General features: G+C 40.4%; 1 protein-coding gene and 1 pseudogene across 1 annotated transcript; one reads left to right on the forward strand and one right to left on the reverse strand.

The window, feature by feature from the left end:
* Nucleotides 1–488: 488 nt before the first annotated feature.
* LOC135470224 (WD repeat-containing protein 11-like) lies at nt 489–44,881 on the reverse strand. The gene is made up of 30 exons (XM_064749039.1): nt 44,715–44,881; nt 43,868–43,937; nt 42,554–42,595; nt 42,042–42,195; nt 41,414–41,587; nt 40,459–40,560; nt 37,565–37,652; nt 36,339–36,519; nt 32,954–33,077; nt 27,960–28,147; nt 27,240–27,582; nt 26,506–26,590; nt 23,656–23,762; nt 21,968–22,040; nt 20,898–21,006; nt 18,206–18,333; nt 16,303–16,429; nt 15,620–15,726; nt 13,453–13,567; nt 12,875–13,043; nt 10,895–11,063; nt 9,989–10,054; nt 8,493–8,577; nt 7,753–7,941; nt 6,422–6,588; nt 4,472–4,566; nt 4,076–4,173; nt 3,125–3,205; nt 1,790–1,934; nt 489–831 (listed from the first exon to the last, which is right to left on the reverse strand). The coding sequence occupies exons 1-30, from the start codon at nt 44,780–44,782 to the stop codon at nt 689–691; spliced, it is 3,792 nt and encodes a 1,263-aa protein (XP_064605109.1). The 5' UTR covers nt 44,783–44,881; the 3' UTR covers nt 489–688.
* An 814-nt stretch (nt 44,882–45,695) lies between these two features.
* LOC135470792 (pancreatic lipase-related protein 2-like) lies at nt 45,696–58,450 on the forward strand (annotated as a pseudogene).
* Nucleotides 58,451–72,089: the final 13,639 nt, after the last annotated feature.

A 72,089-nucleotide genomic window follows, 5' to 3' on the forward strand; every position in this document is an offset into this window, starting at 1 on the left:
GGACTGACATGCACATTTTCATAAGTATTCAATATTGTGATAAAGCAACACAATATGAAACAGAGTTTAATGGGTTGTGTCAAAGTGGAGTTGAACTGAACTGGTCAAGTTTTGTGTGAAAAAATTAAACCTGCAAAGGGCAGACAGGCAGTCTTGCCCAGGTGTGCTGTTCGTGAAGTCAATAGATTATTATTAATACATTTGACAGATGAATTCTCCAAGCAGACTGGCAGCCATCACAGACATGAGAAGGAGGAGAAAATTATACTTGTATGGAAATGTACCCAAACCCTACGGATGTTATCTGATAAATGGGGACACATTAAAATACATACTAGGTAATTACATTTAACCAGAGTAACACAGAGTATTAATAGGTGCGTAGTTGGTGCACAACTCACCAGCTAGGTCTAACCAAGCACAAAACAGCAGCTTGCTTCATAGATATATAATAATAATAATAATAATAACTATAAAAGTATCTCCCAACCAACACTTTTAACTTTTCTTATATCATAACCATAAAACTCTGTATAAATTCCCCCCCACGGTTGTCCATGACTAGTCACACTTGAAAATGCTCAGCGTTACAACTACACGAAACTGTGTTGAAAAACTGTCCAAATACTCAACTCAGCATGTGTCCAGACACTGTCCAAATATACATCATGTACACATGTAGCAGATATTATCCAAAGAGAATTTCCACTTCCTTCAGAAACTGAGCGCCTTTGTCTCCAGCCAGCTCACAGTAGTATTCAGCTGCTTTCCTGTGTCGCAGATTAGTGAGGTAGCGGGCGTACTCCAGGTAAACTGCTTCAAACAGTGGTGCTAAAAAAGTGACGTAAAGATGTGCTGACAAGTCGAAAACATTGTTTCAGAGACACAGGAAAAACACTTGTGCTGACAGGTTGAAAACAGTGTTGTAGAGACATGGGGAAGAGAGTAGTGCGGATGGGTTGAAAACAGTGTTGTAGAGACACGGGGAAGAGAGTAGTGCTGACGGGCTGAAAACAGTGTTGTTGAGACATGGGGAAGAGAGTAGTGCTGACAGGTTGAAAACAGAGTTATAGAAACAGGGGGAAGAGAGTAGTACTGACAGATTGAAAACAGTGTTGTAGAGACATGGGAAAAGAGTAGTGCTGACAGATGGAAAACAGTGTTGTAGTGACATGGGAAAGAGAATAGTGCTGACAGGTTGAAAACAGTGTTTTAGAGATATGGAGAAGGGAGTAGTGCTGACGGGTTGAAAACAGTGTTGTACAGACATTAGGAAGAGAGTATTGCTGACGAGTTGAAAACAGTGTTGTTGAGACATGGGAAGAGAGTAGTGCTGACAGATGGAAAACAGTGTTGTAGAGACATGGGGAAGAGAATAGTGCTGACGGTTGAAAACTGTTTTATAGACATGGAGAAGAGAATAGTGCTGACGGGTTGAAAACAGTGTTGTACAGACATTAGGAAGAGAGTATTGCTGACGAGATGAAAACAGTGTTGTACAGATGGTTAATACTAATTTGAAGAATTGCAACAATAGCAGCACTGTAGCAGGGAAAATACAGTAGTTGGGGAAATAAAACAAAAAAATCCAAGAAAATAAATATCCAATTACATAAGCTAAATACGTACATGTATGGGGGTAGATGGCAAAGACAAAAGAGTGCAAATGTACCCATTTACTAGTCATTACTACCTGGTTATTTAACCACATAATTTGTCAATTAAACAGAACTGCAATGCACTGAATACTCAGTGCCAATACATCTTATTACTCCCAAACTACACTTACAAGTTTCCTCAGTCTTCTCTAACAGTCCAAACTCCATGCAGGCTTCCAGAAAGCAGACGGCTCTGTCAAAATGTCTCATCCCGTACAACATCTCCACAACCTTGAGGAACTGACCCAAGGACAACATGACCAACACAGCCTTACTCTGTGAATGTAGAATGCGGAGATCAACGATGGACTGGATGGTAAAGGCATCGATATATGCAACAAGAATCAGAGGTGTAGCAAGGCTACAAGTGGCGTAGCCCTGCGATATATGCATGTAGAGATGTAGCAGAACTACATATAGTGTAGCAGAACTACATGTAGTGTAGCATCCCAAAAACAAAAGTTTCAGAACCTCAAGACAATCTCGTCGGTTAACACGCTAGCGCAGCGTAATGACCCAGAAGCCTCTCACCAATGCAGTCGCTGTGAGTTCAAGACCAGCTCATGCTGGCTTCCTCTCCGGCCATATGTGGGAAGGTCTGCCAGCAGCCTGCGGATGGTCGTGGGTTTCCTCCTGGCTCTGCTCGGTTTCCACCCACCATAATGCTGGCCGCCGTCGTATAAGTGAAATATTCTTGAGTACAACGTAAAACAGCAATCATGAAGATCTGTTGAAAACTGATAACAATTGACCCAAACATAAAGCCTTACTCTGAGGCTACATATACATTTGTGAAGTGAACGTGAGCACGCCAAGTCCAGAACATGGTAGTTTTTACCAAAACAGAAAAATCAAGTACCGTTTCAAGTTTCATGAACGTATCATGAAAACCTGGACAACAGCTGACCCAAACAAAAAAGCTTACTTCGTACCGGTGAACTAAAAATGCAAATATCCCTATTTAGTCATAATGCTTAAATCCACAAATTTTGTTCACCATTTCCACCAATTTTCATATAGACAATGTGAAAACTGTTGAAATATTTGACCCAAACATAAAACATTACACTGGCCTACAAAACTGAACAGTCTAAAAAACCTAACAATTTGAATACAAATGCAAACATCCCAAATTTATAATCAAAATCAGCAAATGTTCAAATTATGTTCATCATTCCAACCAAGTTTCATAAAGGTGATGTGAAAACTGAAACTAGCAGACCCAAACAAAAGCTGTTACTCAACTGACCCAATCAAAAAAGCTGACTCTGACTCTGACACCGACGGACCTTTTCTCCCACACTCAAAATACCTTGCCTTACTTCGTCACAGTGAGCTAAAAACTGGCTTCTTGTAAATAAAATGACTTCTGAAGTTAGGACAATGAACTTATAAACTTAATGCAGTGAAAAGAAACACAAACTATGTTCTAAAGCTATCAGAATTCCGCTGGTGCTCAGACTGACCTTTTGGTTGGCATGAGGCCCACACAGATGATCTGCCCACCTCTTCATCACCTCACTATATTCTGAGAACTGCAAGCTGGCCTGAGAAGACAAAATGAGCACATGAAAATTGTTATTCTGTAGTCTAACAATGCATAATGAGCTCTTGAGAACTTTTTATGTGATCTGACCACAAAACTATCTGCACAAGAGAACTGTTATTCTTTGTCTTAACAGCACAAAGTCTGTACCATTACATGAGAACTATTATTCTGTGTCAAAAACAGCACAAAGTCTGTACTGCTACATGAGAACAGTTATTCTGTGTCAAAAACAGCACAAAGTCTTTACTGCTACATGAGAACAGTTATTCTGTGTCAAAAACAGCAGAAAGTCTTTACTGCTACATGAGAACAGTTATTTTGTGTAAAAAAAAACAGGACAAAGTCTGTACAGCTACATGAGAACAGTTATTCTGTGTGAAGAACAGCACCAAATCTCTACTGCTACAGGAGAATAGTTAATGTGTGCATTAACAGCACAAAGTCTATATCGTTACATGAGAATAGTTATTCTGTGTCAAAAACAGCACAAAATCTGTACTGCTACATGAGAACAGTTATTCTGTGTCAAAAACAGCAGAAAGTCTTTACTGCTACATGAGAACTATTATTCTGTGTCAAAAACAGCACAAAGTCTGTACTGCTACATGAGAACAGTTATTCTGTGTGAAGAACAGCACCAAATCTGTACTGCTACAGGAGAACCGTTAATGTGTGCATTAACAGCACAAAGTCTGTACCGTTACATGAGAACAGTTATTTTGTGTCTTAACAGCACAAAATTTGTACCGCTACATGAGAACTTTTATTCTGTGGCCTGACAACACAACTGTCAATAAAGAAGAGCTGCTATTCTGTGATCTGACAATACAAAACCCTCTAGCCTAGTCGGCATTGTAAACTACATTACCTTAGCGAGCCAGGCTGCCTGATGCCAGACCCCATAAGTCTGGAGATAGCGACAGGCATCTAGTCCCTTGTCTATCAGACACAGCAACTGGACGCCCTCTGCAACAGGAATAGGCCATGTTTACGTTTTACAATAAAGAACACTTAAATGTTAGATAGAGACTGACTAGTGCAGAAGGATATTTCACATGTAAAGTGACAATAAGTTAAATGAGTGGAGGAAAGCAGGGTGCCTGGAGCAAACCATGGACCTTTGGCAAGTAACTGAAACACTTTTGTAAGAACGTACAGATTTTCACTGGAAGAATAAACTCAATGTGTATGCCACTACCTTGGTTATGGCCTAATGATTTGAACTGAACTGGAAATGGGACAGTGTTTATTAGTAGAAATTTACCAGAGAGGCGACCATTAGCGATGAGGTTGGTGGCGACCAGTTTGATAGTGCTCTGCGAGGCTCCTGATGAACGAATACTGGCGACCAGGCAGGCTCTGTAAACAGAAAAGTCCACAAAGCATAAGAGAGTATTTCAAAAGCAGGATCATACCATACAACATAGGGAGTTCTCTTGAACTGTCTTACTCAGAATCTAGAGTAGCTATATTCGAAATAAAATTTCATCTGTCATGAAATTATTCATTTTGCCTTTAGAGAGTTCTGTGGATCATACAAAAGTTCTTTCAGTTTTTTTCGTTCAACCGCAGGATAATATTCTACAGGTTTAATGTAAGTTTCAGCAGAAAACATAATGTTTTTTACCCTTTTTTTGTCTCTATTTGATTTTCTCAGGCTGATACCAGACCCGTCTGCTATGCCTCTTCAAGACATATCAAACATTTGAAAACAGTAAGCCATTAACATTGCTTGGAAAAACTGTGCAGTTTCACTTCGGCGTTACAATAAAAAACGTTATCCTCAAAAGATGACATTAATATAACCTGAGCTGCACATCAGTGAGTTCAGGCATTAAGGAGTGCCATACAAAATTCAGTCAACTGCCTTAGACTAGGCATATGCATGGTAGTGACACTATGATGTAGCGCAGCATCTTTATGGCAGAAAGGATATGATTTGGTTATATTTATAAAGGATATACGACGAGTGACCCATTATATCAGTTTCATTATTAAACGGTGGCGAGGAACACAGGAAAATTACATCACGAGTTTAAATAAATTTGATATAATGGGTCATGAATTGATGTAATTTGTTGCTCGCCAAAGGCTCAGAACAAATGAAAATTAGATCACGAGTTTAATAAATCTGATATAATGGATCAAGAATTGCATATCCTATTTATCCCATAAACTATTCTGAATGGATTTAGGTGGTTAATAGAGAAGATAACGTTTGTTTGTTTTGACAAGTATGTAAATGAGATGCGTATTGATATTGATATATGTGAAACGGTTGGAGCCGAACCACACATTTAACTACACAGCAGTTTTTGAAAACATTGAAGAAGTCCATGATTTCTGGGAACAGAAAACATACCACAGTCCTTTAGTGTGCTATAAAATGACGTGCTTTGATTTTTTTTTCTCAAAAATGTCGGCATTCATAACTGTTCATTTATGGAAACATTTGGCTCCAAAATTGTAACCTAAATATAGGTCGTATCTCAATGACGTCACGTGATGACATTTAGGGTGCGCGAAGTGGTGATGTTGAAATCATACTAAACAGAATATTTAAATTTACGCTTTTAATGTGAATAATTCACTCAAAACTTATTTGCTGATCTTACTAACCACCACGGAGCTTGGAGAATGCATCAAAACAGTGCCAAACAATCAAGAATATTTTACTCATATGACAGGGGTTAGTTTTATGGCTAGAGAATCTCACCAATGCGGTCGCTGTGAGTTCAAGTCTAGCTTCCTCTCCAGCTGTATGTGGGAAGGTCTGACAGCAACCTGTGGATGGTCCTGGGTTGCCTCCCACCACAACGCTGGCCATCATGGTATAAATGAAATATTCTTGAGTATGGTGTGAAACATCAATCAAACAAATAAATATGGATGCAGAAAACCACTGACCTTTGGCAAGTCTCTGACAAAACTTTGCCCTGTGTGACGTACAGAGGTGCACAATATATTGGTGGAAGATAGCTGGGCTTCAACAAACGGAAGACTAGCAAAGGCTGGGTCACACGAGTGTCGTCAACTGATTGTTTTCACTGCGCCTCTACTGATTCATTGAGAATCTACAAATTCCCCGTTCAAGGTTAGGATTGAACTCACACTTCACTAATCATACATCAATACACATTTGGTTCAGGACAACCTAGTTACACACAGACATGGTTTCCCAATCATATCAAGGCGTATTCCTATGCACACTTACAAAAGCGAGTCGACATAGTAGCTGTCATTCTCAGACTCCGTCTCTAACAGCAGCTGTACAGCACGGTCGGTCTGACCCAGAAGAATGTAGTTCTCTGCGCACTTCTTGGTGTGTTCATACGTCGCTCGTTTACTGTCGTGTAGGGCCACGCGATCCAACTGATACTTCTGATAATGACAGCAATATACATCCTGATGAAATCTTCAAATACAACATAACAGCTAAACACACTTTACAAAGTACAAGTCATGACAAAACTAACCAGTAACTTGCCTGTGGTATATGTTTAACAATTTTACGCACTCGGAGGATAAGTCCCCTAATTCTTCTAATTTTTGGGATACCTGGTCTGCTCTTTTCAGCCAATATACATGTAACTGCAACAGGGATATTTACTTTCCTTTCTCTAATGAACAACTTTTTCATATCTTCACTTTTCCATACAGCTGGAAAAAAAAATGTAATATTCCGGTTTCAACATTCCTAATATTTGTCCCAAAAATAAAAAGAATTAGTTGTAAAAAGCCTGCAACCTACAGGTGCCATTGATAATCTGGTTCATACTGTACACAGAATTAAAACTTCATTAAGTTTTAGTCTATGACTGCTATTTTTTTCTTTTTGTCTCTGTAGCAAAACTGACAAATGACTACTGTAATTCTTGAACCTTTTTGCAGGTTAGCAAGGTGTTTAATCAAGCATATTCTGGGGGCATTATTATGTGTGAACTGATAAAACTAGACTTTCTCTGAAGCCCTGAAATTGGCCAACACAACGAATGCCGATTTGCCTCAAAAATTGAAGTGCAACGGTGCATAAATCACATTAATAGTTGCTCTTTAATATGTGAAAAGGTTGAGGAATTAGGGTATGGGCATTTTTTTTATTATTAAAAAGATGGACAGTCCAAAATTATCTGTGAAATTCACTGCCATACATTTACAAGACTCAAGCCAAGTACCTAACTAACATACACATACAAGGTGTCATGACTTCCTCTGACGTAAAGCATATCTCTACAATATGAGATCTTTATTGATACTCAGTGAATTTACCTAGTTATGAAGTGGTATATTATAAAGGATATCAATCAACGAGACTACCAGCTGTTCTTTTCAAATACAGTTGCACAACAAGCATCGTCTTCTATTTACAAACTTTACAAAAAGTCTGATTTCAAAGTATGTGTTGGATAGGATAAACCGATTATTTTTTTTCTTCTTAGCTTTACAAAAAAGTACTTATAAATTACTTTCTATTACACTTATGTCAGTTCCTTACCGCTTTGCTCTGGCTAATTCATATGTGTGAGACTTTGTACAAGAACAAACCTGGAATGATTCTTTATCACAAAGCACATCGTAACATCTCTCTAACGGTTGGTCCCTGAACTCTTCACTGATGGAGGAAGACTGTGGAGTATCTTTCTCCAAATCAAGCTCAGATGTCTCCTTTCCGGGTGTGCCAGGTACGAACACATCCGAACTGGACTCCGTTTGAGAGGAGACTCGACTTGGAGGCTGTAAAGATCAAAGAGAAAAAGATAAATAACTTTATAAAGTTATATATAGTAAAAATAAATTTTGACAACAGCTACAGCACTGGCAACACTTTTACTGCACGTTAATCTAAATGACCTAAAATCTTCGTTCACGCATAACTTTCTCATTTTCCCTGATGCGGAGAGTCTTCCTGACTTCAGAAAGGTCCTTTAAAATTTGCTTCTCCTACCGGAACAATGTGACGATATTTTATGACACTTTATATATAATAAATGCATTTTTGGGGTGTAATATTCAGTCATTTTAATTGGGTACATTTACATTTTGTCTGAACATTTACACAAAAGTACACACTCGATACAATCACTGAGATGTGCGTCAACAGTAACCAGCACTGTCAACATAACAGTCGTTTACTTGAAGTTAAAATGCTGTAATCAAGAACTGTTTACTTAGATGATGGTGGTCATCCTTATGGATGGAGGGAGCTATCAGAGATCACAAATGAACACAAATTTTGATCATTAGCTTGTATTGTGGTATGTTTGTCAGTGCCTGCGTAAACTGACCTTACTGATTGGAGAAATCTTATTGGTCCTCAGGTAATGGAGGGCAACGGTCCAAAAATGTGTCTCAGACTCATCCCCAAACAACCTTAAACAACAGAGTACATACTGATTAATAGTCCTATAACACTAGACCAAATGTACACATCCATCGATACAGTGTGATACAGCTCTAAGTTGTTGCACACCTGAGATATCACTGTTCAATGTACACAAAATCGCCTACACTGAGACAACCAAAAGCACTGCTCATGTTATCAGTTTTATCCAATCAGGTTCCAAAAGCACTGCTCATGTTATCAGTTTTATCCAACCAGGTGCCAAAAGCACTGCTCATGTTATCAGTTTTATCCAACCAGGTTCCAAAAGCACTGCTCATGTTATCAGTTTTATCCAATCAGGTTCCAAAAGCACTGCTCATGTTATCAGTTTTATCCAATCAGGTTCCAAAAGCACTGCTCATGTTATCAGTTTTATCCAACCAGGTGCCAAAAGCACTGCTCATGTTATCAGTTTTATCCAACCAGGTGCCAAAAGCACTGCTCATGTTATCAGTTTTATCCAATCAGGTGCCAAAAGCACCATTCATGTTATCGGTTTTATCCAATCAGGTGCCAAAAACACTGTTCATGTTATCAGTTTTATCCAATCAGATGCCAAAAGCACTGCTCATGTTATCAGTTTTATCCAATCAGGTTCCAAAAGCACTGCTCATGTTATCAGTTTTATCCAATCAGGTTCCAAAAGCACTGCTCATGTTATCAGTTTTATCCAATCAGGTTCCAAAAGCACTGCTCATGTTATCAGTTTTATCCAACCAGGTGCCAAAAGCACTGCTCATGTTATCAGTTTTATCCAACCAGGTGCCAAAAGCACTGCTCATGTTATCAGTTTTATCCAATCAGGTGCCAAAAGCACCATTCATGTTATCAGTTTTATCCAATCAGATGCCAAAAGCACTGCCTGTGTTATTAGTTTTATCCAATCAGATGCCAAAAGCACTGCTTGTGTTATCAGTTTTATCCAATCAAGTGGGAGCTATTTCTATGACCTGAGGACACAGCAGTTTCTGCTTACCTGAACCCTGTTCTGCCTTTCTTATGTAAACCATATGTAAGTCGGGTAAGAGTGACATGACATCGTATTTCTGAATGCTCTCTAAACATGGCACATACGATGGCCTCGTAAGAATGTCTGTGAAAATTCAGGTCTGTTTTCCCCTCTTTCTAAATAACTTCAGCCTCAGGAGCACAAAGCCATTTTAAACTTAAGTCAGATGGAGGACTTAGCCAGAATTCTAAGTGTTTAAGTAGTATTAAAGTAAAAATTCTTTGGGTAAGTTACAATTTTAGCGCAGTAAAAGTAAGTGCAAATTACTACAACAATATCCCTTGACTGACTATGGGTTAGAGGTGAAATAAAGATATATAAGACGGCTTGTGCAAAATCAGTATGCAGACAGAAACGCGAGCAAATAGCAGAAGAAGCTGAGTACCTACCTGGCTACTAACAGACATCTGTGAGCTGTGCCAAACTTACAGACAGGAAGGTAATCCGACAACTCACTGAAACATGGCAGACAGGTGGGAAATTAATGAACGCAAAAAGTGATCAAATTAACCACAGTAATTATATACACGTGGCTTGCTTTTCTTATTTATAAAGCCAAACCGCTTTCCACCAAAACCATATCCCATTAACATTATTCCTTTTATTCCAAGCTTCTACTGGAGATTAGGTAAACAAATCCAGATTTAAATCAAATTTTTTTCAAGAATTGCTCAAAATAATGTCTGTCAGTAAATATCAGATATACTTCGGAGGTTTGAAAAAGTTATAATGTGACCCGCTACATAAATGTCACAAACTGTCTCACCTATATGTATACTTAATGGTAACATGTGCACGGATGAGGCTGACATTTTGTGAAAGGTAATTATTTGGGCTATTCCAAAACAGCAAAAATTTGATTCACTTTGATTTAATTTTTATTTTTGTTTTAATGAAATTCTATCTTTTTCTTTAAACATCTCCATTTTCCTTTCGCATATACAACAAACACTGTTATGTAAAGCTTTCTCCTAAGAAAATGTTATTTTCTTTCTTTAAGAGTTATTAATTTGATTGTTGATCATGTCAATAGAACTCTGGGATATTTCTCTCACATGAGGAGAAAGTTAGTCTTATGGGTGGAGTAAAACAAAACAGGCCTTGAAGGAAACCACTGCACCCTGACAGGCACTTAACAAATATCCCGACACAAAGCTGCAGCCAAGTATGTGAGATTTTTCTTATTGGCTAGAAAGACGTAATTGATCTCTTCAGGTTTTGTTTTAGTTTATATCTGTCCACAAGCTACATGTAAAAAGCTGAAAACCACAGTGTATATGTGTATGCGAACTCACTGATCCAGCACTTCCAGCTGTTGGTTAATGCTTTTCTCCAGCTCTGCATCACTCTCTTCCATTCCCTCCAGCTTCAGGGAAAACTCTGTTTTCCAAGGTTGGTGCTGCAGGAGACATTTCAACAACAACGCTGCCTTGGATGAGAGCAGGTGTGGGCAAAATACCGGTTCTGGTAAAAGGAAGAAATATATATATATAAATAATACACTGAATTATGGCATATTTGTATGACATAGTTAATGTACAAATGGCATAGTTAATGTACAAATGACATAGTTAATGTACAAAATGTACGTACAGACTTTCATCATGTTTTTCTAATACGAAAAAGCAAAATGGCAGTGTGAGGCTGAACTATAAATGAAAACTCTTTTCTAAATATGTAACGATTATTAGAAATTTATTAATTTCACGAGTTTTGAGATAGGATGTTACTACACCAGAGTGATGCCCTTTGTGATGTGACTTTGTTTCTTTACAAGACGGTGAGGTCAATCTGACACTCCTTGGCTGAGGTGGTATACAGCACATGCATACACACAACTAATTTTATTTATTTGATTGGTGTTTTACGCCGTACTCAAGAATATTTCACTTATACGACGACGGCCAGCATTATGGTGGGTGGAAACCGGGCACAGCCTGAGGGAAACCCACGACCATCCGCAGGTTGCTGGCAGACCTTCCCACTTACGACAACTAATTAAAGTTAGATCAATCATTTGAATTATATTCTTGCATGAGTTTGGGTGTCAAATATTGCAAAAATATTATCTTGAAAGTTTCAAACACTGTGTACTCTACATTTATTTGTTCTTTCTATAATATGCCCTTCTCTAAATTTACATGTACGTGTACTTTTGTCTGTAGTGAAATTCAATACACCTGGCAGTTCCCTCTCCTCCACAGCTGCTGAGACACTGATCAGCCTGACACACCTGTAATCAGCATAACTCACCTGGCAGGTCCCTCTCCTCCACAGCTGCTGAGACAGTCATCAGTCTGACATACCTGTAATCAGCATAACTCACCTGGCAGGTCTCTCTCCTCCACAGCTGATGAGACAGTCATCAGCCTGACACACCTGTAATCAGCATAACTCACCTGGCAGGTCTCTCTCCTCCACAGCTGCTGAGACAGTCATCAGCCTGACACACCTGTAATCAGCATAACTCACCTGGCAGGTCTCTCTCCTCCACAGCTGCTGAGACAGTCATCAGCCTGACACATCTGTAATCAGCATAACTCACCTGGCAGGTCCCTCTCCTCCACAGCTGATGAGACAGTCATCAGCCTGACACACCTGTAATCAGCATAACTCACCTGGCAGGTCCCTCTCCTCCACAGCTGCTGAGACAGTCATCAGTCTGACACACCTGTAATCAGCATAACTCACCTGGCAGGTCTCTCTCCTCCACAGCTGCTGAGACAGTCATCAGCCTGACACACCTGTAATCAGCATAACTCACCTGGCAGGTCTCTCTCCTCCACAGCTGCTGAGGCAGTCATCAGCCTGACACACCTGTAATCAGCATAACTCACCTGGCAGGTCTCTCTCCTCCACAGCTGCTGGGACAGTCATCAGCCTGACACACCTGTAATCAGCATAACTCACCTGGCAGGTCTCTCTCCTCCACAGCTGCTGAGACAGTCATCAGCCTGACACACCTGTAATCAGCATAACTCACCTGGCAGGTCCCTCTCCTCCACAGCTGATGAGACAGTGATCAGCCTGACATACCTGTAATCAGCATAACTCACCTGGCAGGTCCCTCTTCTCTACAGCTGCTGAAACAGTGATCAGCTTGACACACCTGTAATCAGCATAACTCACCTGGCAGGTCCCTCTTCTCTACAGCTGCTGAAACAGTGATCAGCCTTACACACCTGTAATCAGCATAACTCACCTGGCAGGTCCCTCTCCTCTACAGCTGCTGAAACAGTGATCAGCTTGACACACCTGTAATCAGCATAACTCACCTGGCAGGTCTCTCTCCTCTACAGCTGCTGAGGCAGTGGTCAGTTTAAGATCCATCACACGAACACACCCATCCTCTGTGGTTATGACTGGTTTGTCAGAGCATGACCACTCAGCATCAATAATACGAGACATCTCCTTTGGAGTCTTAATGCTATACAGACTTTTACCCTATAAGACAAAACACATGCTAGTATTTCAATAAAAATTCACTTTGTCATACAATAGCATATTGCATTATAACCTTAACATAGCAAAAACCATGTTACACTTTTACTATGTTTACCCAAAAACCCTTTTACCCTAACACAGAGAAAACAAATTTTCCCTTGTTCAGGCAAAAACCCTTTTACCCTAACACAGAGAAAACAAAACATATTACAAACTCAGCCAAGGGGGCCAAACATCCTATTGTTATATAACTATAAAAGCAGATTCCCCTAGTTTTGATTCACATGTCAGGACAAAAATATGAGTCCTGTTTGGAGCACAGTCCTGCTAGTTTTGAACCCGATTCTCCAATCAATAGCGACTGATGGTCGAGTAGATTAACTACACCGAGCATGATAACTTTGCCCACCTCTACAGCATCCCAGATCTCCAGCCCACTACTGAACATGGCCAGGAATCTCATGTTACCCCGACCTGGGGCAAACCGGATCTTCTTCACCCAGCCACGGTTTGTTGGGAAATATCTAGGTGATGAAACGAAGAGATATTTGACATATAATATAATTAACAATTAATTTCATATCCCAAAACTGAAAGTAATGATGTTCATTACAGGACATAAAGTCAGTACACAAACCTTGAACAAAATATGAGCATACCATTAGTGACTCATGGAAAGTCCAATTAGTCACATGGCTACTCAGTGACTCAAGGAAAGTCCAATTAGTCACATGGCTACTCAGTGACTCAAGGAAAGTCCAATTAGTCACAAGGCTACTCAGTGACTCAAGGAAAGTCCAATTAGTCACATGGCTACTCAGTGACTCAAGGAAAGTCCAATTAGTCACATGGCTACTCAGTGACTCAAGGAAAGTCCAATTAGTCACATGGCTACTCAGTGACTCAAGGAAAGTCCAATTAGTCACATGGCTACTCAGTGACCCAAGGAAAGTCCAATTAGTCACATGGCTACTCAGTGACTCAAGGAAAGTCCAATTAGTCACATGGCTACTCAGTGACTCAAGGAAAGTCCAATTAGTCACATGGCCACTCAGTGACTCAAGGAAAGTCCAATTAGTCACATGGCTACTCAGTGACTCAAGGAAAGTCCAATTAGTCACATGGCTACTCAGTGACCCAAGGAAAGTCCAATTAGTCACATGGCCACTCAGTGACTCAAGGAAAGTCCAATTAGTCACATGGCTACTCAGTGACTCAAGGAAAGTCCAATTAGTCACATGGCCACTCAGTGACTCAAGGAAAGTCCAATTAGTCACATGGCTACTCAGTGACTCAAGGAAAGTCCAATTAGTCACATGGCTACTCAGTGACCCAAGGAAAGTCCAATTAGTCACATGGCCACTCAGTGACTCAAGGAAAGTCCAATTAGTCACATGGCTACTCAGTGACTCAAGGAAAGTCCAATTAGTCACATGGCCACTCAGTGACTCAAGGAAAGTCCAATTAGTCACATGGCTACTCAGTGACTCAAGGAAAGTCCAATTAGTCACATGGCTACTCAGTGACCCAAGGAAAGTCCAATTAGTCACATGGCCACTCAGTGACTCAAGGAAAGTCCAATTAGTCACATGGCTACTCAGTGACTCAAGGAAAGTCCAATTAGTCACATGGCCACTCAGTGACTCAAGGAAAGTCCAATTAGTCACATGGCTACTCAGTGACTCAAGGAAAGTCCAATTAGTCACATGGCTACTCAGTGACCCAAGGAAAGTCCAATTAGTCACATGGCTACTCAGTGACTCAAGGAAAGTCCAATTAGTCACATGGCTACTCAGTGACTCAAGGAAAGTCCAATTAGTCACATGGCTACTCAGTGACTCAAGAAAAGTCTAAAGAAGTTACAGGGCCACTCAGTGACTCCTGAGTAAAATTAGTTACACAGTGACTCAAGAAAAGTCAAAATAGTTACACAATTACTCAGTGACTCTTGCAAAGTCAAATTAGTTACTTAATTACTAAGTGACTCATGGAAAGCCAAACAAGATACATGGCTTCTCAGTGACTCAAGAAAAGTCAAATTAGTTACACATTCACTCGGTAACTCATGGAAAGCCAAATTAGTTTCACAGCTACTCACTGACAAGATATGTGGTTAGTATCCCTCATACTGGGCTTGACCCTATCACCCTATATAAAGGTTAATGACCCCATAAATTTCCATATCCTGTCACTGAGTAACTGTGTAACTAATCTATCTCACAGAAGATCCATCAATACGGAGCGGAAGACAAATTTTATCAGTTTTGACAGCCACACAAAGGGAGGTAACTTTCTCTGCATTCGCCAATGACACAGGCTGCAAGATTCAGAAATATACAAGGTGAAGCTGCACTAAAACGGTCACTGGTTTTACTATTTATTTACATTTATTTATTTGATTGAGGTTTTACGCTGTACTTAATGATATTTGACTGATACGACAGCGGCCAGAATCACGGTAGGAGGAAAGCAGGCAGAGCCCGGGAGGACACCCACGATCATCCGCAGGTTGCTCACTACTTATTTACATATTGGTCACTGTAATACTTTTGATTTTGTTTATTCAGGCTACTTACTTTGACTTTTTATTTTTCAGGTCCCAAATATTAATGTGTCCTTCAACATCTCCAAAGATGATCTGGTCACCTTTCCAGGCTATACTGTTCACCACAGCCATTCCAGGCTACAACAACAACAACAACACACAGCGATATACCCCTCGTACAAAACAATACCAAATGAGCCAATGAGCACTGTAGGAAATCCTACTCCACTACACTTGAAGTATCTTAGTACATCTGTGTATTAAGGAATTTAGCTTTGAAGAAATAACCGATTTCTAATTTTTTTTTCAGCTGTATAATGGCTATATACGTGTTTAAAACTGCAATGTGTAAATTCACTCATGCATTCTTGTCTTTGTGGATGGTCCAATGAAATTCCAAATGTTTAAATACAAATGTTATGAAAAAAAACAAGAAATAAACCACTATTATGTCACCTTTGGCTAAAGTGTCATTCCTTAATTTGGAATCCCATTCAATTGCTTTTTCAAAAAACTTTTCACAATATCCTAGATACAATGTACATGTCATGTAGCACAGGTGTACCTTGAAAAGAGGTATAAATACAGGATGGAATCTGAAAAAAATGTTTTTGTGTTTCATTTAAGATGAGTTTGTGGTAGTTTGACGTACATGTCGCAAACTACACAAAGGTACAATGAAAGAGAAACCGCCTGATAAATCGCTGGGCTCACCTCTGCCGGTATTTTGCTGCTGTCCGTGATGGTGCTGCCCTCTACAATGAAGTGGTACACCACGGATTCAGAATCTGTGATGATGACATGTTCCTTCGCTGGAGATCTTAGAGCGTTCTTGGAGTCGCTGAAACGGTAGAAAAACTTTTTCATGCAGATACAACTAGTGCACACTGTGAACACATGTTCTGGACTTTAAGGATAACTATAAAAACTGCAAACACCTTTTTGCCCTCTTTTTTATACTAGAAATCAAATATCCTTTAAATTCTAAGATGCAGGTGGGGGGGGCGGGGGGGGGGGGGAAACAGACTGAGCCATGATCTGTCACTCAACACTGGCTTTGTATGGACAACTGTGGTAATTTTCGGCTTTTTATTATCTTAATCTGAATTATTTTCCAATACTTGCTCAAAACTACATATTAATAAATTCATATAAAAGTTTCTCACAACCTGTTATTCCTACTTGCAAAAACCTGGGGCTCTCAATATTTTGGCAAACTGACATCGAACACTGCTTATTTAGAATCAGTTATAGATCTTTTCTAATTATTAAATCTGCAAACTGTACTATGTTAAAAAAAAAAATTATTAAAAAGCAAGCCATGTTCAGTGGTTAAAAAACTTACCTGTTTGACATCTCACTATACAGCAGCATGATTGGATGGAAAAGCGACAGGTGTGAGTAATGATAAAGGGGTTTATGATATATCGGAGCCCTGGATCTACTGTACATGTCTGATAAGAATGGGCTGACAATGTAACAATGTCATGAGCTGCGTTTTAGGGGGTTTAGTTTGTTTGATTGGTGTTTTACGCTGTACTCAAGAATATTTCTCTCATACAATGGTGGCCAGCATTACAGTGGGAGGAAACCGGGCCAAGCCAGGGGGAACCCCAAGATCATCCGCAGGTTGCAGGTGGAACTTTCTATGTAAGACCAAAGAGGAGGCCAGCAGGAGCTGGACTTGAACTCACAGCGATCGCATTAGTGAGAGGGTCGTGGGTCATTATGCTGTGCTAGCATGCTAGCCAGCAGGCCATTGAAGTCCCTTAGAGCCTTTAGTGGAAATGTTAAACTACAACAATATGGTAGAAGTTTCCAAGAATGTTGTCAAACTCTTGCACATCTTCAAACTGAACTCTTCAAACGAGAGCACACAAGTACATGTATACAAAAATGACAATGGCAAAATAAAGGATTCTTTCTCGGTTTCATCACACCATAATGTTTGCTGACATGAGAGTGAAATATTGAGTGCAGTGTAAAACACCAATCAAATACATAATTAATAATAATCAAGCATTCCCTTTCTAAATATGCAAAACTTATTCATGAAGCAAGCTGTGATCAAACTTGATTGAAGTGGCCACAAAATGTACTTTCACACAAAATCAAATTTTATCAAACTTTTAAATTTAAAAAAAAAATTTAATTTTTATCGATTTTATCAAAATAAAAGTAGTTACCGCAAAAAAAATCAACAGCCAATCAGAATCAAGAGTATATATTTACAAACCTTATGGGCTGATCCATAACTTAATATACTTGGGATGGGTGAGTTTTGAATATTTGATGCCAGGCTCCACATAGTGAACCTGCACACAACATTTTATGTAATTCCGAGAGGCAGACAGACAGACAGACAGACAGACAGACAGAAGTAGTATCCCTTGCTTTTGTCGAAGGTTGCGATTAAAATATCACCAAAGACAGTGTCAGAAGCCTGCTCTCTGCCATGCACTGCCCAGACAGACAGATTTTCTGGAAAATCTTCTGCTTTTTACAGCCTGGTTTCAGAAGGCTTGTTAGGGCTTTTGGAAGTGGTAGAGTTCAAATCCAGTGGACAGAAATAATGTTCTAGAAGAAGAGGTTAAATTGAGTTGACCTCGGATTTTACCTCCCAGAGGGGTCAGTGATGGCTGTAATGGCAGGTCCCGGGGGTGCCTCCTGGTTGGTGGGGGGACTCTCGTGTCTCTGTAACAGACGTCTCTTCAGGGTCTTGATGGCATGTGAAGGGGACCACTCCTGTGACAACAATCAGGGTGAATTGAAATGAAACTTTTATTTACAGAGGGTATAAAACTGTCAAATTTGCTTGTCACAGAAGCCCCTCTACAACAACATATGGATAAGCATGGACAGTTTATGCCAAATTTGGATTATTCCATTTGTGAAATTTGAAGAAATTCATTAACACAATAATGACAATGATGTTATAATATCACAATGTGAATTCAAAACATGGCAAGACCTGTGCACTCGGATTGTGGTCAAAATGTGTAAATCGCACAGGTTGCTTTGTTGAGTAGCTCTGTATGGAACAGCCCTGGCATTTCAGGGTGAGGCGTTACTGAAGACTGTGACAACGCAATGTGATATTTTTACAGCTGTTGCAGAGTGTTTGTGAGAAATTTACTGCATCACTGTTGTTGTGGCCTTCAGAATGATGACATGTCGTCCTCATGCTGTTATTCACAGCCTGCACTCAAGTGAAATGGGCTGAATTCTATGTGAAATTCTATGCCATAGACTGCACTCAAGTGAAATGGGCTGAATTCTATGTGAAATTCTATGTCACAGCCTGCACTCAAGTGAAATGGACTGAATTCTATGTGAAATTCTAAGCCACGGACTGCACTCAAGTGAAATGGGCTGAATTCTATGTGAAATTCTGTCATAGACTGCACTCAAGTGAAATGGACTGAATTCTATGTGAAATTCTATGTCGTAGACTGCACTCAAGTGAAATGGGCTGAATTCTATGTGAAATTCTATGTCGTAGACTGCACTCAAGTGAAATGGGCTGAATTCTATGTGAAATTCTATGTCATAGACTGCACTCAAGTGAAATGGGCTGAATTCTATGTGAAATTCTATGTCGTAGACTGCACTCAAGTGAAATGGGCTGCATTCTATGCGAAATTCTATGTCATAGACTGCACTCAAGTGAAATGGGCTGAATTCTATGTGAAATTCTATGTCATAGACTGCACTTGAGTGAAATGGGCTCATTTCAGAGCCATCCTTCTTCTACATACAAATAAACATTTCTGCCACATTACCATTTTGATGGCATCAACGTTTAGTGCCTCCATCTTGTTTGCGCCCCACAGCCCAACATTTTTCACATTATGACATGTGTTAATGTATGTAACACAGTGTGGTAATTAAATCTACTGACATCCATTACTACATTTTATTACATTTTTCACATTATGACATGTGTTCATGTATCTAACATATAGTGTGGTAATTAAATCTACTGACATCCATTACTACATTTTATTACACTTTTCACATTATGACATGTGTTAATGTATCTAACATACAGTGCCATAATTAAATCTACTGACATCCATTACTACATTTTATTGCACTTTTCACATTATGACATGTGTTAATGTATCTAACATACAGTGCCATAATTAAATCTACTGACATCCATTACTACATTTTATTACACTTTTCACATTATGACATGTGTTAATGTATCTAACATACAGTGCCATAATTAAATCTACTGACATCCATTACTACATTTTATTACACTTTTCACATTATGACATGTGTTAATGTATCTAACATATAGTGCCATAATTAAATCTACTGACATCCATTAACTACATAATTATCTTAAAGGTGGAGAAAACATAAAAATGACATAAAGTTCAGATGAAAGAGTGCGAATATTATTCTTAAATGTTTATTCTGATTTTTCCTTAAGGAGAAAAAGACTCTTGTAAATAATTTGTGTATGGCAGGTATTTGGGACCACCTTTTGATATTTATAGTCTTTGTTTAATAATGTCATAAATAAATATTGTTGCACTATCACTGTTCTTTTCAGCTAACAAATGTATTAACCATCAATTTGGATCATATTTATATTTTTAATGTGTTCATAAATATTATCATAATTTAGGTTAAATGCATTTGTTTCGATATAAACAATAAATTTACATTCAAATAAATTTATCAGACAAGCATCATATAACATTATTATTCAACAAAGATATATACCAAAAGTTGGTCCCAAATACCCACCATACAAAAATATTTTCAAATACCCTTTTCTCTTGAAAAAAAAAATCTAAAAAAATATTAAAGATCATATTTGCAAAAAAGTTTTGACACTCTTTCATCTGATTTTGGCATCATTTTTATGTTTTCTTCTCCTTTAAAGCTGTTAATAAATAAATATCAAGAAATATGTCCCACGACTCAAGTTTTGGCATTGATATTTAAAGATACACATAAACCCAAACTGCTCATTTCGCATGTTGTCAGGCATGATGAACATGGTCGTTTACCAACAAACACAAATTAATCTGCCTGATGACATCATGATGTTTGCAACTTGCAAATTAGGTCTATTATTAAAATGATCTAGATATAATCCTAAAACCTCACAGATTTGAAGAGTTTGGAAAATGTATTAGTCCAGTGAAAGGGGCTACATATGAACTTCACAGAAATGACAAGATAGCCTGCTCAGATGAGATAACATTCATCTAACATGTCCTAAACATGTATTATGTCTGTGTCGGATTTTGTTGAGGATTTAGGCCAGTTCCGAGCATCTGACTTACCAGAGCAGTGACTGTAGGGAAGCGTTTGGGCATCTCCCTTAATAACGTCAAAGTCTTCATGTCCCATAGCTCAAATGGCTGGTCCTTAAAACACACTGCAAAGTACTGTCTGTAGCGAAAAAAAAATGTTACATCCACTTAAACATAATCATTTAGAGATCATTTTTATTAAAGACACAAAAGGAATGCAAACTTTGCCAACCGTATGAGAGGTTTAATTCACTACCGGACACTGCTTGTGACCACAGAGGTATTTTCAGCTTCCTATATTTTTGCAGGTCAAATACTCGCACAAATGCAGATCATGAAGAAGTCGGCAAGATGTGCGAGTGCAGATTATTTACATTCCAATAAGAAATCCAGGCTTGACCCCCAACAGTGGCACATTCAGTGGCCATTTGAGGGCACCATGTGACGTCACAATTTAACAAAAGGCTCCCATGAGCTAAGACACTATAACATAGGCCAATGCCTCCGCTGATGACAGACCTGGTCGGGGCACTGGCACCACAGGTGTCTCCTGTAGAGCGAACGAAACGACGTATCAGCTGAAACGGAACACACCCCTGATGTCAACCTGCTGGTTGGTTTTGAACTTGAATCATGGTTCCTATATCTAGACTACTAGTCCTCCTCTGGATGCCAGCTAACATCAGACAGCATGATATTCCATACCAAGCAGGTCAACATAACTATGTGAGATAGAACCATGAGTGAGTGAGTGAGTGCTTGGGGTTTAACGTCGTACTCAACAATTTTTCAGTCATATGACGACGAAGGAATCCTTAGGGTGCATGTACATGTAATGTGCCTCCTTGTTGCAGGACGGATTTCCACCGCTCTTTTATTTAGTGCTGCTTCACTGAGACGACTTACCAAAGGCAAGTAAGCTGCCCCGCCCGAGCCATTATACTGATATGGGTCAACCAGTCGTTGCACTATCCCCTTCATGCTGAACGCCAAGCGAGGAAGTTACAACTTCCTCTTTTAAAGTCTTAGGTGTGACTCGATCAAGGATTGATCCTGGATCTACCAGTCGCGGAACCATGAGTGAAAAATTTGGTACTCACTTTAAACAAGAGACTTTAATGAACTCTATGGGTGATTCTTCTCCCTTGTATTTTCTCACAGGTGTCATTTTACCTGTAAAAGACAATTAAGACTGAAATCAAGACAAGAATCCAGAAGATCACGGCCACGGGATAACGCAGCAATCTTTGAATAATGCAGCAAAAAAACTCGATAACGCAGCAAAAATTTGAAATCAGTTTAAAACTTTTATTTCTGATGTAACAACGTCAAAAAAATTGCTTGATAACTGTACAAAAATCTGATTTATTTATTTATCTGATTGGTGTTTTATGTCCTACTCAAGAATATTTCACTTATACGACGGCGGCCAGCATTATGGTGGGTGGAAACCAGGCAGAGCCCGGGGTAAACCCACGACCATCCGCAGGTTGCTGACAGACCTTCCCACTTACGGCTGGACAACAAATTTGAGCTGAAATAACGGAAAGGAACATGCCAAATTGAATGACTAACATTTTGACTTATTATAAGTCTAAGTCTGCGTTGTGATCCCGGGACAAGGTGCTACATTACTGAGCATTTATTTAGAAGTGAACAAAAAAGCACATACACATATACATGTAATGACGAGAAAAAAAAATAATTTGGGAGAACAAATTGAAAACCTTGTGCACATTTTGAAACTGATAGTATCCATCACAAAACATGTATGTTTCACACGTTTCCTTACTTCATTTATACTCTAGGTTAATTACACAAAAATATACCGTTACTCAGTGCGGTAGCACTGATATGACGGCAGACATATTTAATGATTATGCGTCAAAGCTTGTTGCTGCACCATACCATGTTAACCAAATGCTTATACCCACACCCCGCTTCTCTCGTTATCGAGAATACTTATTAATTTCTTTAGTTGATTGATGTTTATGCTGTACTCAAGAATATTTCACTTGTATGGCCATGGGCAGCAATCTGGTAAACTTATTAAAACTTTCTTAAAATTTCTTTCAAAAATTATTTAAATCCTGACTGTAATGGCATGACAGTAGTGATAAGAAGGATTGCCCTAAATTTGAATAATTTTTTTCAACAAGTCCTTTAATTGCTCACAAGATTACCATTAACACAAACAGGACCATAAACAGACAGGTATAAAATCAAGCTGCCCCTATTGCATTCAAATATTTGTCAAGTTCAGGTATAAAACGGGTATAAATCCCCATATTTATAAAACCATTTATATTTCTCATTTCTCCACTTCATCAAACCCAATTCCCAGACTTTTAAAATTTGGTCAGATTAGTTCCAAATCAAAAGACAAAATCAGTATAAAAAAAAACGGTCACTGTTTAATGACACAAGCAGAAAGAATGAATGAACGAATGAATGATTATGGCTTAAAGCCACATCGGCAATCTTTCAGCCATATCGTGGCGAGAACAAGGTGAAAACAAGAGACAGTTAAGGTTTTCGAAATGATGGTGAGAACATCAAAAATCAAACAAAAAGGTACTGACATGTTTAATATCAGATAAGAAAAAAAAACCAAAATAGTTAAAACTCGAAAACCATCATATTTAAAAATAGTATATCTGGAAAGCTGTATGTATATAACTTTTATCTATAAATATTTCAGACAATTGAAATTTATATTTTATGATATAGGCCAATGGCCTTCAAATATTTTATGACAACATCGCCACAAGCAGAAAGAGCGACCTACCAGACACGACATCCACCAGCATCACCTCATTCTTCACCAGGTTATTTGTTCCCGGGTTAGGGAATGAGAATGACAAGAAGCTGTTCAGGTTCACCCATTCAATACCCCTGTAATTCAAAATATAGCAAAATATAATTTCCAAAACGTAAAAAAAATGACGCAAACAGATACAATTACATGGAGATCCATACCAATGAGGGACATTTGTTATTTCGGGATAAGGGCCACTACACTCGCCACAACAGAGAAGCCGTGATCAAATTAATGACCATTTGCATACAGTGGCCCTGACATTTCTGTTTTTCACGGCCAATAAAACGGCAAGCTTTCAAAGTAACACTTTTTACTCTTTGGCATTCTCACTTTCTCCATTGTTTTCCCCTATAAGTTACTGTAAATGGGGACAGGATTTCCAATGCAGAATTTCAAAGAAACAGATATTTAATGTAGCAAGCATGCTGCCGTTAGGTTAAAACAGACTGTTGAGTGAAAATTAGCACCCAGCTTCCGTGTAATGCGAGATCCCGCAACATTCCTGTTAAAAAAATGGCGGCCTTCTGAAATGCAAAAGTGACTTTTAGTGTAGGTATGGATCTGATATTTACTGAAACGTCATAATTGAAGTCATTCTTGGTATAAATGGAAAATTTGTTTGGATCTGCGCTGATCGAATTCTTTGACAAAATTTGAAGATACAGCCTCTTTAATAAACCAGAGCTATGAGATTTACAGGTGAATGGATCTTAAATGCCTGTAAATTGCAGATTTTAACATGACAAGACTTGCCAGGCCTAAGGGCAATGATAAAATGATGGATTTTTCACCTGATAATGGTATAAAGGTGAGACATTCGTCAGGTTATACCATTATCAGGTGAGACATCCATCAGGTTATACCATTATCGGGGGCCTCCGTGGCTCAGTCGGTTAGCGCGCTAGTGCAGCGTAATGACCCAGGAGTCTCTCACCAATGCGGTCGCTCTGAGTTCAAGTCCACCTCATGCTGGCTTCCTCTTTGACTGTGTGTGGGAAGGTCTGCAGCAACCTGCGGATGGTCGTGGGTTTCCCCCAGGCTCTGCCCGGTTTCCTCCCACCATAACGCTGGCCGCCGTCATATAAGTGAAATATTCTTGAGTACGGTGTAAAACACCAATCAAATAAATACCATTATCAGGTAAGACATTCTTCAGAGTATGCCATTATCAGGTGAGATATCCATCAGGTTATACCATTATTGGGTGAGACATCCTTCAGGCTGTACCATTATTGGGTGAGAAATCCATGACGTTAAGGCCCGTTCTCGTGATGCGATTTGTAGTACCAGCTTGTAGAATCGACTTATAGTGTTTGACAAAAATCGCATGGAAAATGGTCACTTTTTCTGCTAAGGTACTGGCGTTTTTTGTTAACATGTTTGTCATGATGAGTTGCTGGCTGTAATTTACATGATGTGTAATTTCATGGTAGATCTTGACAGAGATAGTAAGCAAATGACAAATGACACAGTGAGAACAGGCCTTAACGTCATGGATTTCTCACCCAATAATCGTACAGCCTGATGGATGTCTCACCCAATAATGGTATAACCTCATGGATGTCTCACCAGATAATGGTATAACCTGATGGATGTCTTACCTGATAATGGTATGAACTGATGGATGTCTCACCTGATAATGGTATAACCTGATGGATGTCTCACCTGATAATGGTGTAACCTGATGAATGTCTCACCTGATAATGGTATAACCTGATGGATGTCTCACCTGATAATGGTATAAACTGATGGATGTCTCACCTGATAATGGTGTAACCTGATGGATGTCTCACCTGATAATGGTGTAACCTGATGAATGTCTCACCTGATAATGGTATAACCTGATGGATGTCACACCCAATAATGGTATAACCTGCTGGATGTCTCACATGATAATGGTATAAACTGATGGATGTCTCACCTGATAATGGTATGAACTGATGGATGTCTCACCTGACACTGGTATAACCTGATGGATGTCTCACCTGATAATGGTATGACCTGATGGATGTCTCACCTGATAGTGGTATAACCTGATGGATGTCTCACCTGATAATGGTATGACCTGATGGATGTCTCACCTGATAGTGGTATAACCTTATTGATGTCTCACCTGATAATGGCATGACCTGATGGATGTCTCACCTGATAGTGGTATAACCTTATTGATGTCTCACCTGATAATGGTATGACCTGATGAATGTCTCACCTGATAACAGTATAACCTGATGGATGTCTCACCCAATAATGGTATAACCTGATGGATGTCTCACTTGATAATGGTATGACTTGATGGATGTCTCACCTGATAACAGTATAACCTCATGGATGTCTCACCCAATAATGGTATAACCTGATGGATGTCTCACCTGATAATGGTGTAACCTGATGAATGTCTCACCTGATAATGGTATAACCTGATGGATGTCACACCCAATAATGGTATAACCTGCTGGATGTCTCACATGATAATGGTATAACCTGATGCACGTCTCACCTTATAATGGTATAACCTGACAAATGTCTCACCTGATACTGGTATAACCTGATGGATGTCTCACCTGATAATGGTGTAACCTGATGGATGTCTCACCTGATAATGGTGTAACCTGATGGATGTCTCACCTGATAATGGCATAACCTGATGGATGTCTCACATGATAATGGTATAACCTAATGGATGTCTCACCTGATAATGGTATAACCTGATGGAGGTCTCACTCGATAATGGTATAACCTGATGCACGTCTCACCTTATAATGGTATAACCTGACGAATGTCTCACCTGATAATGGTGTAACCTTATGGATGTCTCACCTGATAATGGAGGTGTGAACACTGTACTCCTTCACCAGCTGACCACTAGACAGGTTGTAGATCTGTATATAGCCCGTCTGTGTACCTGTCCATGATACAAACAACAGTAAAGTATAAACACTGAAGATAATTTTATTATTTTATTTCAATGTTATACATTCACTTCTACAATGGGAGTCGGTTTTATGGGTTTATCTACTGTAATTCATGCCAGAAGAAGGTATTAGGTTAACAAATTTAACCAAGCAATTGGTAGTTTTATCTTTTTGCAGTGTTCAAACATATGGACCTTTGGAAAGTGACATTTTGCAAAATGTGTGATGTATGGATATCTCCACCATATTTGTCAAAGGTCTTGAACACGTGTTCACGAGTAAGCTAGCGCTAACAGCCACACCAGTGACCCTCAACTGCTAAATGTCACCGAGTCTACACAAGGGGAAAGCAAATGTCCCACAAACTCCCTGTCCTTGAACTCGCATTCCAGTGACTGGAAGACTACTTGGCAATAACCAATGCCCCACTTTGTCATATAAAACATATATGTACACATATTGAATAATATAACTGCTGCAGGAAATGTGTCCCAAACTACATCTTACGTTGACAGCGCTGGATTTGTTTTATATATTTATTTGATTGTTGTTGTAATGCCATAATCAAGAATTTTTTTCTCCTACAGGTCAGGTTTTTGGTTTAGGACACCAGGGACAGCACTGGGCAGAGAGACATACCCAATGCTAACAGTGGTTGGAAGTAACTCCAATTCTTTGTGGTCATTGGTGGGCACATCCGCAGGACAGACACATGACCCATCACTCCGCTGATCAGACCGGTCAGCAGAAGTTTCATCACTACAGTGTGCTTAGGCTGAATGGCCACACTGTCAGACATGGTGTTCTGGGACTGGCCAATCAAATCTGCCATGGTCAGCCTTGGATATGGTACGTCACTCAGGATTGGTAGTTTAGCCATGGCTTCTGGTTTGTTGTTGATGGTCAGCTGACTGAAGTCTGTCAGAGACACCCCTGGTGTGTACAGTGGGGAAGAGAAGGCCTGGTTGTTCACATTGTTATCCTGGAACAGACAAGATTAGCTGACATGAGGAGAGAGTCGTTAGTTGACAGAGAGACTTACTGATAATATAACTGATTCATGATGCAAAATGCATTAACTTTCTGAGATTCATACTGTCAGGTCTCTGAACTAGGTTCTCAAGTTACACTTAAGCATGAATGGAATACATGTGAAGTAATGGTTCCTGCCACACGGCCACATCTAAGTCAGCGGTCAAGGTCACATGATCTGACAGCTCATCAGAAAGTGCAGTTAAATATGCAAATTTTAGGGATGACATTATAATTCATGGGGATTGCATAATTCCATGTTTACATTTTAACGAAGACTTTCTACTGAAAGTTATCCACATGACAGGAACAAACAAATACACCTACCATAACATTAATTGTCTTAATTTCCCAGAAGATGACCCGGCTGTCACTCATAATAAGGGCCACTCCCCTTTCTGTGACTGGCGACATGGCCACGCCCAGCACCTTACTGTGTTTGGTTAATCTCATAGGGTCTGACTGACACCTCAGGTCATAGGCCACATCCAAGGACACCTGAGGGGGTGTGTCATCTGAAAATTGATAGCCAGTAATATTAAATGTATTCAGCTGAAGTGAGCAAATGGTTTCATATACTATAAAGTCATCAGACTGGATTAGTTGCAGTCAAATGAAGAAAAAGGAACACGTAAAACACAAGACATATTCTCCTCTCTTTATACGGTAATTATATGGCCTTTTCGACCAACTGAGCAGCACTCGTGGTCGAAGTCCTCAAGGGAAAGTTGACAAAACAGGGTCAGGGGCTGTAGGGGGAATCTGAAGTTGAACCGTGGGTGCTTCATGTTTCTCACCCATGTAACTATAGCTAATATAGAAAGTCTGTAGGTGTCAACTGGTCAGCGATGAGCATGGCTACACTCTCGCCAGTGAAGGGGCGACGTAGACTTGGAGTGGTTAGTCTGAGACAAACACACAAGGCAAAAATGTAGACCCATTCGCTCAGGTGATTTCCCAAGTCACGCTGTCTCTTACGTAATATCATTTGTTCAATGCTGGCAATGGTGGACTGCGAAACACTGTAATAGCCTATTACACTGCTTTATTTATTATAAAAGCTCATGTGTAAGAGCTTGCTTAAGTGGCATTTAGAAGTCGGTGAGGAGGTACACTGGACAAGGCATTCTTATGGATGTACAACTTCTTGGTTTATTTAACACAACGTTTCGATGCAGATACTAGCATCGTTATCAAGTGAATGACATCAAAATTACTACTGCGCTTATATATAGCAAGAGATGCAAATGTCAACAGATAAAACAAAAAAGAGGGTAAACAGTCCTCAGGGGATTAAGGTGTCCTGGGGTGGGTGTTGGCGTACTGACTAGGCTCGGTGGGGTTCCTGAGCGGTTTGGAGGATTAGCAGATCATAAGCTGAGGGGAGGTAGATGCCGTGATCTCTGTTCAGGCTGGGCTTTAATCTCTTAATCTGGATGGCTTCCTGTAGTTTTCGTTTCTTCCAATGGGGCTGATTCATGTTCAGTGTCCTGACTGTATTCCAGTTGATGATGTGGGATGTACTGATGATTGGTGTTCTTTAATTCTGGTTTGAAGCGGTCTGCCTGTTTCACCTATGTAGGAGTTGTTGCAACTGCATTTTAATTGGTAGACAACTCCTTTGGGTGGCTGGGGTTTGGTTGGTGTCTTCTTTCCTGTGGCATGTAGGTGGGTCTTTAGTGTAATCAGGCTTCTGATTCTTCTTGGTTTTGGGTGGGTGGTTGGACTTGTAGTGGATGTACTGGTCGGAGTGGGTCGGTTTGCGGTACACTGTGGTTTGGAGAGCGTCTGCTGTTCTCTTCACGTGGACATCTAGGAATGGTATTTGTTGATCTTTCTCAGTTTCCATGGTGAATTTGATGCGTTGGTGTTGTGAATTTAGGTGGTCAAGTAAGGCAGATGGATCTTGGTGGTGTTGAAGTGCGACGAAGGTATCGTCCACTTTTCGCATCCAACAGATGGGCTGGATGGGTGACGTGGCTAAGGCTTTGTTCTCTAGTTCAGTTAGGTAGATCTCGGAGACAATCGGTGATAGTGGGGATCCCATGGGGAGGCCATGGATCTGCTCATAAATTGTGTCACCCCAAGTGAAGTAAGTGGATGACAGGCAACAGTCCAGTAGGCTGATGATGTTATCTGGGGATAGGGATGTCGTCGGTGGTGTGGCTGTTATCTTGTCTCTTATCACATCTAGGGCTTGGCTGGTTGGGACATTGGTAAATAGGTCAACAACGTCGTAGCTCACAAGTTTGCAGGGTTCATTGATCTGACATATTTTGTAACAGAAGTCAGCTGAGTCTTTGATAAAGGAGTCGGCAGCCTTAGACCATAGTGATAGTAGTTTCGTGAGGTACTGGGCAGTGTTATAGAAGACAGTTCCTCTGGAGCATATCAGTAACCTGGCTTTTACAGGGTCCTTGTGGATTTTGATGGTTGCACGGGCATACGGTGCACGGGGGTGTTGCACTGTTAACTTTTGTTGGATTTCAGGTGTGATCTCACCACTGGTTTTGAGTTGGTTCAGGAGGGATCTGTGTTGCCGGTCAAACTTGTTGGTGGGGTCAGTTTTCAGGGTTCGGTATGTGGACTGGTCTGTTAGTAAGTTGTCTACCAGTTTGTTAAAATCTGTTTTGTCAAGAATGGCTGCGGCTTTTCCTTTATCAGCTGGTGCTATGGTTATGGACTTGTCTTTCTTCAGTTCGACCAGGGCTCTGCTTTCTTCTTTACCCGCTGGGTAACCTGAATCACCCGCTGGGTAACCTGAACCACCCGCTGGGTAACCTGAACCACCTGCTGGGTAACATGAACCACCCGCTGGGTAACCTGAACCACCCGCTGGGTAACCTGAACCACCCGCTGGGTAACCTGAACCACCTGCTGGGTAACCTGAACCACCCACTGGGTAACCTGAACCACCTGCTGGGTAACCTGAACCACCCGCTGGGTAATCTGAACCACCTGCTGGGTAATCTGAACCACCCGCCATAATCAGTCAAACTTTCTTGTTCAGGGTTTCCAAGATTTTTTTTTTGTCCTTTCATCAGATTGAACACAATATTGTTAAAAACGAGCCACTGTGCTGCTCTGACTCAACGTTACAAGTCTCTTCTTGTAAGAAAAACCCTCTTTGTTTGAACCAAAACATACATATGTCTCGATCCTCGTGATTTAACAATAGCATTCTTTGTGTGGAAACTTAGGAGAGGAAGGGTCAATCTAAATTAAAACATTCACCGATGCAGTGTAGCTGACAGTTGGAGAAGCAGTTGTTAGCTTGCCAGTTTGACAGGAAAATGCTTTGAGACAGTTTCAGAATTTACAGGTACGTAAACAACTGTGACTTGATACTTTCTTCACTTTAATTCATGGGTAGAAATAAAGGTACTGTCAAGCCTGTACCCATTGGACTACTTTCATGTCACCAAGCATGTGCACTGCCTTCCCGTGCTTGTCTAGCCACCAGTCGACTTACTTATTTATTTACTTGATTGGTGTTTTACGCTGTACTCAAGAATTTTTCACTTATATGATGGAATACAGCATTATGGTGGGAGGAAACTCATACTGGTGGTGGACAAGTGGGTGAGGGAAACCTGAATACACACGGCCCACGAATTACAGCCTTGTGCGTCATACTGGTGGTGGACAAGTGGGTGAGGGAAACCTCACTGCACAAGGCCCACGAGTTACAGCCTTGTGCATCACACTGGTGGTGGACAATTGGGTGAGGGAAACCTGAATACACACGGCCCACGAGTTACAGCCTTGTGCGTCATACTGGTGGTGGACAAGTGGGTGAGGGAAACCTGAATACACACGGCCCACGAATTACAGCCTTGTGCGTCATACTGGTGGTGGACAAGTGGGTGAGGGAAACCTCAATGCACAAGGCCCACGAGTTACAGCCTTGTGCATCATACTGGTGGTGGACAAGTGGGTGAGGGAAACCTGAATGCACACGGCCCACGAGTTACAGCCTTGTGCGTCATACTGGTGGTGGAGAAGTGGGTGAGGGAAACCTCAATACACGAGGCCCACGAGTTACAGCCTTGTGCGTCATATTGGTGGTGGACAAGTGGGTGAGGGAAGCCTCAATACACATGGCCCACGAGTTACAGCCTTGTGCGTCATACTGGTGGAGGACAAGTGGGTGAGGGAAACCTCAATACACGAGGCCCACAAGTTACAGCCTTGTGCGTCATACTGGTGGTGGACAAGTGGGTGAGGGAAACCTCAATCCACGAGGCCCACAAGTTACAGCCTTGTGCATCATACTGGTGGTGGACAAGTGGGTGAGGGAAACCTCAATACACGAGGCCCACGAGTTACAGTCTTGTGCGTCATACTGGTGGTGGACAAGTGGGTGAGGGAAACCTCAATACACGAGGCCCACGAGTTACAGCCTTGTGCGTCATACTGGTGGTGGACAAGTGGGTGAGGGAAACCTCAATACACGAGGCCCACGAGTTACAGCCTTGTGCGTCATACTGGTGGTGGACAAGTGGGTGAGGGAAACCTCAATACACGTGTTACAGCCTTGTGTGTAGTACTGGTGGTGGACAAGTGGGTGAGGGAAACCTCAATACACGAGGCCCACGAGTTACAGCCTTGTGCGTCATACTGGTGGTGGACAAGTGGGTGAGGGAAACCTCAATACACGTGTTACAGCCTTGTGTATGGTACTGGCGGTGGACAAGTGGGTGAGGGACACCTCAATACACGAGGCCCACGAGTTACAGCCTTGTGCGTCATACTGGTGGTGGACAAGTGGGTGAGGGAAACCTCAATACACGAGGCCCACGAGTTACAGCCTTGTGCGTCATACTGGTGATGGACAAGTGGGTGAGGGAAACCTCAATACACACAGCCCACGAGTTACAGCCTTGTGCGTCATACTGGTGGTGGACAAGTGGGTGAGGGAAACCTCAATACACGTGTTACAGCCTTGTGTGTAGTACTGGTAGTGCTTAAAGGAAAAGACCTCTAAAAATCGTAGATTTTCATAAATCCCACCATAGTTTTTACATATTTGAAAGACTCTTGAAAGAGTGAAATGAAAGCATTTTTATGCCTGCTTTTCAGTTGTCTGTATGATGAACCTTACTTCGTATTTTAGCTTTCTTTTACTTTAATGAACATAAAACTGCGCAAATGGCCCTGCAAGTGACATCATCCACTTTCTGTCACCATGGTAACGGCATAGTTTAAGGACTAAACGCTTGCAGTTACACTTTTCCCCCAAATGGGTGATTTTGCCACTTAATATATAACAAGGTAGATGGAGGATAAGGATAGCAAAGGCAACATAGATATAATCCTACCAAATGCTCCAGTGCCTTCAGAGGCTGGCGTGCAGATGACGTTGGTCTTCCTCCTCACACGTACAGTCACACTACCGTTGTCATGGAGACACATCAGCGCATCTCTCTGTCTGCAGGACAGTATCTGAAAAAATAGCGCAACAGAGTTAGTGAGATAATATTGATGAATTTTAGCACTAAACTAGCCAGACACATGATCTACAAATGTACTGTAAATGACCTAAAATTTTGTCCATGGCCAAGCTGCTCTGCCTGATTCTGAGATATCTACTGATGTTAACAAGGCATTCAGGGAATACTAGTACCTCACCTGATTGAACAGTTTGCTCATCATGTGATACATTCAAATATTGGCCTTTAAAACAAAAAACGAGAGTGATTGACACTGTCATACACAGATATTATCCTCTAATTACATAGTGCTAGGATCTTGCCATTAAATCAACAAAAAAGAACAAAATTATTATACTGTCACAACTATGACTGTTTATCGTATGCATAGGAATTGCAGGGCAGTGACTTTGTATGTTATGGAGTTGTAAATTATTGTGGTGGTAAAATACATTATGGGAGTTTGGTGCACAACTTTACCACAGGGGTCTGCGATATGCAAATCGCAAACTGCAATTGTCAATCTATGTACTATGGGAGGCAATTGCATTCCTGTGACTAGCTGAGCAAAGACTTCCTTGGTCTTTGCAGACTGCTACCCACGGTTGGCTATCTGTGTACTATGGGTGGCCATTGCAACCCTATCACTGGCCAAAACTTTAAACAAACTGGACACTGACACCAACAGCATCTGATTCAATACCTCTCCCTGATTGGTAAGTGAGCTAAAAAGAACTTTTGTGGTTGTTTGAAAAGTAAGAAAATATTCTCTTCAAAAAATATAAGATTCAGTACCAAAAGTAATATCTTATGACATTTGTTTGCCTGTGGAAAAGCACATTATTAGCAAAACCAAATACTCAGTTCTCAACACATAGGACAATTCACACAAATACAAGCGGCTGTCCCACCTGTCTGAAGGGTGAGCCAGTCCTCTCTATGCGACACCAAATACTCAGTTCTCAACACATGGGACAATTCAAACAAATACAGCGGGCTGTCCCACCTGTGTGAAGGCTGAGCCAGTCCTCTCCATGGGACACCAAATACTCAATTCTCACACACGGGACTATTCTCACAAATACAGCGGGCTGTCCCACCTGTGTGAAGGCTGAGCCAGTCCTCTCCATGGGACACCAAATACTCAGTTCTCAACACATTGGACTATTCTCACAAATACAGCGGGCTGTCCCACATGTCTGAAGGCTGAGCCAGTCCTCTCCATGGGACACCAAATACTCAGTTCTCAACACATTGGACTATTCTCACATATACAGCTGTCCCACTTGTGTGAAGGCTGAGCCAGTCCTCTCCATGAGACACCAAATACTCAATTCTCAACACAAGGACTATTCTCACATATACAGCTGTCCCACTTGTGTGAAGGCTGAGCCAGTCCTCTCCATGGGACACCAAATACTCAATTCTCAACACAAGGACTATTCTCACAAATACAGCGGGCTGTCCCACCTGTGTGAAGGCTGAGCCAGTCCTCTCCATGGGACACCAAATACTCAATTCTCAACACACGGGACTATTCACACAAATACAGCGGGCTGTCCCACCTGTCTGAAGGCTGAGCCAGTCCTCTCCATGAGACACCAAATACTCAATTCTCAACACAAGGACTATTCTCACAAATACAGCGGGCTGTCCCACCTGTGTGAAGGCTGAGCCAGTCCTCTCCATGGGACACCAAATACTCAATTCTCAACACACGGGACTATTCTCACAAATACAGTGGGCTGTCCCACTTGTGTGAAGGCTGAGCCAGTCCTCTCCATGGGACACCAAATACTCAATTCTCAACACACGGGACTATTCACACAAATACAGCGGGCTGTCCCACTTGTATGAAGGGTGAGCCAATCCTCTCCATGGGACACCAAATACTCAATTCTCAACACATTGGACTATTCACAGGAATACAGCGACTATCCCACCTGTGTGAAGGCTGAGCCAGTCCTCTCCATGGGACACCAAATACTCAGTTCTCAACACATAGGACACTTCACACAAATACAGCGGGCTGTTCCACCTGTGTGAAGGCTGAGCCAGTCCTCTCTATGCGACACCAAATACTCAATTCTCAACACATGGGACAATTCAAACAAATACAGCGGGCTGTCCCACCTGTGTGAAGGCTGAGCCAATTCCTCTCCATGGGACACCAAATACTCAGTTCTCAACACATAGGACAATTTTCACAAATACAGCGGGCTGTCCCAACTGTCTGAAGGGTGAGCCAGTCCTCTCCATGGGACACCAAATACTCAGTTCTCAACACATAGGACTATTCACACAAATACAGCGGGCTGTCCCACCTGTGTGAAGGCTGAGCCAGTCCTCTTCATGGGACCCCAAATATTCAGTTCTCAACACATAGGACAATTCACACAAATACAGCGGGCTGTCCCACCTGTATGAAGGCTGAGCCAGTCCTCTCCATTGGACACCAAATACTCAGTTCTCAACACATAGGACAATGCACACAAATACAGCGGGCTGTCCCACCTGTGTGAAGGCTGAGCCAGTCCTCTCCATGGGACACCAAATACTCAGTTCTCAACACATAGGACAATTCACACAAATACAGTGCGCTGTCCCACCTGTGTGAAGGCTGAGCCAGTCCTCTCCATGGGACACCAAATACTCAGTTCTCAACACATGGGACTATTCTCACAAATACAGCGGGCTGTCCCAACAGTCTGAAGGCTGAGCCAGTCCTCTCCATGAGACACCAAATACTCAATTCTCAACACACGGGACTATTCTCACAAATACAGTGGGCTGTCCCACCTGTGTGAAGGCTGAGCCAGTCCTCTCCATGGGACACCAAATACTCAATTCTCAACACATGGGACTATTCTCACAAATACAACGGGCTGTCCCACTTGTGTGAAGGCTGAGCCAGTCCTCTTCATGGGACACCAAATACTCAATTCTCAACACATGGGACTATTCTCACAAATACAGTGGGCTGTCCCACCTGTGTGAAGGCTGAGCCAGTCCTCTCCATGGGACACCAAATACTCAGTTCTCAACACATAGGACAATTCACACAAATACAGCGGGCTGTCCCACCTGTCTGAAGGCTGAGCCAGTCCTCTCCATGGGACACCAAATACTCAGTTCTCAACACATAGGACAATTCACACAAATACAGCGGGCTGTCCCACCTGTGTGAAGGCTGAGCCAGTCCTCTCCATGGGACACCAAATACTCAATTCTCAACACATGGGACTATTCTCACAAATACAGTGGGCTGTCCTACCTGTGTGAAGGGTGAGCCAGTCCTCTCCATGGGTATCGTGCCCACTGTCTGATTGATCTCCAAGTCCAGGATGAGCAGTTCCCGGGGGTAGAGCAGGATCAGATGGTGACGGCAAGCCTGGTGATACACCAGCTGTATACACTCATTCAGGTTCACACTCTCCTCCACTGACTTGTTGGAGCTGGAAGATTGAATGATTAGTACTTAATGTACCTGCCTGAGAATTTTCTTTTACATGACAGCAGTATGGTTTACTGGCTGAGGAAACCTACATTGAGGTAAGTGCTTGGAATAAACCACCAACCTTTGGCAAGTACTAGGCCAAAAACGAAAGTAAGAAACAAAGTGATTTATTATTAGATTGTGTGATCCACTGCAGTGCATTATTTTGGCAGATTTTGCGCATCACCAGTTTGGGAACCAAAAGTAGGAAATACATGTATAATGACATTAACTCCTGCTGTGCCCTATCCATCTGATCCAACCAAAATTGAAAGACAGAAAGACAAAAATCTGCTTTTTCTTTGTATGAAGGTTTCGTGGAGATATTTATGTAACACTTCTTTTAGCTCTGTTTTATACTGCATCCCAAAGATCTATGAAACTATCAAATTAAATCAGCTCTTGAACCTTTTGGATGGGCATCCAGACTTTTATCCAACATCTGACACTCATCAGGCTTACGTAGGAATTTTGATTTGATTCATATCTAAACACATTATTTCATTTATTTATTTGCGTGGTGTTTTACGCCGTACTCAAAAATATTTCACTTAGAAGACGGCAACCAGTATTACAGTGGGAGGAAACCGGCCAGAACCAGGAGGAAACTCACAACCATCCACAGGTTGGTGCCAGACCTTCTCAGGTACAGCCGGAGAGGAAGTCAGCATGAGCTGGACTTGAACTCACAGCGACCACATTGGTGAGAGGCTTCTGGGCCTTTGCACTGTGCTGGCGTGCAAGACACCTCTGTCACAGAGGACCCCATATGCATATAGAGGAAAATGGCCAGAACCTGAGGGAAACCCACATTCATCTGCAGGTTGCTGGCAGACCATCCCACGTATGGCCAGAGAGGAGTCAAGGAAGAGCTGGACCGCAATGGTGAGTGCCTCTAGTGTCATCATAATGGCGTGCTAACCACAGAGGCCTTGTAAAGATATGTCCCATACAACTTTGAGTGTGATACCGTTACAGGTACGTGAGTATGTATATGTACTTACCTTTGTTTCACTTCTCCCACGAGTATTCGGCTCACCCTTTTAGCTAAAGTGCTCGACTCTCTCCTCTCTGCATTGTTGTTCACATTTCCTGTATCAAAATTAGACATGAAGGATAACGCTTCACGGCAATCCTGGTGCTTTGTAAATTTGTTACATGTACCTCTGCCAAGGAGATTACTTTTTTTTTCAGGCTATTTATTCAATTTTATTTCACTTTTTTGACTTACAAGATGGCAGTCAGCATTGTGGGTGGTACCTGGAATAAACCATCTACCGTAAATCGGGCAGAGCTTAGCCGACGATTTCAAAAAGATTATCCCATGATTCCTTGTGTGTGACTGTGATTCTTGGTAAGTGGACACAGCTGGAGGGGGGGCAGTCGGGGGGGGGGAGGGGCAGTGGGGGGTCTCAGGAGTGTGTTCACAGGATTGCACGTGCCTGTGACCAGACCAGTAAACCTGTTCACGCTTCACTGAACATTCAACTGTTAGCTCTAGTAGAATCGCTACACAGCTACTGCCAGAATGCACATCTCATGTACATTGTGCCGAGTGATTCGTGCCAAAACGCTTCAGTGAGAAATGAAATGTTAGCACAAGTACCATCTACATATCTTCTACCAGAATGCATGTTTCACGCATGGTCTGCAACAGCATGTCGTGCAGACTGAGGTTAGACGGTGGACCAGTAACAAATAGGCCTACACTGATAAGTGTGCAGGTCGTTTAAAACAATCACTGAACAACAAATATGTGTCTAAAGTCAATAATTACCCATATGCGCTTAAGAAGCTAATTTTCAAAATACAAATACAACACTTCACTGCTCCGATTTACCGCGATTAGGTCCAGCTTTGCCTGTGTTAGAGTAGGAAAATCCACTTTCACGCAATTTGCTTGAATCAGAACTCATGATTACACCTTACCAGTGTAGGCCTTGACGACCTAACAATAGCACTCATTATATGGAAATTATAGAGGAGAAAGTGCCAAACTATAACCTATTAAGTATTCAGATATAAACGGCTGAGTTGTACTGATATCATGGGTAATCCCAACCTTTTGCACAGCTTTGGGTATAGTCACTGAAGTTTCAACATAGTTTAGGAGACCCGTCAATCACAGCATAGACCCGATCCAAACATCTGATGTTTTGACAATTGTTTTTAATTCTACTTGCTGTAAATGGGTTACGTGTCTTGATTACATGGCTTTACTGAAATGGTTTAGCACCAAAATCCAAAACGGTCTCAGGAAAAATTACTGAACATGCATTTCACTGGGCACGTGGCTGTATGTAAATTAATGGACCTCCGTCTGCTAGTCTAGATTCACCGGGAGACTTCACAACTGTGACTATCCCAAGGGGCGGGTCAATGCAAATAAATGCATCTAACTGATTGGTGTTGAAATTGGAAAGTTGTGAGTTACGTGACTGTGAGTTCTCAGTCCTGTGCATGGCAATCGACCGTCACAACAATGCGAGAACGAGGTTAGAACACGTGGTATATCTAGTTCTGGAAACTTTGCCGCAATGTGTTTTCTGTGTTGAACTGAAGGTACCGGATTTGATAAGGCGGGAAAATACAACTCTTCTTGGAGGTGAGTTTCTATTGTAGTGAAACAACACCGTGGTTTAGATGTGGCAAACATAATTTCTATTTTGCCAGAGCCTGACGACTGATATTTACCATTCAGACCTATTTCGCTGAAATACCTTTGTATGCCAATTTGTGAAATTTATTTACGACATTGTAAACAGACAACTCTGTTCCCCAGATAATGCTATCATCGGTCGACCTTCACGTAACCTAAACAATTAAGAATTCGCCCTTTTAAATTGAGGCCAGCAAGTGTAACCCGCAAATTTAGGTAGTAAAGCTGAGAAGAAATGTGTGAAGTAGCCTGTTTAGCATGGACATTTTGGGAATTTACACATTTGTTCACTTTAATTCATGAGTAAAAACAAAGGTGTTGGGAAATCTTTAAGCCTCACTGTCAAGTACTGTAGCCGACCCCTATACGGTGTGGATTAACAACCTAAGCCTTTATGAAGTTTAATGAGGGAGGGGGGAAGGTTGCTAATACCTCATGTCGCACCACCCCCAACTCAGACTGTGTCGAAGTAACTGATGGGGGAAACTTTAGCTCATTGTCTGCACGTTATTTCCACAAATTATTTTTTCAACGACCGACGGACCCAAATTTGAGAACAAGTCACTGCCTTGTTACGCGCAGCCAACAAAGTTGAGAGTCTAGCTGCACTCGTGGGTGTATAATCACCCTTCTCTCAGTCCATGCCTGGGGGAGTTTACGCTATGTGGCGAGGGCCAGCAGCCAGACAGTCACTGCTGTTTACGGCACAGCTGGGGGCTGATCACTCTCCTCTGTCATCTTGTCATGCAACCCAAATCGGCTAAACTTTATGACCAGAAATTTTCGGCTAACCTCTACGTGATTTACGGTACCTTTGGCACGTTACTGACAAACTCTCGTACAGATGTGCACAGATACGTAAACCACATTGGCGGAAGCCAAGTGGTCTTCAACAAATGTTAGACTATGCAACCTGCCACATGAGCATAATGGATAGCTTGCTGCCCCTAGGGCCCCACCCAGGCCTCCACCAAGGCCCCACTAAGGCCAAACCCAGGCCTCCACCGAGGCCCCACTAAGGCCCCACCCAAGTCTCCACCAAGGCCTCACTAAGGCTCCACCATGGACAGCAGGGGAATCTACAATTTTTTTCCTGTCCTTTTTGCAGTTTTGAAACTGAACCTCATGTTACCTAGTAAATCAAAGGCCAGTACTATCGTCACTCCACCACAAAGTGAGCTCATTGTAGACCACCATTCTTTGGATGTTATGAACATTGGCGTCCTGAACCAAACTCACCTGGGCTGGAAGGGCTGGATATGTAAAACTTCTTCCCATTGCTGGATGGCACCCTAGTGATGGTGAAGTCATGAATAAACACGATGCAATCTTGTCCCAGAACTGCAAGATCCCATAGAGAAACTCATCAATAAATAATGTTATACCAGACAACAAGTAATTGCAGAGGCATGTCAAAGCATGTCAAAGTGTAATATTTATATTACACTAAGATCACTTGAGCGTCATCCACAGAAACATTTATCATGATGTTTACAGCATTTCTAAACCACAGGACCTTAAAGGATACAGGGAAAGCTTTGGTTTTATTTCTTAATATGCAAATTATCATGTGTAATAACATACAAAAGTACAAAAAAAAATTTGTTAACTTTCACTTTGGGGGGTAAAAATGGCTTCAAAGTAAATGTTTCTCAAGGCTCCAGCGGTCAGTCCGGAACTTAAGTAGCTTGCAGCAGTGACGTCAACGATGAACCCTTTGTAAAATTAACTCTGTAGGGCACAGATCAAACAGGTGTGTCTGAGTGGGGGCAAAGGTATGGGGAACAGGCCAAATGGGGGCAGGCCTAGGGGCGCTAAGCGGGGCGCTACGCTGGTTCGAAGAAGCCATGCAGTATCTGTGTACATATCACCTTGCTCACACTTTCTTTTTTTTGTTATGACTGTTGTTAGTCAAAATTGGTAACTTGTGCGTTAAACGGCCAGCAGGCATTACATTATGGATGGAAGAAGCTGAAGTGTTCTGTGTAAATCACCAACCTTTGGCAAGTTATACTTTCTCAAATTTCAGTGGAAGTCAAAGTATGTTTCCACTGATCTTCAAGTAAGTCTTCACTTGGGAGCCCTGTTGACCACTAATTCTCCGCAAAGTTTAGATATACATATATTATAAATATACATAAAAATAACGTAGCAGGTGAACAAAATCTATTTTAGGAAAGTCATGGGTACTTACATGCAACCTGTTTGGGGTCAAAAGGATCAAACGCAAACGAGAGGAGTGGCTCTGTATAAGACTTCTTCCACAGCTTGGTGCCTGTGTCTGCATTCCACACGATCATGGAGTATGGGGGGTGGAGGGCAACCAGCAGATCTCTGGAGGCGTCCTGACCACTCACCCACTGTAAGTCTACACAAACAAAACATACTGTAACTTTTCAGCCTTTTCACATGTTTTCAAGCTGTGTTTTATTGAAGCATATTCTGAAAGCATTATTCTGTGTTGGCTGATAAAATTATACTTTTTGTGAAGCCCTCACACTGGCCAATCCAACCAATTTAGGCTTGTCACCAAAAAACACAAATTAAAAACGTGCACAAATTGCACTGAAAGTTGTTCTTTCATATGCGAAAATGTTGAGGAATTAGGGTAAGATCTATACAATATTCTATAACCATACAGTTTCAAAAAGCCAAATTTGATCCCTTGTCTCATTCCCTCAGTCTGCAACATTATTCTTACAATGAAGCTGTGCCTGACACAAGGGCACCTGACACAATTATCTCCCTTACTTAGTGCTATCACCAAATCAAACTCAAAATCTCCATATCTTCATTAGCATATTAGCTGTTACTCAACTGACCCTGAATGGACCGGCTCCCCTCACTAAACTCCGCCTTGATGTAACCCTGGGCAACATCCCAGACTATGATTGTGCCCGTTGTGTCGGCAGAGGCCAACCTGAGCATGTATGGGCTGCCAATGTCATGGTGGTAACTCTCATGGGCCCACTTCAACTAAACATGGTACAATGAATATGTAAACATATAAATTAGAAACAGTATCATCTTCCATGAACTTAATTGTAAAAAAAATTCAAAAGCTAACAAAAATGAAATTATTGAGGAGATGAACGTTATACTTTGTAAGGAAGCACTGCTTATTGGATTTAAACACTAGACGGATAAGCATCTTCTTAACTTCAAAAAAAAAGCATGTGCCAGGTGGCATTAGGGAAATGTAGCTGATTTCTTTCTTTCTTTGATTGGTGTTTTACGCCGTACTCAAGAATATTTCACAGCAGGTTCAAAATTTGAACAATAATAATAACGACAAATAATGGCTTTGACACAGTAAAATATTACATCATATTACCTTTGTAACATTGGCCTTATGACCTTCAAGGACTTGGATGTTCTGGAAACAATCATAGTGAACTTTAAATCGCAATTAAAATAATACGTGTAAAACATCATTGGTTTTTGTTCACAGGAAAATTAAAAAATATTTATGGATAAGAAATAAGTTAAAGGTTAAACTAAAATTACCTGTTTTGTTCATCATTTTCATTTATAGAGAAATTAGAATCACTGTTTACATCTCATTTAATGTTGCAATTAACTGGATTAAAATAAAACGGAAGGATGTTCTAATATTTGCAGCTTCCTCAACTTTTATGCGTTTTTATTACTTTATATGAAGGGGAAAGAACAAATTTTATAAACAGACCAAAAAATAAACATGTGGAAAGGTTGACAATATATGCTGCATTGCTTTTGATGGCAAAATAATAAAAATTGTCTCATCTAATTATAGAAGTTTTAATAACCAAACCCTGATCAATGTATTACAATCAATTATTGCTGTTTGAACAAATCAACCTGGACAAGGAATTGCACATACACTACTGCTGTTTGAACAAATCAACATGGTCAAGGAATTGCACATACACTACCGCTGTTTGAACAAATCGACATGGTCAAGGAATTGCACATACACTACTGCTGTTTGAACAAATCAACATGGTCAAGGAATTGCACATACACTACTGCTGTTTGAACAAATCAACATGGTCAAGAAATTACACATATATTACTGCTGTTTGAAGAAATCAACATGGTCAAGGAATTACATGCAGAGGACTGCTGTTTGAAGACATCAACATGGTCAAGGAATTACACTGCTGTAGGGCCATACATAAAAGGTGTATGTTGGGGTAACAAAACTCTTATCAGAAAGTTTTGTTTTATTGTTTATTTGTTTTATTTTGGCTAATGAGGGTTGGTCAGATTAACTCCAATGAATACTTATTTAATGACGGCCTAATGTACAAATTACCCTGATCAAGCAGCTATCAAAAGTGGTCTGAAACTGCCGTTGTAATGATGATCCTGGTGATATCTGGACATGACAACTTGATACAGGATGTCCCTCAAACTACTGGCGCAAATACTGCACTTGACCTGAATGACTAAGTTACGCATTTGTCCGATAATCTAGTGATCTTAGAAAGCTATTGGGAAGTTTATTTGGAAAGTGGGATATCCTACTGAGAATACAATTCAACACCAATTATAACATTTTATGGACTGCCAAAAAAGCCATCTTGGGGACAAATTTTTAAGTCATATACAGTTCTATATACTTTTAATTATGAAAGAAATTATATTAGGACAATCACAAACATACCTGAACAGTTTTTGGATCAATGACAACAACAAAACTCTGGCTCCCATGGGCTAACATACCCTGCCATCCCCTACAATACAAAACATGGGGATGAAAGACAATATGTTTTGATCAAATGATCATTTAAAAACTACCCACGTACATTTAGCTTGTAATTAATTGGAGAGAAGTAGATTTCATTCATATATCTTCTTTTAAATAGTAGTGTCGGCTCTCAGTACAGCTCTATCTGTCTTGATTCAAAACAGATGTGAGGGGCCTTCGTGGCTCAGTTGGTTAGCGCGCTAGCGCAGTGTAATGACCCAGGAGCCTCTCACCAAAGTGGTCGCTATGAGTTCAAGACCAGCTTATGCTTGCTTCCTCTCTGGCCGTATGTGGGAAGGTCCGGCATGCTGTTATACTAGTTTGTCCAAGGGTAACATCACTGGACCCTTTCCTCCGGGAGGGGTGGTAAAGAGGCTAAACCTTTACTCTTTACTACTCTGTTTATTTACTAGGATATAATAAACCATAAATGTTTGACATGGGAGTTAATGTGAGCAAAATCAGTTTTCCTGAGTTTTATCCAATGACAGCTGTTAAAGAAATTCTTGCATTTTTAAAGTCTGTACTGAGTATATTGTGCGGTCTGGTCATAGACTGGAAAATTAGAACTCTTTCTCATTAACTTTGATTTTCATTCACAAATATTTTAATCATTTTTAGCAATCTTTACCATGTTATGGTCAAGAATGGTTGATGAAACAGTCATTTTCTCGACAGAACTTCGACCTAACGAAAACTGGACCCTATTCAACCTTTTTCCGGAGTCATATGACAGTTGGTTATTTAAGACAGGCCCACTTACCAATCGCATGCACCCTTGTTGGCAGGGTGCAGCGACCCTGTCAACACTTTGGGAGCTAGTTTCATCATCTATGTGTCTTGGTCAGGTAACCAAGCGACGAAGAGTTCAACTGCAAAAGCTAGAAAAAGAGCTTCGAACGAGATCAGCGCTTCCGGATCACGTCTTCATTTTCCTTGACTGGGTTGATGTAAAATTGAAAAGGGGACATAAAACGAACTCGGACTTTCCTGTCGACAAACACTCAGTGCCTTACTCAGGCATGATGTCAAATTTTTTCAGCTGTTTTTGCCTAGTTATGTAATAATCTAACATTATTGGCTAAGACAAACATCCTTTGTCTTAGCAATTACTGAACTACCGGCACTCAATATTATTCAGTCTTGTAAATCATGAAACTCAAGCAAGCAATCATTCTATATACATGTACATGTGCATATATTTATTTATTTATTTGATTAATGTTTTCACGCCGTACTCAAAATTATTTCAATTATACGACGGCAGCCAGTATTATGGTGGGAGTAAACCGGACAGAACCTGGGGGAAACTCACAACCATCCACAGGTTGGTGCCAGAAATTCCCACGTACCGTCGGAGAGGAAGTCAGCATGAGCTGGACTTGAACTCACAGCGACCGCATTGGTGAGAGGCTTCTGGGCCTTGTGCTGGCGCGCAAACCACCTGCGTCACGGAGGCCCGTATATGCATATAGGACTGTTCAATCAGCAAGCATTTATCTTCCGCAAACATGGCGTACAATGGAGAACCAGAAATTTATAACATAAATTGTACCGGTACTTCAACTTTATCAGCGATTAGACCTACATTAAGAATTGCCCTATAGGCCCTATACCCTGCAGGTCAAAGGTGAAAGTTGACATTAGTTCAATCCGTGTCACAGGTCATTAGTACCGGTACCTGGAATCAGTATGTAAATTATACAACCTCCTGCATATATGAGTCGCCTGTACAAAGTCGTCCCGAGGAGACTGATCACCAAAGGCCCGTCTAAAGCCCAACTAATGCACATGGAGTTATCACCTTAACATCAGGATAATGCATACCATTTGTTTTGCAATCTTTTTGGCTTTGTTCCAAGAGGGTAAGTATATGTAGTTGAAAATGTTGTTTCTTTTTTTTTTTTGTTTTTTTTTTGTTTTTGTTTATATATATATATAGGCCTGTACACCGATAGTACTAAGGCAGTAAGTTGGTATAGCTGCATGTATGATGTCTTATCACAGAAAATTACTTAGGTCCGCATTTTATTCACACACAATGCCTCCCGTCGACGAAGAAAATTTTGCATGCAGGCCTAACAAACTGAATGTTAATGTCGTATAAAAGATTTGATGGGACCATACAGAGATATTTTTTGATAATTTTTCTTTCTTTCTATATGGAATGAAGACCACAAGCTCTTAGTCATGTCGCGTGTTCGACCCCAGCTTTGGCAGGATTGCCTGCGGCCTTGTCTGTAGTTTTGTCAAGTAGTACCTCATACCGTGCACGCAGCTATTTCACCCAGGCTGTACAGTTGTCTTTAACAAACACAAGACTTAAATATATGATTGATATCAAAATACGTTCATATATATATATATATATATATATATATATATATATATATATATATATATATATATATATATATATATATATATATATATATATATAGTCATATGACTGAAAACCTGTTAAGTACGATCACCATTTATTTAACGACACAATTCAATATTCTAGAGGCCAAAAGGCACTAAACACCTGAAGTCTGATAAGTGTATCAAGTTTTGCTCCAGTCAGATTGCAATGACCTTTCAGTTGGCAGATATGTATATGGGTGGCTTCATGTAACATTCAACGATACACAGGCCTTCCTACAGAAATGTTAAGTACTACAGAACCGAAAGATGGGGATGTGTCAACGGAAAGTATATCAAACTTGAGCAGCATGCGTTGATCCAAGTGTTGACTTCCTTCGGGTCTTTCCGGCACCTTCCGGCATAACCGCTAACTTTCTACCGCCACACATATACTATATCACAGTCCATTATTTACCACAGAGATTTTACGCTGAATCAGGAGGAAACAACTTAATATATGTGCATTGATTGACCGAGATATTTTTCAAATGCGTACAATAATTAATTACAGAGGGACAGTAGACTGCATTCGGCAGTCAAATCGCACCCCTTTTTATTAAGGAACTTGACGTTGGGTGAGACCAAGCTGCGGTTTCTTTGAACTTTGAACCATATTATATCACAGCAGTTGTAACGTTTACGTCATCTGCTCTTAACAGTAGAACGTTTACTCTCAAAGAAATATTCTGTTAAATTTAACAAACAATCTGCTGTCCGAATGATGCCAGAATGGATTGTGCTATTGAAAGAGATTATTCTTTTAAATATGACATACATATTCTATTACTTCAAGAGAACGATACTATCAGAATAACAGGACTTTTTATTAAACATGACACAATGGTGTGCTAAATTAACAGAATACAGTAGACTTTCTGTTAAAATTAACAGATTAATTTTTTGAGTGATATAAATAATTAAAGACCCCTAACCCCTACCCCCCCCCCCCCCTCAATTCCCTTATGCATAAATGCATGAAACTGCACGATTAGTAAATGTTTTGAGCAGACATACACACGAATAAACATCATACGCTACCAATATCACGCCGGTCCTTAAAGGTTCCAATAGGCAGGGATAATATACGTAGGCCAGGTATATAACTATCGGAGAGAGCCTCACATGATGCCAGCGAGCAGTGTCCAACTAATAAAATATGATCTTTAAATGGGTAATACAAATTTTTTTCTTAACAGTAAAGTTCTCTGGGTTTAGTTATACATAGGCAACGCTAACAGATAAAGGCACTGGTCGGGACGATGCTATAGCCGCCATGCTGCGAGTAATGATGTGGAGTGTTGAGAATGATGTTACATCTGAATCAATAAGTCAAATAATTTAAAGATTTTCAGGTGTAAGCCGTTTTAGCCATGGGCTGTTTGGGTCCCCGTTTTCATTCAGGACCATTAGCTATTTTTCCAGCTATTTTCAGGTATAAGCCGTTTCAGCCATGGGCTATTTGGATCACCGTTTTCATTCAGGACCATTAGCTATTTTTCCAGCTATTTTCAGGAATAAGCCGTTTCAGCCATGGGCTATTTGGGTCACCGTTTTCATTCAGGACCATTAGTTATTTTTCCAGCTATTTTCAGGTATAAGCCGTTTCAGCCATGGGCTATTTGGGTCACCGTTTTCATTCAGGACCATCAGATATTTTTGCAGCTATTTATTTGGTGTGTTTATATATTTTCTTACTTGGTGTTTAACGCCGTACACAAGATTTTTTCACTAGCTTAATTTTATGACGGTAAAGTCAGGTTTACGGACACAGTGGAGGAAAACGTAGTGCCCGAAGAAACCCACCAACCTTCGTCCGATTTAAAGACGTAACCGAACCAGCCTTTTTTTTTGTCTTTTTTGAACATGCGACCTCATTGGTCATGAGCCTGCATGACAGTCGCGACGAGTCCACACTCTAACCGAAAGGTCTTTCCAACTGTTGGATACCTTCATGAATTTCACCTTTAAAACCATGTGCTTTATTGGCAGTTTTGTGCTCTGCTGTTCACGGTTCAGTTAGCAACACCCAGGGCCATCGTCATCGTATTCAGAAGAGAGAGTCTTCGTGCTTTCTCCGGCTCGGATGCTTCTCCAATGCTTTTCCTTACAACAACAGCGATGGGATTTTGCCGGAAGATCCGGATTTCATCCAAACCACGTTCTACGTCTTCACACGTGCAAATCCCCACGTACCTAAACTGGTTCCCGCCGGATACTACACGGATCTCCGGTTGACGAACTTCATGTCCAACACCACCACAAAGTTCATCATTCATGGTTTCATCCAGCGAGGTGATGTGGATTGGATCAAGAATATGACCCGAGAGTTGTTGAGGCGGGTAAGTATATAGGGATCAGAAATCACAGCCATAAAATAAAGACAGCCGGAAATCCGGCCATTGTGGGCGGCCATAAAATTAGGAACACTGGAATTATTGCCACGCTATGCAGCAATAGAATAAAAAATTTGCTTAAATGAGGTAAAAAAAATTTCCGGAAATATTCCTTGCGGGGATATTAAATGGTTTTTTTTTCGACAAATTTCCGGGTGTTTTTGTTTGCTGTGGACTTTCAAGTTTTTCAAACTTATCTCACAATGGTTTGTCGCATTGAATAAAGCACGTGGCTTCACGATGACACATTACAAATCTATAGGGGCCGATTTTACAAAGCCATTATTGACTTAAGTCAAAACTGAAATATGATTTTAGAGCTTATTTTTGAGCCCTGTGAATTTAAATTTTGACCATCTCATTACTTTTACACAAATGTGTCAAAACTTCATCTCCCATTACCAAAAAATAAACATTGTGACAACGTTTTAAATTTAGAAATCGGTTTCTGGAATCGGGACCTAATTTGTTCTCTACAGTCTTATCTATTTTTCCATAAAATGTCTACATCACCATGTTACAATGTATATGTACTTAAGTTTACTAAGGTAAGTTGCATACCAAGTTTCGTACTAATTTCTTTGAAGTTTATCTAATTATGGCTCTTCTCTTTAATGTGTTTTACCGGCTTTTCTCTACATTATCACAATGAGTAGTAACTGATATTTTGGTTAATCATAATATTGTTCAAAGGCAATATTAGCAGCATTTCCACAGTGTTCATACACCTGTGAAAACATACACACACAAAAAACGCTTATGTTGAAATCTAACACAACTTGTGTTATTTCATTCAACACAGAAATGCGTTACCCCCAACACGGACATGTTTTAAATAAATGTGAAGTACACATGTTTATCTTAAAATATAATAAAACACAAACAAGATTTTGTGTTTTTCCAGCACAAGATAGAGTCGTTCAAATATGACACAAGACTTTTGTTGGAAGGAACATACAACACAGATGTTTTTTGTGTATATTATAGTGCTTTTTGATATATGGAGTTCCCCTGAAGTTCCGGTATATTAGGCTACCTTCTGGTTCTGTATCTGGTATCTCACATTTTCCGCAAGTGGTGATGTGCTTTGCGAAACAACGGGGGAAGCTTTCCACACTGAAGTCATTCGGGTCCAAGCTCGTTAGCTTATTGTTCACTCTTTGCAACGTCGATTTGTGGGAAAACCATTAATTTAGTACTCATGTATCACAAAAGAATAATGGATTCTCCGGCTTGGAGCCATTATATGGGAAAGGGCATGATACTTCAGTGGTGGCATGATACTTCAGTGGTGGCAGCACTTGACGGCATGGGCTCGCCCTGTCACAAGAAGACACAGTATATATACACACACCGAATGACTCCTCGTCGTCATATGACTGGAAAATTGTTAAGTACGACGTCAAACCCCAAACATACATACATACTTGAAGAATGATTGAAATGTTTTCACCAGGGGTTACATGTGCGATGTATTTCTTCCCAGGACAACATGAACGTGGTTGTTGTGGACTGGGGCGCGGCTCAGGTTTCCCCTACACCCAGGCAGCGGCCAACACGAGGGTAGCTGGGGCGGAGGTGGCGGCTTTCGTCCAGTTCATGGTGGAGAAGGGTAATATCACCGTGGACCTGGTGCACATGATCGGGCACAGTCTAGGAGCTCACGTGGCTGGATACGCCGGGGAACGCCTCGACGGTCTGGGAAGAATAACAGGTGTTTCTCAAAGTGATGGTAGAAGCTATTATGTTACTGTAACGTAAAGGACGTGTAATGGGGAAAAACACACACCGTTAGATAAACAAAAGTTTATATGAAATGTAATAGCTATAAACTCGTAGCGCAAAGAGGACATATGTTACACACCATGAAACTGGCAACCGGGATGTACCTCCGTTTTGTTTGTACATTTCTTGCATACCATAACTCATCTTAAATGAGATTTCTCTGCAGTTCATAAATAAGCATATTTATTACATGATTGGTGTTTTACGCCGTACTCAAGAATATTTAACTTATACGACGGCGGCCAGCATTATTATGGGGGGAAACCAGACAGAGCCCGGGGGGTAACCCACGACCACACGGAGGTTAGTGACTGACCTTCCCACGTACGATCGGAGAGGAACTCATCATTAGCTGGATTCGAAATCCCATCGATCACGTTGGTGAGAGGCCCCTTGGGTGTGTGCCGCGCTGCACACGCTAGTCACTAGGTCACACAGGTTCGCTTCATTAATATATGATTGAAATATACAGTATGTTACGCAGTGTCTAATTATTCCTTATGCTTCCCAATTTTGACATTTCAATGCATCTGAAATATTCCTTCCCTTTGTTTATACAAGACACAAACCTAACTTTCATATCTTTGTATTGATGCCTTGTTGAATGTATCATGAAATAAATCATAAACAAATTTTATATTTCATATTATTTTATCACCAAAATTACTTCACAGTATATATATGTATATCATATAATAAATTCGGCGCAATGATCCAGCAGCGCCTCATCAAAGTGATCGCTTTGAGTTCAAGTCGTACGTGGGGAGGTCTGCGATCAGCCTGTGGATGGCCGTGGGTTTCCCCCTTGCTCTGCATGGTTTCTTCTCATTCTTCCCACCGTAATGCTGGTCGCCATCGTATAAGTGAAATATTGGTAAAACCCCAATCAAATAAATAAATAAATAAATAATTCGTTCGAATTCCTTTACACAGGTTTAGATCCAGCTGAGCCGAATTTCCAGAACATGGATCCTGCTGTTCGTCTTGACCCGACTGACGCCGTGTTTGTGGATGTGATCCACACGGACGGGTCCAGCTACAGTACTGTGTCAGGTAAGGGTGGGTAACTCACTCTGACATCCACAAACTACATGTGCATCAAATGAAGGACAGTTACATACCACAAATAATTTACTTGTAAACGATCAACGTTAACTCTTCAAGGACTCAAATACGTCAAGACCTTGAGAAATATAGATTGTGTATTGCCTGTAACCGCCTTTCGTTCAAGGAATCAAATTCGTCAAGGCGTGGGAAGTAGAATGTGTATTCCCTGTAGCCGTTCTTCCTTTGGAACTCAGATACGTCAAGACCTGGGAAATAGGTTGTGTATTTCCTGTAGCCGTTCTTCGTTTGGGACTCAAATACGTCAAGACTTGGGAAATGGACTGTGTGTTGCCTGTAACAGTTCTTCCTTCGGGACTCAGGTACGCCAAGACCTGGGAAATAGGTTGTGTATTGCCTATAACCGCCCTTCATTTGTTAATCAAATTCATGAAGACCTGGGAAATAGATTGTGCATTGCCTGTAACAATTCTTCGTTTGGGACTCAAATACGTCAAGACTTGGGAAATGGACTGTGTGTTGCCTGTAACAGTTCTTCCTTCGGGACTCAGGTACGCCAAGACCTGGGAAATAGGTTGTGTATTGCCTATAACCGCCCTTCATTTGTTAATCAAATTCATGAAGACCTGGGAAATAGATTGTGCATTGCCTGTAACCATTCTTCGTTTGGGACTCAAATACGTCAAGACCTGGGAAATAGACTGTGTATTGCCTGTAACCGTTCTTCGTTTTGGGACTCAAATACGTTACTACTTGGGAAGTAGATTGTGTATTGCCTGTAACCGCCTTTCGTTTGTGACTACAATGTTTGATGGCTTCTGCCTTCCATAGCCAATTCAAAATCTTTGATAGTGATGTGAAGATACTGCCAGCACTGGTTTCCTTGACCGTGTCATGGCCATATGCTTAAGTCGCTGCACAAGTGAGTTTGCCACACGCGAGTTTCTCACATGTCGAGTCTCCAGTTGGTTTGATGTACACGTTTCTATACCATTAATCTTAGCCCCTCCCCCCTCCCCCACGGGTCCCAACACCATGATGTAGGGTAGCGCGTTTTGGTTCAGTGGTTAAGGTGCTACAGCCTTTCAAATGGTATAGGTAACGTAAGACGTGGGATCAGTCCCGTTCCCGGACAAGGAATTTTCTCTGCTAACATTTCCCTTGGGACCTCGGTGGTTTTAAGCGATATACGGTGCTCTCACGATGTTCGTTAAAGATCACTTGCCCTTCACCAATATATCACATACTCAAAAAATAAATGTGTTAATTTTAACAAAAAGTCTGTAGTCTGAGTGATGCTAGAATGTAGTCTGCTATTGCAGTAGATTATTTTGTTGAATATAACAAACATATTCTATGAGTGCAACATAAAAACTGTAATAGACTAACATGATGTTTTGTTGAATATTGTGTTATAATAACAGAACGCATTCTAGCATCACTCAGCCAACAGGCTTTGTGCAGAAATTAACAGATTAATATTTTGTGTGTATATACACGAGAAAGTTTGCCAATAACTGGCCTAACATCGATGATGGTTTTAAGCCGGTAACTGGCCTAACATGGATGGTGGTTTTAACCCGGTAACTGGCCTAACATGGATGGTGGTTTTAATCCGGTAACTCTGGATTCCTCTATCCATAAAACTGGCTTGGTTCGTATCACTGATTTTTTTTAGCAGGTCGTTTAGAAACAGGCAATTAATTAAAAAAAAAAACCCTGCATCAGCTTAGGATCATAGAGGATCATATCCCAGCACCCGTCTGGGGAATCCCCGACGTCCTAGATTAAACGTTGTTTTCTCGTTGTACTAACCTTATATTACCGTAAATATTACAGGTTACGGTATGTCCCAAGCCGTTGGTCATATGGATTTCTACCCCAATGGCGGCGTCCATCAGCCAGGATGTTCTCAGGTACCGTGGATCGTCTACTTCACAGGCATGCACAGTATGAACTTAGAAGGTAAGACTGATAAGCAGGCTTGAGTACGGCGTAAAACACCAATCAAATAAATAAATAGATTTAACAGTTTACACCAACACTTGATGTAATAAAAATAAAAACCCTAACCGAGGTATATTGACAAGAGGTCGGAGGGCTATTTGCCAACATACACTGCTATCGCTCCTCTGGTTTGACTGCCTCATACATGCTGTAGTAGTTTATATGGTTAAACAATGTTTTTGGTGTAAGCATATGAAACTCTCCATCAGTACGTATAGTGTCACCTGCAATATCAAACCAAAGTCTTCAAACAAGGAGGGGGGGAGGTGGGGGCCTTCGTGGCTCAGTTGGTTAGCGCGCTAGCCCAGCTTAATGACCCAGAAGTCTCTCGCCAATGCGGTCGCAGTGAGTTCAAGTCCAGCTCATGCTGGCTTCCTCTCCAACTGCACGTGGGAAAGTCTGCCAGCAACCTGCGGATGGTCGTGTGTTTCCCCCGGGCTTTGCCCGTTTTCCACCCACCATAATGCTGACCGCCGTCGTATAAGTGAAATATTCTTGAGTACGGCGTAAAGCACCAATCCAATAAATAAATAAATGAATAAATCAAACAAGAAATACCCATGTAATATGTAAATTATACAATACTGATTCACTACACTTCTAAACAAACGTGACGCCAAAGGTGGTATTCTCCACCAGAAATGTTGATCATCGTGCGAAGAGTATCTCTTGCTGCATGTTTCAGATGTGAAGGACACACTGGGTTGTAGCCACAGCCGCGCTACCTCCCTATTCACGGAGTCAATCAACTCGCTCTGTCCCTTCAAGTCGTACAGATGCCACGACTACACAGACTTTGAGGACGGACGCTGCATGACGTGTGGAGCGCTCTCCTGCCCTGTACTAGGTCTAGACTCCCCGCAATCCCTGGTCACGGGCAAGTTTTACCTCAAGACACAGCCTCAATCACCATACTGCGGTACGTATAACAAGCCGTTTCAATGTATTTTATTTTCTAATGGGGAATCTTTCTGACTTTTACTTAACTTTTGGTGTTTTAAGGTCAGATCCCAAATGTTCAGTCTCCAAGGTCAAGGTCAAATTTGATAACGCATCGGGCGAAATAAAAAACGTAGGAAAAGTATTCCAAAATTACCGCCATGTCGCAATGTGGCAGGCAACGTCCCCACGACAAATTCTAACACTTTGTGAAACTGAATTTAATAGCTTTGTAATTAATGATTTGATATTCATAAGAAAGAAAAGACGAGCTGCATAATTGATGTAAGATTTAACTTTGGGTTGACCTGGTCGGTGAAGTCTAATTTATCAAAATCTCCATTTATGCTCCAATTGAACTTAAGATTGATGTACATTGGCCGGAAGCTAACTAACAAAAATTTAGTCAAATTGTTTTTTGGCATTGGCTCCTTTGAATATTTAGGTTGGGCCAAAAGGATCTTTTCTCAACGACTTTGAACCTATTGGACCAACATTTGGAGAGATGCTATCCACTCACACCGCACACAGGGCTAGTCAATTTCAGTGCATGACAACCCTCGAAAAGAACCGGCAGAAATCAGTCAACATAGAAACGCAAGCTTCAACTCTTGACAAATAGGAGAATGCTTGCATGTCGAGGAAAATCTCATTTGCGAATTTCCTTAATAACAGATGATAGTGTAGAGCCTACATGTAACCTAAATATCAGAAATGTAAAATACAGCCACAACTGGTGTTGATTTATTGAACTCCTTCAGTGAATGAGATGTTTCCGGTAAGGTTTTGTATGCTTTTCCAGGGTACCAGTATTTCTTTGCGATCACCACCGGGGGCACGATGAGGTACGCCTCTGGTGACCTCTCCCTCCAACTGATCGGACCGACCGGGGAATCAGCAGAAACCGACCTACACAGGTAAGTCTTGTGGCTGTATAGGACAGACTTCTGCGCCCTTGCCTATAAATGTGTTCATGTCACATGTAAAGCACCGTGTAAATGATATGTCGGGTGGGTATAAAAAAAAAGAGCCGTTGTCTGAGTAGCCTGTACATAGGGTTAAAATGAAAACATAGCCTCAAAAACGCACGTTCCGGTGACCCACATAGCATCACCTATCAGGTGTCATGAGTAGAGCGCGCTCTGCACCTGTGTGACACGCGTCAATCAAGTGTCGTCTGAACAAATTGTCTGGCTCTAGTGTCAGAGAAACCTTTCTGCCAGATAGGAATTGATCACCTTTTCAAGTAAAACAAGATAGAACATCATTTTAAAATGTCCGGAACATGCGTTTTTTACTCTATTTTGATTTTGGTCCCTTGAACAGAAATTTTAAAGGATAAAATTGAAATTTGGTCTGTATACTAAGGACGTAATGGCTTTTGAGTGTGTAAATTTTTAGAAGCTGACGTAAGAAGGTTTCGGAGATGTTAAGTGTCAAAGTACGGCCCATTTTTTTATGCCCACCCGAGTATTTATACAAGATTGGCAGAGTCAATTCTCAACTATAAGTAGAGGAAACTTTTATATGGATTAATGGAGCTTCTGTATACAACGATGCTTAAACATATTTACCAATTATCTGGATCGAAACTGGGAGGTGGCACAAGCCTAACAAACTTTCTGTTGATGTGGCACTTGTAATGTTGTGAAAGATGAATATCAGGTTCCTACTTATTTGTTCATTGTATGAAAATTATTGAGAGAAATACATTTCCAAGTATGATACTGTCAATCCAGACAGAAGAAATTTTTTGAACTGCTGACTACAACTACTGTACAACAGTCACGAAGCTTGGCACTGTTTCTTGACAAATCTTCTGGATTAATGGAATCAGAAAGTCATCTATTAACATGCATAGTGTATCACATGTTTATTAACAGTTGTATAGATATTACAAATATCTCCTATCGGAACTGATATGTTACGTGTTTGGGGGCCTCCGTGGCTCAGTTGGTTAGCGCGCTAGCGCAGCGTAATGACCCAGAAGTCTCTCATCAATGCGGTCCCTGTGAGTTCAAGTCCAGCTCATGCTGGCTTCCTCTCCGGCCGCACGTGGGAAGGTCTGCCAGCAACCTGCCGGTGGTCGTGAGTTTTCCCCGGGCTGTGCCCGTTTTCCACCCACCATAATGCTGGCCGCCGTCGTATAAGTGAAATATTCTTGAGTACGGCGTAAAACACCAATCAAATAAATAAATAAATGTTACATGTTTGTATGCTCATGAGCCATGGGCTTGATGCAATAATAAACTATGTGTTTATAAACAAATGAGGGGAAAGCGACCGACGTGCGATCACCGACAACGCCGTTGTCAGGCAGGTTCCATCAATAGACGGTCAACTGAATTTTGAACACCTTTTCGCACCGAATCATGCCCATGTTCACGCACCTCTATTATCTCCTATAGTTTCTTCCACTCACAAAAACAGGGCCAAGTTCCACAAAGATGTCATACATGTACGATAATCGCATCATATACCTATGCGTGTTACCCGCGTGTTAATTTTGCACGAGCTGAACTACTTTCGCACCGAGTGATCTTTCCTTGGGAAAGCCGTGCGAAAGTAGTTCCGCGCGTGCAAAATGTTCAGAGGATGGTGATACGAAAAAATATCAGGGAGCTCTGTATCAGGCGGGTAACACGCATAGGTATATGATAAATAGAGACTATCACACTGTGCTGATCTGCATCGTCGTATCTGCCCGCAGGACAATAGTACGCTAGTAGTGACGTACAAAATATCGTTCGAAAAAGGTGTCGTTCGACAATGGTACGATAAGAAATGTCGTACGTCACTTCGTGAAACTGGGCCCAGAATTTATTCCAGCGTTACTTAAATTAACAAATTATTTGTTTGAATGATATAATGGTTTGTAGTATTTTATTTCAGGGAAAGACGAACGTTTCTGCGCAGCCGCGTTTACAGAGCCATCCTTCTGACATCAGAAGACATTCGACCACTCTCCGCTATTCGATTACACTTTCAGAGCCATAGCTTTTTCGCGTGGAGCTCGGCGAAAATCACCATAGCCCGGGTATCTATCACTGTGGGAAGTACCGGTCAGACGTGAGTATTGTGGCTTTAGTCGTATATAATGAAACGTAAGAAACTGTTGCCACAAGTGAAATTAAAATGCACCATTAATTTATAATCAACTGGATGATAGGAAAAGTTTAAAGAGCGCAATGAACGTTGATTCTGTATCCCGACACACTCTGTCTCCCTTATCGCAACATTGAATGTTGACCATTATGCAGATGGGGTGGCGTGACTATATACATTCATAGCACATGGTAGGCCCTATGATACTTTATCTTACTCTGCGCCATTTCTTCCTCCGTCTTTTAGTACTTGGTAAACATAAGAAAATGGTTTATTGCCAGCATAATGTACGCCAGTCGATCGTGACTTTTTCAAAAATTAATCTCAGTTTGACGTGAACTTTTAGATAGCATCGTATTATGTTTCAAACAAAATGGTGTTTCTGTCCACAGAATACACTTTTGTCCGGACCAGCTGGAAATCTCAAGTGACCCTGTGACCTTGTCAACAACATCGAATGACTCCGGCAGCTGTGAACCATGACGTCACCTCACCTTTCAAAGCTGTCATCAATGTCACGTTTTTGTTTAGTTAAATCTTATTTGAACAAATGCTGTGTTCACACCGTTAACCTCGTACCAACGACTTGCAGAATTTAGCTAAAATCGCCATTTTCAGTATGATGAGTCGTTTTGAAGTTAGATCAATACTGCATATCGTGTGAGATAGAGCTTGTCCTATTTTCAAGTCATTAAGTTTCATATGATAAGTTGACTATTGAAATCTCGCGGATTTAGGCAAGGCTATTCTCGCATTAAGATTACCTATATATTGTTCATGAATATACATTACTGACCATTACCTGACCAATGGGAGACAATATCTTTATTTCGTCCTACCCCTCAAATTACCTTATCCTCAAATTTCATGTTCTCTCCAAATTTGTTTTGCCCTGTCAGCTGTCGTTGGCTCTACACGGAATTAAATCTCCAAGGATAACTGGCAGTTTAAATCCCATTTTCTGCGCATGAGACTACTCGAACTCGTTGAAGACTACACGATATCCCTATCGCACATGCTCAATAGAAACGCACGTGTATGTTGTCATGGCAACCGTTGATGAAGTGGAATCGTACCTATTGAGATCCAGTGCGAATGATAGTAACGGTCAAACCACGGAACCGGTACGCAGAGACAAGTTTTGCATGTCAAACCGAATATATAAGTATTAATATAAGTCACAAAGAATTTTCACAATCCATATAGGTCCTATAGGGAAATAATGATGTCAGACGATTGTACCTTGGCTGCGGATTTGATTGGAATTTAACTCCATATACTCGAGCATATTTCACTTACACCACACCAGGACTTGACAATCCTTCGATAAACTTGGCGACATCATCGTTCCACGCATGCAGGGTCGACGTATATATACATGACGTATGTATATGCGGTGATGGAGAGGGGACGGGACTCCTTGGACGAGTGGTTAGCATGCTAGCATAGAACAATTACTCGAGAGGCTCCACGGTTTCTGCGAGTTCAAATCCATACCATGCTGGTTTACTTTTGGGCCTTACGCAAGAAGGTCTATCAGCACCCCGTGGATGGTCGTGGGTTTCCACAGCTCGCTTTCCTCCAACCATAATACTGGTTGCCGTCGGATAAGTGGAGTATTCTTAAGTACGGCTTAAAACGCCAATGAAATAATAGATATGTTATATATATTCCGTTCATTTCCGACCCCAGCAAACTTTGGACAAAAGCATATAGCAAATACAGGAATTTTACACCTCAGCAATGGGGAGTTTATAGGAAATGTTTGGAAAAAATTGGGAGCATTTATATGAATAGAAAGCGAATATAAGCATCATGCCCCAGGTTAAGCGGTATTAGATACAGTTTGAAAATGACGAGCGTTACAGACCCTAACCGATCAGATTGTGATTCAAAAGTAACGGACGATTACGTCTTTCCCGTTAATATGTAAGGATCTCATACTACAAGAACTGCACAAACACTATAATCATATTAGCTTCCAAACTCGTTTAAAGACTGTGGCACCACCCTTTTTATTCATAACGAATAAAAAATTAAGAACAGAAATCAAGATGGGCTGAACGTCATGAAGACAAGAAGTTTTTTGTGCATAGAGAACATTGCTGGTGGACTTCAGTCGAAAGGATGCCTCACTCAGTAGAAACCTGCTGATACTCGTGGGTAAACCCTTTGCACTGCCACAATGTTGACCGCCGTCGTAAAAGTGAAGTATTCTTGAGTACGGTGTAAAACTCCAATCAGATAAATAACTCAGCAGACACCTGTCTTGTAACACTTGTAACACTTTTACGGATAACTGGAAAGTCCTTTTCGACATCGCTTTTGCCACGAGAAAGTGCCAACATGATGGTTCCAATTTTCTGATCAGAATATTTGTCCATCTATAGTGCTATACAATTCAAAGGCTTTTGCCCAATAGTTCCCAACTATACCTCCATTTTCATCCCTTTCTTGAGACCAGTTCTCAGGCATACTTTATCTAAAGTAAAACCACCATTCATCATGTAAACGGTCATCTCCTGAAGTTAACAGCAGGATTTATTTATTTATTTGATTTACGCCGTACTCAAGAATATTTCACTTATACAACCGCGGTCAGCATTATGGTGGGTGGAAACCGGGCACAGCCCGGGGGAAACCCACGACCATCCGCAGGTTGGTGACAGACCTTCCCATGTGCGGCCGGAGAGGAAGCCAGTATGAGCTGGACTTGATCTCACAGCGACCGCCTTGGTGAGAGACTCCTGGGTCATTACGCTGCGCTAGCGCGCTGACCAACTGAGCCACGGAGGACCTTTAACAGCAGGAACAGACTTTTTCTGAAACATGGGGCCAGTAAGCGTGCAGTGTTCAAACATTTGGCATTCTTCATAACATCACGGGCCAAAGATGGCTTACTCTGTAGACTTTGTATGTCAGCTTGGCAGAACTTTTTAGGCCCTAAACAGACCCTTTTAATGGGTTTTTAACTTATGCCTGTGTCATCACCAACACGGGTCCAAGCAACAGTTGATAGCTGGACGGTGGAGAATAGACAGATAAGGATGTAATTCAAAGGACGTCATAGGCAATGGAGAATAAACAACAAAAATTCAACTGACACAGTATGATAGACAATGGACAAACCTCGACAAAGATTGCAATTTGCGTGGGGTGATAGACAAAACGACAATGACAAAAGAAGGCAATCTACTTCAAGGGAAGATAGACAATGAAGAATAAATTACAAAGAATGGAATGGACATGAGATAATAGACAATGGAGAATGTGCGACAAAGAATGCAATGGGCAAGGGATGAGAGACAATGGAGAATATACGACAAAGAATGCAATGGGAATGGGATGAGAGACAATGGAGAATATACGACAAAGAATGCAATGGACATGGGATGAAAGACAATGGAAAATATACGACAAAGAATGCAATGGGAATGGGATGAGAGACAATGGAGAATATACGACAAAGAATGCAATGGCCATGGGATCGTAGGCCATGGATTTATTTATTTATTTATTTGATTGGTGTTTTACGCCGTACTCAAGAATATTTCATTTTTAGGACGCTGGCAAGCATTATGGTGGAAGGAAACCGCGCAGAGGCCGGGGGAAACCAACGGCCAGGTTTCTGGGATAGGCTATGGAGAATAAACAACAAAGAATACAATGGACATGGGATGACAGACTATAGAAAATAAACAAAGAATGCAGGTAATATGGGTAATAAATATGGGAAATCAACAAGCAAAGAATGTAAAAAAAAACACAGGATGGTAGATAATAAGAATAAACGACAAATATTGCAAGAGGACAGCACAGACAATGGAGAATGAACAAAGAATGGAATGGACATGGCCCACGGAATGCTGGACATTGGAGAATTAATGACAAAAGAATGAATGAATTATTAAGGCTAAACGCCACGTTGCCAATATGTCACCCATATCGTGGCGATAATGATTTGATTGATTTGTTTTTGATTTGTGTATTCACCAATTACATGTAAATAAGTCTGTAAAAAATGGTAAAGTACCAAACCTGCTTCAAACAAATGGATTATGAATAGAATTAAACTATGTTGAAGAGTAAATGGCGGGCATAGAAACCAATGCAAATCATAATCACAGTTGTGAACAAATCATAATCACAGTTGTGAAGAAATCATAATCACAGATGTGAACAAATCATAATCACAGTTGTGGTCAAATCATAATCACAGTTGTCAACAAATCATAACCACAGGTGTGAACAAATCATCATCACAGTTGTGAACAAATTATAATCACAGATGTGAGCAAATCATAATCACAGTTGTGAACAAATCATAACCACAGTTGTGAGCAAATCATAATCACAGTTGTGAACAAATCATAATCACAGATGTGAACAAATCATAACCACAATTGTGAACAAGTCACAATCGCAGTTGTCATCAAATCATAATCACAGTTGTGAACAAACCATAATCACAGTTGTGAACAAATCATAACCACAGTTGTGAACAAATCATAATCACAGACGCAAACAAATCATAATCACAGGTGTGAACAAATCATAATCACAGTTGTGAACAAATCATAATCACAGATGTGAGCAAATCATAATCACAGTTGTGAACAAATCATAACCACAGTTGTGAGTAAATCATAATCACAGTTGTGAGCAAATCATAACCACAGATGTGAACAAATCATAATCACAGTTGTGAACAAATCATAATCACAGTTGTGAACAAATCATAATCACAGTTGTGAGAAAATCATAATCACAGACGCAAACAAATCATAATCACAGGTGTGAACAAATCATAATGACAGTTGTGAGCAAATCATAATCACAGTTGTCAACAAATCATAATCACAGTTGTGAGCAAATCATAACCACAGATGTGAGCAAATCATAATCACAGTTGTGAACAAATCATAATCACAGATGTGAACAAATCATAACCACAATTGTGAACAAGTTATAATCGCAGTTGTCATCAAATCATAATCACAGTTGTGAACAAACCATAATCACAGTTGTGAACAAATCATAACCACAGTTGTGAACAAATCATAATCACAGACGCAAACAAATCATAATCACAGGTGTGAACAAATCATAATCACAGTTGTGAACAAATCATAATCACAGATGTGAGCAAATCATAATCACAGTTGTGAACAAATCATAACCACAGTTGTGAGCAAATCATAATCACAGTTGTGAGCAAATCATATTCACAGATGTGAACAAATCATAATTACAGTTGTAAACAAATCATAACCACAGTTGTGAGCAAATCATAATCACAGTTGTGAACAAATCATAATTACAGTTGTTAACAAATCATCATCACAGTTGTGAATAAATCATAATCACAGTTGTGAACAAACCATAATCACAGTTGTGAGCAAATCATAATCACAGTTGTGCACAAATCATAATCACAGATGTGAACAAATCATAATCACAGTTGTGAACAAATCATAATCACAGTTGTGACCAAATCATAATCACAGTTGTAAACAAATCATAATCACAGTTGTGAACAAATCATAATCACAGATGTGAACAAATCATAACCACAATACCACAATTGTGACCAAATCATAATCACAGTTGTGACCAAATCATAATCACAGTTGTGACCAAATCATAATCACAGTTGTTAACAAATCATCATCACAGTTGTGAGCAAATTATAATCACAGTTGTGTACAAATCATATCACAGTTGTGAGCAAATCATAATCACAGTTGTGAGCAAATCATCATCACAGTTGTGAACAAATCATAATCACAGTTGTCAACAAATCATAACCACAGTTGTGAGTAAATCATAATCACAGTTGTGAGCAAATCATATTCACAGATGTGAACAAATCATAATCACAGTTGTAAACAAATCATAACCACAGTTGTGAGCAAATCATAATCACAGTTGTGAAGAAATCATAATTACAGTTGTTAACAAATCATCATCACAGTTGTGAACAAATCATAATCACAGTTGTGAGCAAATCATAATCACAGTTGTGAGCAAATCATTATCACAGTTGTGCACAAATCATAATCACAGTTGTGAGCAAATCATAATTACAGTTGTGAACAAATCATAATCACAGCTGTGAACAAATCATAATCACAGTTGTGAACAAATCATAATCACAGTTGTGAGCAAATCATCATCACAGTTGTGAACAAATCATAACCACAGTTGTGAACAAATCATAATCACAGACGCAAACAAATCATAATCACAGGTGTGAACAAATCATAATCACAGTTGTGAGCAAATCATAATCACAGTTGTGAGCAAATCATATTCACAGATGTGAACAAATCATAATTACAGTTGTAAACAAATCATAACCACAGTTGTGAGCAAATCATAACCACAATACCACAATTGTGACCAAATCATAATCACAGTTGTGACCAAATCATAATCACAGTTGTGAACAAATCATAATCACAGTTGTTAACAAATCATCATCACAGTTGTGAGCAAATTATAATCACAGTTGTGTACAAATCATATCACAGTTGTGAGCAAATCATAATCACAGTTGTGAGCAAATCATCATCACAGTTGTGAACAAATCATAATCACAGTTGTCAACAAATCATAACCACAGTTGTGAGAAAATCATAATCACAGACGCAAACAAATCATAATCACAGGTGTGAACAAGTCATAATCACAGTTGTGAGCAAATCATAATCACAGTTGTGAACAAATCATAATCACAGTTGTGAACAAATCATAATCACAGCTGTGAACAAATCATAATCACAGCTGTGAACAAACCATAATCACACTTGTGAACAAATCATATTCACAGTTGTGAGCAAGTCATAATCACAGTTGTGGTCAAATCATACTCACAGTTGTGAATAAATCATAATCACAGCTGTGAACAAATCATAATCACAGTTGTCAACAAATCATAACCACAGCTGTGAACAAATCATAATCACAGTTGTGAACAAATCATAATCGCAGTTGTGGGCAAATCATAATCACAGTTTTGAACAAATTATAATCACATTTGTGAACAAATCATAATCACAGTTGTGAGCAAATCAAAATTACAGTTCTGAGCAAATCACAGTAATAATCAAATGACTATTAGTAATAATATATTTGGCGTGAATAAATGTGAGATGGAGTTTTATATGTTAGATAGCAAAACAGACTTCATTATACTCTTTATTATACTCTTAAGATAATGAATCACAATACTTCAAGTGAGAGGGCAAGTTATTCCAGACATTTGGACCTTGTATTCTGCAAGTATAAAATGAGAGGTTACTGTTAATGAAGGGTCTTTCGACGTTATACAAGGCAGCTCTGTTTGGATACATACATGTTTCTGATAGTCTAACGAAATATGTTCTGAAAGAGAATTGGTAAAGTTTCAGGATGATGGAAAAATTTGTAAGTTAACTGAGACATGAAAAATTTGATGAGACAATACAGTGGGAATATTTTTTGTTGAACAAAAAGTGGATTAGAGTGTGCGAGTACAGCGGAGAGTGTAATAATACGTAAAGCTCTTTTCTGCTGAGCGATTAAAGGTAATAAATGGGTTTTATAAGTATCTCCCCAGAGAAGCTTACAGTATGACTGATGCGGATAAATGAGGGAATAGTACAAAAGCGCATAGTATTTTCGTTTTCAGATTTTCCTTAATATGATTTATAATCCCAATATAATTTCTGGACACTTTCTTACAGACCTCACTTCTGTGTGTTTTTGAATTTAGTCTACTATTGAAAATTACCCCTAGAAATTTAAATGGGTCAATGCATTTTATTAGTACTGCTAGTAACTTTAGGTTTGGAATATTTAAGGTACTGCTATGGTGGAAATGAACGCATTTAGTATTTTTAATATTAAGAGAATGTTTATTAGAACAAAGCCAAGTGTGAAGATTATCTAATCCATCGGAAGTCAGGGTAAACAAATCTTGAAAATCATCACTGGAGACAAAACCACTGGAGTCAAGTGCAAACAAGAGGGTTTCCAGAAGTGGGCATGCTTTTGATATGTCATTGATGTACATGTATATACGGAACAATACAGGTGCCAGTATTGATCCTTGCGGCACACCACATGTTATTTGTGAAACAGAAGAAGCAGTGTTTTTGACTGGGACACATTGTTCCTTACCAGTTATGTAGCTTTTTAACCAATCATTAACTTTCTCCCAAAAGCTTCTGATTTATTCAATAATATATTACGGTCCACAGTGTCAAAGGCTTTAGAGAGGTTTAAAAGATAGAGTGTTTCTTATTTTCTTTGGCATAAATCATTTTTTTCATAGAGAGCTGCCAGAGAGGTAAACTGCAAAGAGCGCAATCCAAACTAACATTCACTAAGCAGACTGTGGGGTTCAAGAAACTTTGTCATTTTATTAACAGCAATCTTATCCCAGATTTTATTAAAACACGAACGAACAGAAACAGGTCTATAATTCTCAAAGGCTTTCACTATATTTTATAAACTGGTGTTACCTTTGCAATTTTCATCACATCCGGAAAAAATCCAGTTTGGAAGGAATATTTGACATACCTGTATGTGCAAGTGGGGTAGGCAACTTCTCTGCAACCAGTTTGACTAGGGAGGTTTTTATACCACCTAGACCAGTTGAACCGTTTTCCAGGTCCATAATTATGTGATAAACATCCTCAGCTGCGTAACTTTCGAAGTAGAAGTGGTTCAGAAAAGTTTCAATCAAACAACCGTGCGGCCTGCCACAGTTCATAAATAATTATTATATCCTTTAGCAATTCTGATCCTCTTGGGGATCAGAGAATAATTCTCCATTAATATGAAAACGTTTAGGTAAATCTAGACGTCTTTTTGTATTTGTTAAATCATTTATTAATTTCCATGTGTCTTTAATATCATTGTTAACATAATTGAATTTGTTTTCATAATAAGACCGTTTTGCAGTTCGGAGAGTATGATTTAGCCTGTTTCTATATAATCTGTATGTTTTAGAAACAGACGGATCATTTGAACGTGAATGCCGCTTATATAATTTGTTTTTCCCTCCATTTACTGATATCTTAATAGAACGTGAAATCCACGGTTTTGTGTTGTTGCTCTTGACTGGGCCAGAAGTTATTGGAAACAGTTTCATAAATAGGGGTAACGCACTACGGGCTCGATTAGGATCTTGGATCTCACTGAAAGTAGTGTCCCATTGTGATTCATTAATTTTTGCTTAAAATTATCTTCACGTATTTGATTTACTCTTCGACATATCATTGTACATAGTGAAATAGATATATTTGATTGTTGTTAACACTGTAACAAATTACACTGTAATTTTACAGTGAAAAATGCTGGCGGCATTTATCACCTTTTTGATATAATGGCGTATATCTTGCAGTTAGATCCGGTCATCACTAGGTGTACAGCCACAAAGTCCGGTCATTACTAGATGTACAGCTACAAAGTCCGGTCATTACTAGATGTACAGCTACAAAGTCCGGTCATTACTAGGTGTACAGCCCGAAAGTCCGGTCATTACTAGGTGTACAGCCACAAAGTCCGGGCAATACATGGAGTACAGCCCGAAAGTCCGGTCATTACTTGGTGTACAGCTACAAAGTCCGGGCATTACTAGGTGTACAGCCCGAAAGACCGGTCATTACTAGGTGTACAGCCTCAAATGATCAAGCACTCCTCAAGCACGTCCGCGTCTGTCCACCATCATTAATTGTAACGGTAAAGAACACAACTGCACTGGGGTGAAAGCCAATAGAGAATAAAGAACAAAAAATGGAATGGAGAGGGGATGATGGATACTTTAGAATAAAGGACATAGATTTACCGAAGGATGAATTGAAATGATGTGACCGACAGTGAGGAATAAAAAACATACAGTTGACATTGGGTGATAGATAATGGGTAATAGAAAGAATAGAATATAAATAAGTTAGTGCTATGGCTAGACAATGGAAAACGCACTGAAGCATTCAAATGTAATTTATAGGATTCTATATAAATGTAGAAAATATATGTGGACTGGGATCCCGCTGCTCGAAAAAATAATTTTGTATAAATGTGGGTGAATAAGACCTACAGTCAGATACTATGTTCAGGACGTGTCATGCCAGAACACACAATACCGCATAGGCCTTTAGTTTAGCATGACATGCGCGTAAACAAAATGTACTACATGTAGTTTTGTGATCGTGATATGCCACAAATGTGGCACTTGAAAATGCAATTCACAAACAATGGCATCTATCTGTAGTGTGTCTTCTTGTGGCAGTGCGCCACTGAAGTATCATGCCGAAGGCACAAAATATAACACCCTACCCGTCATATTATACTAACACAGGGCCAGCCAGTTTTCTTGCTCTAACCTTCCTGTGCTGAGCGCCAAGCGAGGCCAAGGGTTTGATCAAGGAGTCTGCCGACTTTTAGGCGCACGCTCTGACCGTTAGGTCAGCCGAAGCGGTCCGAATAATGGTAAACGTACTATAACTATATAACATGCAGCAACATTGCATATGGAATGAATTATTGCCATTTAAACTTCTGTAGCGAGAAAACTATTGATCGTAGTTAAATTCACATGCACTTTACAGAAAAAGGCATGTCTTGGGCTACAATTTGGTGAAAGTTTCAGATTTCTAGCTTCCATAGTTCTAGAGTTACAGGCCATTGAAATTACGTAACTATGTTTTAGCTTTTGACTATATCTCAAAAACTTGCCAAAATAGACACAAAAAAATGGAACAAAGCAGATTCGGAATCAGCGGCCCAAAATACACCAGAATATAAACAAAAATCGAATTTCAAAATTGTGAACGCACAATTTCGACCAATAGCGATCTTAGTTTTTAACGAAGTAAAAAATTTTCTCAAACTTCTTGTAACTCGGAACTGTCTACCTACATATCAAATTTCAGAGAAATATGTTCCGTAGTTCTTGAAAAGACGATGTTTAAAGATTTTACACAAAATCCAATATGTCCGCCAAACAACGTGACTTAGAAAAAATCGAAAGGCCCAGTAGTTTACATCAAGAATTTTACTGCAATTTTTTTAAATCAATCGATTAAACGGCCTGAGCTGCAGCATTCCCACAAAATCGGTGGAATAATAATAACTAGAACTGTATACGGTTATACGGCTTCCAATCTGTCTGTGCACGCAGCTTTTAGGGTTCACCCTCTAAAACTTTCTACTTTCTCCACCACAGGCCGCTCAAATGAATATGTTCTATGCTCTTCAGAAAAGGCCCCGGGTTTGTATAATATTGTATGAGCAAAAAGACAGATGTAATCCATATTAGACAATGAACTCTCCGAACGAGCGAATTGTCACGATCTCCCACAAATCAGCCATGGTGTCCATACTTATGAATTCGAAATGAATTTGGTAAAATTTGACCTGTATTCACCATCGTGCTTCGTTTAGTGACAGTAAGATTACAACATTAACATGTCCCAGCTTTCCACGGCACGGACCATATCATTTCTCATTCTGGATAATGTTAATTAGCAACTGTATTTGATTTGTGAGTTATTTCATCAGAGGCAGTAGACGGAAGAAACTGATTTTGAATAGTTCAATTGAGAAAAACATTCCTTAGTATTTATTTATTTATTTATTTATTTATTTGATTGGTGATTTACGCCGTACTCAAGAATATTTCACTTATACGACGGCGGCCAGCATTATGGTGGGTGGAAACCGGGCACAGCACGGGGGAAACCCACGACCATCCGCAGGTTGCCGCAGACCTTCCCACGTTCCTTAGTATTTATGGCTCTCGTGGAAATCAGTGCATAGTTAGAGTAGTAATATTTATTGTTTTAACTTGACGTATTCTATACAATTATATGTAAGCAAGTGTACACCGAACAGCGGTATATGTGCGTGTGTATTATCTTTGGAAATATGAGCACAAGCCTACACTGACCTGCGGGTCAAATGGCGATATATACATGCCTCGGGGGTAAGGACGGTGGTGGAAGTACGGCGGGTTCAGTTACATAATCCCGCTTAGGTTACTTTGCTGAGCAATTAACAATTTCATTAGGAGAAAGCGTAAATCCCTCTTAACCATCATATGGGCAAGTACATAAATTATTTTCAGCACCGTACTATTTTAAATAACTTATTTTCAGCACCGTACTATTTCCAACTAATAGGTAGGCCAAATACAGATTTTACCGTCACCAGTGTTCAGCTTAAAGGGTGTAATTGTGGCCCTGCTACCTCTCCTTGCGTAAGGAGAGGTCAGCTAGCTGGCTTTGTCAATGTTAATTTATTTATTTATTTGATTGGTGTTTTACGTACTCAAGAATATATCACTTATACGACAGCGGTCAGCATTATGGTGAGAGGAAACCGGGCAGGGACCGGGGGAAACCCAAGACCATCCGCGGGTTGCTGCAAGACCTTCTCACGTACTGTCGATGTTAAAACTGATGTAACGTGTGTCTGCATATAACAAGTTTTCCAATCTATTTTACGGGAAACTAGCACTCGAAGTCATTCGATTCGATGACAAAAATGAAGAGCAGTAGTTGATCTATCTACTGGTTAACTGTCAGCTTCATAGCGCCCACGGTTTCTCGACCAATTTGCAGAAAATTTTCAATGCTAATACTCCCGGTAGTCTTGTATATGTATATCAATTTTCAATACAACCAGAATAACGGTTCTGAAGAAAATTTTTTTTTTAAATTTCCATACTTGTCGGATATGGCCGAAAATTGGGTCACAGATGGGTAAAGTTTTGTATTCCAGCGGGTAGCCCAAGCGATTTTGATAATGAACATGTGTAGAAAGTTAACAGCTGTCACATGCAGTTTTCTCGCAAAGCCAAAAAAAAAACAGTTGCCAGAAAAGAAGAAAAATAATCAGAGAGAGAGCAATAATCCAAAGGAAAAACAATAGTTGTCCCTCAGGACTACTTGCGTGGGCCCCTAATAACACAGCACAAGCTGTTATTTTGCTCTACGCTTCCGCTTTTTGTCCTCACTGTTATGCCACAGATGCCATTGTCTTTTCAAGCTGTGCTGTCACAAGCTGTGCCTTTCATCTTGTTGTTTTCGTTGCAAAATAACTGGACTATTTATTACAGAGTTTTACATCTCCTGTTGCTGGTTGGTTTGATAGTCTGTGTACTGAACACCCAGTGGTAGAGCTCACAGGATGCTGAACAAAACCTTACTATTCCTGCTTTTGGGAATCGCCGCTACCCAAGGTAAGCATAGAAGCAGAGTGAAGATGAACGTGATATGGTCGAAATACTGGCTTTACATATTCCAGATCCTGGATACTTTCTCTCTGAAATCTTGCTTATCTGGCCTTACACATTCCAGACCCTCGACACATTGTTCTGAAAGACTGATTATCTACCATTACAAATTCCATACCCTCGACTCTTTGTTTATGAAATGCTGCTTATCTGACTTTACAAAATCTAGATGCATGACATACTGCTTATCTGGCCTTACAAATTCCATACCCTCGACACTTATCGGAAATACTGCCCGTCTGGCTTTACCAAGTAGTCTAAATCACACCCACATATTGTACGCTGAAATACTGCTTATCTGGCTTTACAGAAGATTGAAAACGTCAAAAATGCTAAGATGGGTTTCGATAATACTGCACATCGATAGAACATGGTTTAAATGCAGCTATTCTGGGTTATTGAAATACTGCTGATGGCTTTGGGCAGCAATGAAAGTCCACACTGTTTGGCTAAAATTCTGCTAGAATTCACTTTAAAACACCGACACAATATGATAAAAATACTGCTAATTTGGGTTTAGACATGCAGTAATGAGAAACGATATGCTACAGTCTACCTAAAATACTGCAAAATCTGGCTTTAAATAGCAATAAACGTCGGCAGAGTTTGGCTTAAATTCCGCTAAGCTGGTTTAGAAGGCACTGAAATCATTCTTTCCGGAAGTACATTTTTATCATTTGTCTCTTCACATTTATCATTACCTTGTAGACTTATGCCAATTTCTCTTTCAGGATTTTGGATTTTCAAAAAGAAACAAACATGTTACGACATTTTTGGAGAGAATATGTGTTTCCCGACATCGTCTCCTTTCACGAACACTTTGGGGAAGGCCCCTGAGTCACCGGCTGACCAGAAAGTGGCCTTCGCTCTGTTCACACCTGCTAACACAGATACACCTCACTACCTGGACGGGAACGATATCGACAGTCTACAATCCTCTCTATTCGACAGCAGTAAGATGACCCGGGTGATAATACACGGATACACCGACAACATACGCAAACCATATTTCCAGACGATGAAACAGGAGCTGTTAAATTATGTACGTAACTCTTGTAATATGTAAAGGGGCGCTTTATGTCAATTACGACATTGGCGACATTGCTTTATGGCAGTAAATGCTCACCTGAAGGTAGCGGTAAGATTCAGACTC

Source organism: Liolophura sinensis, chromosome 7, assembly GCF_032854445.1.
Source record: "Liolophura sinensis isolate JHLJ2023 chromosome 7, CUHK_Ljap_v2, whole genome shotgun sequence".
Lineage (NCBI taxonomy): Eukaryota > Metazoa > Mollusca > Polyplacophora > Chitonida > Chitonidae > Liolophura > Liolophura sinensis.

Bases quoted from the DNA above. Each gene is read 5' to 3' on its own strand.
- LOC135470224 (XM_064749039.1), bottom strand. From the start codon at position 44,782: ATGATGAAACTAGCTCCCAAAGTGTTGACAGGGTCGCTGCACCCTGCC. The intron at 15,727-16,302 runs GTGAGCCCAGCG...TTGTTGTTGTAG, and splicing joins GCAGCAAAATACCGGCAGAG to CCTGGAATGGCTGTGGTGAA. The intron at 4,567-6,421 runs GTAAGTGTGCAT...TTCTGTTTACAG, and splicing joins TACTATGTCGACTCGCTTTT to AGCCTGCCTGGTCGCCAGTA.